This window comes from Rhinopithecus roxellana, chromosome 11, assembly GCF_007565055.1.
Source record: "Rhinopithecus roxellana isolate Shanxi Qingling chromosome 11, ASM756505v1, whole genome shotgun sequence".
In the NCBI taxonomy this organism is placed as follows: domain Eukaryota; kingdom Metazoa; phylum Chordata; class Mammalia; order Primates; family Cercopithecidae; genus Rhinopithecus; species Rhinopithecus roxellana.
In genome coordinates, this window is record NC_044559.1 from 136,637,805 (window position 1) to 136,700,928 (window position 63,124).

Consider the following 63,124-nt stretch of genomic DNA (forward strand, 5'->3'; position numbering starts at 1 on the left):
TACTACCACCTGGCCTCTATTATTTTGGTGCCTATTATTCCCACTGCTATTATAAGCCCAGTTATGTAACAACATCTGCCCTGCCCCTCAGAGGAGAGCCACTGCAGATGGCTCAGAGGTGCTGATTGCTCTCACCAGGCTATTCTTTATTGCTTTGGCCTTCCTACAAAACAGTCATCTGGTGGGTTTGCAAGGCTTATATAGTCAGTTGATTCTATCATGTGCATTTCCTTAATCCTATTGACCCCTTTTTCCACTGCCAGGCATGACAATTCTAGTATTTCCACTTCACTTAAGCGTGGGCTGTCACTTTCTCCAAGTGTCTAAGAGCCATTTTAGCAGAGTCTCAACACCTTCTCCCAGGGTTCTTGCCCGGGCATTAAAACCTGTATCCCAGGAGGGTACACTCACATCGCCAAACACTCCCTTATCCAACTTTGTGTTCTATCGCCATCCCTGGATCAAGGACTTCTAGAGTTAAGTCTTATAGACACCCTCTCAGCTTTTAAGATCCAGGTTAGCTACGTTCTACAGAACTTTCAGAGTATTTTACCTTTCCTCCTGAGCAAGCCCAACACTTTCCTGTTGGTTTATACTGACTTCACTTTGATATTTATCTGCTGTCTAGGAAGGGAGGTGGGGACAGATCTTGAAGGAGGGTGCGTGTTATCTCTAAGGGTAGAGACCTCTTGATTGTCTTCAACAGGAAAGCATTCGTTTTTTTGTTTTTGATCGTTGGTTTTTTTTGTTGTTTTTTTTGGGGGGACAGAGTCTCACTCTGTCACCCAGGCTAGAGTGCAGTGGCGTGATTTCGGCTCATTGCAAATTCTACCACCCAGGTTCAAGTGATTCTCATACCTCAGTCTCCCGAGTAGGATTACAGGTGCTTGCCACCACAACCAGCTAATTTTTGTATTTTTAGTAGAGACAGGGTTTCACTATGTTGGCCAAGCTGGTCTTGAACTCCTGACCTCAAGTGATCTGCCCGCCTCAGCCTCCCAAAGTGCTGGGATTACAAGCATGAGCCACCACACCTGGCCAGCATTAGTCCTTAAAGCATGGGACTCTTCTGTAGAATCAAAGGTTCAAAGGAATCTGAGGATTTAAAACCTGAATGTATCAGCCCGGATGTCTCCATCTCTCAGGGTCCCATTTTTCCCTGGTAAGGACTCTGAGCTTGCATAACACACTGGGCTAAGTTGACAATTTAGTATTCTTGGAATTCTGCAATTTTTTTTTTTTTTTTTTTTGAGATGGAGTCTCCCTCTGTCGCCCAGGCTGGATTGCAGTGACATGATCTTGGCTCACTGCAACCTCCCAGGTGTGAACTGCCCAGGTTCAAGCAATTCTCCTTCTTCAGCCTCCCGAGTAGCTGGCATTATAGATGCCTGCCACCACGCCCAGCTAATTTTTGTATTTTTAGTAGAGATAGTGTTTTGCCATGTTGGCCAGGCTGATCTCAAACTCCTGACCTCAGGTGATCCACCCGCCTCAGCCCCCACAAAGCATTGGGATTGCAGGCGTGAGCCATTGCGCCCAGCCATCTGCTATTCTCATAAGTCCTGGGCCTGGTCCTCAGCCTTTTGAGTCCTTCTATTACAGAAGAGAGTTTCTTAATATGCTGCCAAGGAGGCACAATGATTTTCACATTTAGCCTTTAATTAATCATCCTTAGCCTTTCATTGTCTTTTTCAAAAGCACTAATTAAGTACAGCAATAGCCAACCAATACCATTGTCTTTATTATTACTACTTGCCAACATTTCTCAGACTCCTAGTACATCATACCCTGGTGTACTCCCTTCCACTGGTACACCATCTCGGTTCATCACCAGTGAAAATTTTAACAATCGCACTGCTATCTTGTGCCTGTGCTCATCTACGGCCAAGGATGGAGTCCTTATTGCCAGCCAGGCAGCAGGCAATCTAGCTCCAAAATCCCATCTCAGCATCTATTTCCTATCCCTCCTGGCACAACCTGTCACAGGTTGTGTTCTCCAAGAAGCAAATTCTGAGATGGAAACCAGCAGAAAATTTCTAAGGGAGCACTCTCAGGATAGACACCTATGAGCAGAATGGAAGGAAGTAAAACTGAGTAAAGAAGAAATTGAGCTACAAAGTAGTCCCAGCAAAACCTGAGCTGAGCCTGTGGGGAGTTTTGAATCTGTATGATCCTTCTGAGTTCAGGCCTTGATATACCCACATCAGCCAGTCACTGGATGCAGGCTGCCCTGCAAACAGCATGACCTTGGGCAAGTTGGCTCTTGCCAGCAGAGATTAATTTGAGTAAGTATTCAGTTCTGAAGCTGGGATCTGGACAGTGTAGCACAGAATCCATGACAGCAATGCAAGGAGGCTTTTCAGAACTAAGGGGAACAGAGATGGAACTATCTTTCAGGTGAGGAAGTGCTTTGAGAGGTATAACCCTCTTGCTAAGGCATCATTGCTTTCTTCACCTGCTAGTTAGTATGATTTGATTCTGGTTACAAAACTTGTCTTTACTGTAGAATATGTTTAAAGTTGTTTTGTTGATAAGACTTCTAGAGAAACATCTGGCCAAAAATAACTATTTCCTGGGTTTAGAACAAGAGATCCGAGACAACTTAACCTTTGGTTATATTTCTGCTTTAATATATAGTAACATTTGAAAATACACAGATATCCAGGAAAAAAAGGTAAAGCAGTATGAGGTATTGAGAGCACAACTGTGCTTTAATTTGGGAGTTATTTGGGGTGTTATATAACAGCAATCGTACTTGTAGATAAACATGTCCACTAGCTCTGCAAACACATTCAAAGGTAATAGTATATAGTACACTCCACACTGTAAAATATGTCAAATACTCCCAACTCTACAAATTCACTGTGCTTCATTATTTTTTTGTTTTTATAAGAAAAGGGGCATATCTGTAATTCACAATCCAAGTCAGATTCTTAATTTAGGTATGAAATATTACCTGCCAATTTGCTTCTCAAACCATTTTTTTTAAAAAATATATTCTTTAAAGTCATTTTATGGCCATGGGAATCTAATTAATTTCATAATGATATTGGCTGAATATGATACCAAAAAATGCAGGTATTTTCAAGAACAATAAGATAGATAACAGCATTAAAGCATAATCCTTTAAGAATTCATGAGAAAAAAAGGATGATAAAACTTAAGCTTCTTTTTCAGATGTTTAAAAATGTCTATAAAATCCTTTGTCCCAAGGTTGATCATTTAACCATGGTACACAAAATATGCTAAATACATTGCCTGGTGTCAAGGTGGGAAAATTCTCTTTTATATCATAAAATCCTCTTCTAATCCATGTTGACCCAAGTCCTGGCTGTCTGAGGGCAGATTCCTGTCAAGAGACCTAAGGTTGTCATGGAAAGCATCACTTTCATCTACTGGTTGGTAATCCTGTTCCATTTCAGTTACGAAGCCACTCCCAGATCCTGATCCAGAGCCGGAGCCGGAACCTGATCCAGAATAGTCCTCAGAAAGCGGGAAGATACGATTCAAGTCCTGGATTCTTGTCTTTCTGAAGTATGAAAGAAAAATGGGAAGTTTGATATGTGGGAAAGATAATTTTAACAGTTTTTTTTAAGATAAGGAGATAAATAGAGCAATCTAGTTGCTTAAATTAAGAGATTTAAAAGCTTCCAAATTATTCAATGTTTTAAAACCAACAAAAAAACAGGTCAAATGTTCCTATGTGTTTGCCTATACTTATTGCTTCGATCAGCTCCACATCTACCTATTGCAGATAAACAGTGTTAATTTTGTTATCACTAGCATATATATTCTATATTTGAAATTTACTTAAGAAATCATTTTTATTTTTATTTTTTTAATTTTTATTTTTGGAGACAGAGTCTTGCTCTGTTGCCCAGGCTGGAGTGCAGTGGTGCCATCTCGGCTCACTGCAACCTCCGCCTCCCGGGTTCAAGTGATTCTCCTGCCTCAGCCTCCCAAGTAGCTGGGACTACAGGTGTGCACCACCACACCCGGCTAATTTTTGTATTTTTAGTAGAGATGGGGTTTCACCATATTGGCCAGGCTGGTCTTAAACTCCTGACCTTGTGAACCACCCACCTAAGCCTCCCAAAGTCCTGGGATTACAGGCGTGAGCCACTGCACCCGGCCCAAGAAATCATTTTTAAAAGAAGCCTCTTGGCCAGGTGTGGTGGCTCATATCTGTAATCCAAGCACTTTGGGAGGCCAAGGTGGGTGATCAATTGAGGTCAGGAGCTTGAAACCAACCTGACTAACATGGTGAAACCCCGTCTGTACTGAAAATACAAAAATTAGTCAGGCGTGGTGGCACACACTTGTAATCCCAGCTACTCAGAAGGCTGTGGTGACAAAATCGCTTGAACCAGGGAGGCAGAGGTTGCAGTGAGCCGAGATCGCGCCATTGCACTCCAGCCTGGGCAACAGAGGAAGACCGTCTCAAAAAAAGACCTCTTTCTCTCTAAAGGAAGGACAAACTGCCAGGTGCGGTGGCTCACGCCTGTAATCCTAGCACTTTGGGAGACTGAGGCAGGTGGATCACCTGAGGTCAGGGTTTTGAGACCAGCTTGGCCAACATGGTGAAACCCCGTTTCTACTAAAAATACAAAAATTAGCCAGGCATGGTGGTGCATGCCTGTAATCCCAGCTACTTAAGAGGCTGAAGCCGGAGAATCGCTTGAACCTGGGAGGCGGAGGTTGCAGTGAGCCGAGATCGTGCCACTGCATTCCAGCCTGGGCTATGAGAGCAAAACTCCGTACCCTCCACCAAAACAAAAAAAACAAAGGACAAACAACTAACAGCTAAGTCAGCCCAGACAGATGACATTTTTTCCTAAATTAAAATTTCCATAAAAGTTCTAATAATTTACAGTGCTTCAACAAAGCTCACTTTTGAGAAATTCTTTGTAAGAAGCTAAGCTTTATATATATACCAGCATATAAACATTCAATTTCCTATCAAAAAATGACCCTGTCTCCAACTTGCATTCATTCAGCTGAAGAGTGCTGAAAGGTAAGGCTGCCTTCTGGGTTGACTATGATGATTAGAAATTCAAAGAGCACAAAATGGTCCGAGCAATGATGACAGCCCTCGGTGACAGAACAGGGCAACGAAGCATCAGAGACAAAAGCTGAGTGTCACAGCTTACAAGTCATTTCCTCCATGAAAATAATAAACCACCAGCATATAACCAATTAGAGTTTTAATTCATGTACACATTCAATAAATATTTGTTGAACATCTGGTCCTTGTTTTGAGGGCCTGGGATAGAACAGAGGCAGACCAATGAAGCTCCTGCTCAAGAAGTTTTTATTTTAGTGGCGAAGACAGACAATAAAAAGTGAATAAATGAATCAGGAAAATCGTAGGTGGTATAGATAAATGAAATTGACTAATGAAATAGGGAGTGACCAGGTGGCTACTTTAGCCTGGGGTGTCAGAGCTGGAAACACAGATGTGGTAGTTAAACCCTTGGAACCGATGGAGGTCATCGAGAGAAAACATGTAGATAGAGAAGGGGGACCAGGCCAGAGCCAGGGTCATACCAACATGTTAAATATTGAGCAGAGGAAAAAGCACAACCAGAGAAGTAGGAAGAAACAGGATAAGGCAGGGCATGGAAGCCCCAAGAAAAAAGCATTTCAAGGGAGGGGTCAACTATTTTCTTTTTTTTTTTTTTTTGAGACGGAGTCTCGCTCTGTCTCCCTGGCTGGAGTGCAGTGGCGCGATCTCGGCTCACTGCAGCCTCACCCTCCCGGACTCAAGCCATCCTCCCACCTCAGCTTCCTTTTTAGCAGGGACCACAGGCGTGAGTCACCATGCCCGGCTAATTTTTCTATTTTTTGTAGATAGGATCTCACTATGTTGCCCAGGCAGGCTCGTCTTGAACTCCTGAGCTCAAGTGATCCTCCTGCCTTGGCCTCCCAAAGTGCTGGGATTACATGCACGGCACAGTCAGCCATTTTTGAAGGTAATTAAGGGTCAAGTAAGCTGAAAATAGAGAAATAATCAGTGACTTTGTCAACCAGGGTGGAGTGTAGGAACAGAAGTCTAGCTCCAGAGGGGGTGAGGAAAGGAGGGGGCAGGCATGGGTGGCCCTTTCAGGAGATGTTATTGTGAAGAGGAGCAGAGAAGGGCAACTGCTGGAGAGGACGCAGAGTCAACGGAGAGATGCTGCCTAAACATAGGAGATACTAAAGTACTGAGATACTGATGGGAAGAAGTATACTAAGATACTGATGGGAAGAAGACACTGGGTTCAGAGAGATAACTGCAGAATGGAAGTCCTGGAGAAGATGCATGGGAAAAGGATACCGGCCATAAAAAGAGGTGGCCTTGGAAGCTGCAACAGCCAGGGTCCAATCAGGAAACTTCTCCAGATATTTAACACAGAGGGAATTCCTCATACAGGTGATGGAGGAGAAGTGAAGCCAAATGGGGGATAGCGAGGTAACCCAGAGATTAGCAATAGCAAGAAAATATTTCCCTCGGCTGGGCGCAGTGGCTCATGCCTGTAATCCCAGCACTTGGGGAGACTGAGGCAGGCAGATCAATTGAGGTCAGAAGTTCAAGACCAGCCTGGTCAACATGGCAAAATCCCATCTCTACCACAAATACAAAAATTAGCTGGGCATGGTGGCACGCCTGTAATCCCAGCTACTCAGGAGGCTGAGGCAGGTGAATTGCTTGAACCCGGGAGGCAGAGGTGGCAGTGAGCCAAGATCGCACCACTGCACTCCAGCCTGGGTAACAAGAGTGAGACTCTGAAAAAAAGAAAGAAGGAAAGAAGGAAGGAAAGAAGGAAGGAAGGAAGGAAGGAAGGAAGGAAGGAAGGAAGGAAGGAAGGAAGGAAGGAAAAGAGAAAAGAAGAGAAGAGAAAAGAAAAGAAATATTTCCCTCTTTGGGCTACAGCTATAGTGGAAGGAGGTTGTCTATGTCCTGAGCCCAGGTACTAGAGGCATCTGGTGGGAGCGGAGGCCATGGGCGAAACACAGTCCTGCCCAAGGTGCCACCCAAGGCAGGGAGTAAGGAGAAGAAACATGCCTCTCTCCCTTCCTCCCAAGCTCTCAATCTCTATTCCTTGCCTCCCATTGGCCAAAGTTAGCTACAGCCCTGGGAGCCTGAGAAATGCAGACCCCAGGGGTCAGTTCTACTCCCACTCCACAGCCTGTACAGAGCAGGGCCAGGGGAGGACAGGAGGATCCGAGGGCAAAAGGGCTTGGGATCAGCATAGAAGCAAGGAGCATTCTTTTGCAATGACAGGAAGGAAAGCACAGGGTGAGAAGCAAAGTTACTGGCTTTGAGGAAGGAAAATAGAGATTTGAGCAGAGGAGGAACGGTGTGCAAGAGTTCTTTTGGAGAATTTGAGCTATTCTCTTAACATTTTGTTTTATTTTTTAATTTTAGTTTTAATTGTATTTATTTATTTTAAATGTATTTATTTATTTTGAGACAGGTTTTTACTCTGTCACCCTGGCTGCAGTGCAGTGCCACACCACGGCTCACTTCAGCCTTGACCTCTCAGGATCAAGCAATCCTCTCACCTCAGCCTCCCGAGTCACTGGGACCACAGGCATGCCTGGCTAGTTTTTGTATTTTTCTGTAGAGATGCGGTTTCTCCATGCTTGGCTAATTTTTGTATTTTTCTGTAGAGACAGAGTTTCTCCATGTTACCCAGGCTAGTCTCAAAGCAATCTGCCTGCAATCTGCCTGCCTTGGCCTCCCAGTCTGCCTGCCTCAGCCTCTCAATAGCTGGGATTACAGGCGTGCCACCATGTCCCAGCTAATTTTTGTATTTTTAGTAGAAATGGGTTTCCGCCATGTAGGCCAGGCTGGTCTCCAACTCCTGACCTCAAGCAATCTGCCTCGGCCTCCCAAAGTGTTGGCATTACAGGCGTGAACCACAGTGCCTGGCCACTAATTTTTAAACAGAGATGGGGTCTTGCCCATGTTGCCCAGGCTGGTATCAAATTCTTGGCCTCAAGTGATCCTCCCACCTCAGTCTCCCAAACTGGGGGGATTACAGGCATGAGCCACTGCAGCCTAACATTTTAGATTTAAATGAATCAGTATTGAAACCAATGACTTAAAGTAATGGAGGATGCTGTAATATTACATTCAAACTTAATGCTGAGACCTTAAAGTATGAATGCAGGAGTAGGACTACAAAGTACAAAGTTGCATATTGAAGACTGTAATGATGTAATCACTAATGCAGTGAATACCAGTGATGGAGAAAGTCACCAGTGCTGGGAATGGTGGTTCATTCCTGTAATTCCAGCACTTTGGGATGCTGAGGTGGGAGGATTGCTTGAGCTTAAGAGTACATGACCAGCCTGGGAAACATACAGAGACCCCCGTCTCTACAAAAATAATCTTTTTTTTAAATTAGCTGGGCATGGTGCTCTGTGCCTGTGGTCCCAGCTACTAGGGAGGCTGAGGCAGGAAGATCACTTGAGGAGTTCGAGGCTGCAGTGAGCTATGATCACACCACTGCACTCCATCCTGGGTGACAGAGAAGACCCTGTCTCAAAAAAAAAAAAAAAAAAAAAGAGGAAGTCACCAGGATCCCAAAGTGATGTGAAATGTACCTGGTTTGGAGCACGATGAACCACCTGGCTTTGAGGATAGTGATTTTCTAGGTTTGAGCCTGGAGATCAAAACTTTTGTGATAATCCTTTACTTAGTATATATATTTTGCTACATCCTATATAGCTTTAGTATTCATTGAATTAATGGTTTCTAATATAATTCAATTTTTGTTACTCATGAATTTATATCAGGTCTTTTTTGCAAGTTTAAAGCAAGTTTTATCTGATCAAGAAGAGATTTGATTTTTGTTTTATAAGTCATGGCCAATTATTCTTCCTTTCCCTAATTTTTTTTTTTTTTTGAGACAGGGTCTCACTGTGTTGCCCAGGCTGGAGTGCAATGGCATAAATAGGGTTGACTGCAGGCTCAACCTAGGCTCAAGAGATTCTCCCACCTCAGCCTCCCGAGTAGCTGGGACCACAGGTGCACATCACCATGCCTGGCTAATTTTTGTATTTTTTGTAGAAATGGGGTCTTGCTGTATTGCCCAGGCTGGTCCCAAACCTCCTGGGCTCAAGGGATCCTCCCACCTCAGCCTCCCAAGGTGCTGGGATTATAGGCATGAGCCTCTGGACCTGGCCATTTTTTAAAATAATTACCATCTAATTGAAGAACATTTTTTAATATAAAAAATGTATTTGAAATAGAGATAGGGTCTCACTATGTTGCCCAGGCTGGTCTCAAACTCCTGGGCTCAAACAGTTCTCCTGCCTCGGCCTCCCAAAGTGCTAGGATTACAGGCATGAGCCTCCACGCCTGGCAGAAGAACATTTTAATCACCTCCTCCAAGAAAAAACCTCATACCCATTAGCAGTCACTCCTTATTCTTCCCTTTCCCCAGCTCCTGGAACCCACTAATCTGCTTCCTGCCTCTAGGGATTTGCCTCTATTCTGGACATTTCATCTAAATTGAATCATACAATATGTGGCTTTTTGTGTCTGGCCTTCCTTCACTCTGCATAATGTTTCCAAGGTTTATCTATGTTGTAGCATGTGTCAGTACTTCATTCTTTTTATGACCCAATAATATTCCTTTGTATGCTTATATCACATTTTGCTTATCCATTCAGTTAATTATTGGATTTTAATATATCGTGTGTTCTGTTTACACAAATAAAACAATGTTCAATCATTTTCAATACCTGTTGATGAAAAGCCCTCAATGCTCCTGTCTACCATCCACAAAAAAACTTTCAAAAACAGGTGAATCATGTATACTCGCACATGTCATATGCCAGTGTATACAGTACAGTTTTACTATGTACTGCAGAGTAAGAGCCAAACTACCAAAGCAAGAGCTTGAATCAAAACACTCTGGACAGCTTGAAGAAAAACACTCCCACATCTGTGCCAAGAGGTTGTGAAATTACGGACACTTTAAAATTAGAGAAAAGGCCAGGCATGGTGACTCATGCTTCTAATCCCAATACTTTGGGAGGCCGAGGCGGGTGGATCACCTGAGGTCAGGAGTTCGAGACCAGCCTGGCCAAGATGATGAAACCCTGTCTCTACTCAAAACACAAAAAATTAGGCTGGGCGCAGTGGCTCATGCCTGTAATCCCAGCATTTTGGGAGGTCAAGGCAGGCAGATCACTAGGTCAGGAGATTGAGACCATCCTGGCTAATGAGGTGAAACCCCATCTCTACTAAAAATACAAAAAAATTAGCCGAGAGTGGTGGCAGGTGCCTGTAGTCCCAGCTACTCTGGAGGCTGAGGCGGGAGAATGGGGTGAACCCAGGAGGTGGAGCTTGCAGTGAGCCGAGAATGAGCCACTGCACTCCAGCCTGGGCAACAGAGTGAGACTCCATCTCAAAATAAATAAATAAATAAATAAAAATGAGCTGGGCATGGTGGCAGGTGCCTGAAATCCCAGCTGCTGGGGAGGCTGAAGCAGGAGAATCGCTTGAACCCAGGAGGTGGAGGTTGCAGTGAGCTGAGATCGCACCATTGCACTCCAGCCTGGGCAAGAAAAGTGAAACTCTTGTCTCAAATAAATAAATAAATAAATAAAAAATTAGAGAAAAGTCCACTTACAGAAAAAGGTCAGTCCTCAGCCTGGGGATCTTGTTGGATTCACTTGGAAGTAGGTCGAACATTGGTCCTTTTTCTTCAATGCAGTTTGCAGAATTACTGTCCGGATTGCAGCGCACCCATTGGTACCTGGCTGGATAACCTGCCCAACAAGGAACCCACATTGTTACTAAGTATCTACTACACAGCTTCTAATCACTCTGTCCTAAGAAGCTTTTATTTTTGCTTTTTTTCAAGATAGGGTCTCACTCTGCTGCCCAAGCTGGAGTGTAGTACTGTGATCATAGCTCACTGCAACCTTCAACTCCCGGGCTCAAGCCATTCTCCCACCCCAGCCTTCTGAGTAACTGAGACTACAGGCACACCACCATGCTCAACTAGTTTTGTTTTGTTTTGTTTTTTGTTTTTGTTTTGTTTTGTTTTGTTTGGAGAGATGGGGTCTCACTATGTGCCCAGGTTGGTCTCAAATGCCTGGGCTCAAGCAATCCTCCTGCCTTGGCCTCCCAGAGTGCTGAGATTACAGGCATGAGCCATTGCATCCAGCCTGCCCTAAGAAGGTTTTAACTAAATAGATTCTAAATTTGGTAAAAGGCAAAATGTAGACAGATTTTATGCCCATTCATATAATAGCAGCACCCACTACGTGCCAGCGTTTTATATAAATTGTCCTTCTTACTACATTCCAAAAAGTAGCAGAGTTTAAAGTTAGAATAGGCCTTGGAATCAGCTGCCTGGAGGAAAGTCCCAGCTCTGCTGACTTGTTATGAAACCTTAAATTCTCTGAACCCTTACTGTAATATGAAGATACTAGTAGTGTTATAAGTCTATCACAAAAATTAAACGAGAAAATAAACACAGAGAATTTAACACAGTGCCAGGCACACAGTAAACACTTGATAATATTAATTGTTGTTACTTTTGTACTATTATCTCAATTTTACACAAAAGAAAATTGCAGCCACACAGGCTCTAAGTAGAGAATCCAGGATTCCAACCCACATCTGACCCCAAAGCCCACATCTTTTCATAGAGATGAGTCAAATCAGGTTCAGAAAGGGGAAGGAACACACTGTGCAGTACCTGTGGTATTACAGAATTCTTGTGTTTTAGGGCCATACAGTATCCTTAGGAATGAAATGTAGATAACAATTTGTCCTGTGTCTTTGCACTCAGATTTCACAAGAACAAGTCTCCTCTATTCACAGAGGGCCAGGCAGCTTGGAATATCTGAATCTCAGCTTCTTCTGAATTTCATTTCTACGGAAAAGGCTCCAAATCTGATGTTATAAGGTTATATAGGAGATTTATTTATTTATTTATTTATCTTATTTTATTTTATTGAGAGAGAGTCTTTCTCTGTCGCCCAGGCTGGAGTGCAGTGGCACAATTTCGGCTCATGGCAGCCTCCGCCTCCCGGCTTCAAGCAATTTTTCTGCTTCACTCTCTGAAGTAACTGGGATTACAGGTGCTCACCACCACGCCCAGCTGATTTTTGTATTTTTAGTAGAGATGGGATTTCGCCATGTTGCCCAAGTTGGCCTCGAACTCCTGAGCTCAGGAAATCCACCCACCTCAGCCTCTGAAAGTGCAAGGATTACAGGCGTGAGCCACTGTGCCCGGCCTATATAGGAGGTTCTTTATTAGCTAATGAAATAAAATCTTCCTTCCTCAATTTAGCAAAGACAAAGGCCTGGTGGCGAGCAATACTTCACCACCCTTCAAAAAGTTCATCTCCTCCCCACTCCAAGCATACACTTTATTCTAATAAGTGCAACTAATAATTACCTAGCAAGAAGGAACATGTCTAGGATTCTTGAAAGGCAGGAAGAGTGGTTTTAAAGCTCACCACAAAATAATGGAAAACACTCAGATAAATTACAAGGCATCAACTCGTAAGAGAATACTAACCAAATGAAGAAAAGTACTTTTTTTTTTTTTTTTTTTTTTTTTTTTTTTTTTAATATGGAGTCTCACTCTGTTACCCAGGCTGCAGTGCAGTGGTGCAGTCTCGGCTCACTACAACCTCTGCCTCCCAGGTTCAAGCAATTCTCCTGCCTCAGCCTCCTGAGTAGCTGGGATTACAGGTGCCCACAATCACGCCCGGCTAACTTTTGTATTTTTAGTAGAGACAGGGTTTCATCATGTTGGCCAGGCTGGTCTCGAACTCCTGACCTCAGGTGATCCACCCACCTCGGTCTCCCAAAGTGCTGGAATTACAGGCGTGAGCCACTGCGCCCAGTCAAAAGTACTTTTTATGGAAAAGATGATGTGGCATTGTAGAAAAATCTATACTTAAAAATGAGTGAGAGGGTGAGAGGCGGGTAGGGCAATACCTTTTTTTTTTTTTTTTTTAAATAAAATAAAAGTAAAAATTAGGCTGGGTATGATAGCTCACACCTGAAGTCCCAGCACTTTGGGAGACTGAGGTGGGAGGATCACTTGAGCCCAGGAGTTCAATACCAGGCTGGGCAACATAGATAGACTCCCATCTCTGCCAAAAAAAAAAAAAAAAAAGATTTTAAAAATTAGCTGGATGTGGTAGCACGCACCTGTAGTCCCAGCTGCTTAAGAGGCTGAGACAGGAGGATTGCTTGAGCCTGGGAGGTCACAATGAGCCAAGATTGCACGACTGCACCCCAGCCTGGGTGACAGAGCAGACTGTCTCAGAAGAAAAAATTTACAAAATTAAAAATAAATAAAAATCACTGAGAAAATCAGAATACCACTTTGTGTGAATAGAAGTTTCAATTATATAAACAGACATGGGGGGAAACGGAAGGAAATACACAAAAATAACTGGTGGTAGAATCTTTGTTTTTTTTTTCTCATTTTGTTTTCTAAATTGCTATAATAAACAATATTCCTCTAAAAACATAAACTTTAAACACTTTAATATAGAAAACAGTAAATATTCTCCCATTGGATTTTCTTTCTTTTCTTTGTAACTATATATTATTCTATCATAATCTTTCCTGTGATTCCTGAGTATAGCTTACAATGTCTGGTCTGGGAGAGCTGCTTGTCCAAAATGAGTTAGCTCTGCCACTGCCTGGATGCTGGGATAAGGCAGGGAAAATTACCTTTCAATGTCTGCCCCTTACTGGCTGTGTGATCTTGGCCAACTTAAACTTCCTGTGCCTCAATTTTCTCATCAGTAGGATGGAGCAGTAATAGAGCTAATAATGAGATACAAATGTTAGGTTCTCAGAGTAGTACCTAGCACATAGTCAGAGCTCTTCATTGCTAGTTTCTCTCATGAGAAGGAGGACGACAATGGCCTATGATCTCTGATAGTGAACATCTTATAAATTTAAGTTCAAATTCCCATTCTACCATTTAGTATCTCTAGGATTCTCAGTTTATGGACTTTCTTTTCTTTTCTTTTTTCTTTCTTTTTTTTTTATTTTTTATTTTGAGATAGAGTCTGGCTCTGTTGCCCAGGCTGGAGTGCTGTGGCACATTTCAGCTCACTGCAACCTCCGCCACCTGGGTTCAAGCTATTCTCCTGCCTCAGGCTCCCGAGTAGCTGGGATTACAGGCGCGTGTCACCATGCCCAGCTAATTTTTTGCATTTTTAGTAGAGACGGAGTTAGCCAGGATGGTCTCCATCTCCTGACTTCGTGATCCGCTCGCCTCGGCCTCCCAAAGTGCTGGGATTACAGGCGTGAGCCTCCGCGCCTGGCCTGGTTTTCCTCTTTCTTTCCTTTTGATTCTTTCCTGAGGTAGCATTAGTTCGGCATCTAATTGCTACTTATACGTCTCTTCCTGTAAGGGAAATAAAAATCCAGCATCTTCTCCAGCAGAGGGCGGTGTCTTCACACCTTATGCTGTCTAGACCAGCTCTGTCCAATAGAAACATAAAGCAAACCACAAAGAGTTTTAAATGTTCTAGCGGCCATATTTTTAAAAGTAAAAAGTAACAGGTGAAATTAATTGTAATACATTTTATTTAACCTAAAAATATATTCAAATATTGTCCTTTAACATATCATCAATATAAAAGTTATTAATGGGATATTTTGCATTCTTTTCTTCTTACTAAGGCTTCCAAATCGTGTATATTTTGCATTCACAGCTTGTCCCAATTTGGCCTCGCCACATTTCAAGTGTTCGGTAGCCACAAGCGACTTGTGGCTACCATATTGGACAGAGCAGGCCTAGGCAGTCCTGCAAGCCACTGACACACTGAATATCAAGCTGAGAAAATTGTTTACATAGGAAGCTAAACAGAAAAATAATGCTTAATGAGAAAGCATCCAGGTGAAAGACCACATCTTTTCACCAGCATGACAAATACAACTGTAGCAAATTAGTAAAAAATATTTCTAGAATACAAAATTCCCCCAGAGTTCAGAATCTCAGCTAATTAAAAATCATAACGAAGGCTTTCTTCTTGGGGATGATGAAAATGTTCTAAAAGCAATTATGGTGATGGCTGCATGACTCTGAACATACTAAACAATATTGAATTGAACACTTTTTTTTTTTTTTGAGACAGTCTTACTCCGTCATCCAGACTGGAGTGCAGTGGTGCGATCTCAGCTAACTGCAACCTCTGCCTCCCGGGTTCAAGTGATTCTCCTGCCTCAGCCTCCCAAGTAGCTGGAATTACAGGTGCACACCACCACGCCCAGTTAATTTTTGTATTTTTAGTAGAGACAAGTTCTCGCCATGTTGGCCAGACTGGTCTCAAACTCCTGACCTCAAGTGATCCATCTGCCTTGGCCTCCCAAAGTGCTGGAATTACAAGCATCAGCCACCACACCTGGCCTAATCATTGAATTAAACACTTTTAATGGGTGAATTGTATGGTATGTGAACACCATCTCAACAAAGCTATTTTAAAATTTTATAAATAAATCAAAAGTAGAAGGACTCCCACTCCAAAAGTCTATCTAATTTGGGGCCAATTATGTTAAATGTACTTTAAAATAAAGAACAAATTACACACACTAAATTATTGACATAGCTATTCAAGGGCGTTGGCAGGATGTGAAAATTTACAGTTCCAGCCCCTGTGGTTGTGAGAGTATCTTGACTCTATCTTGCTTGAGATAAATGTCTTGTGATTACAGTGGGTATGCTCATGGACAGAAATGTTATCTTCCTGAAAGGCCCACTGATGGGATTTGTTGGTTAATTGTGAGGTGGATTCCAAGGGAAAGAATGGTTTTTATTTGAATCCTATCCCTCACTGCCCACCTCCCCCACCACCCTGAATCCTCATACTTTCTATGAGTAAATGTTACCAAAGCAAACAACTTTCTCCAATAGTCCATACCTTTTTATATTATGGCACTAACTCTTCCCCCAACATAATCACAATGTACTAATTTTTTTTGTTGTTTTTTGAGACGGAGTCTCAGTCTATCACCCAGGCTGGAGTGCAGTGGCATGATCTTGGCTCACTGCAACCTCCATCTCCCAGATTCAAGTGGTTCTCCTGCCTCAGCCTCTCGAGTAGCTGGGATTACAGGTGCATGCCACCATGTCCAGCTAATTTTTGTATTTTCAGTAGAGACGGGGGTTTCACCATGTTGGCCAGGCTGGTCTTTAACTCCTGACCTCAAGTAATCCACCTTCCTTGTTCTCCCAAAGTGCTAAGACTATAGACGTGAGCCACTGCACCAGGCCTAGTTTCCTATTCTTAATGGAAACTTACTGCAGGCATGTTAGAGAGACTTAAGCAGCAACTACCATGAAGGGGAAAAGAAGACCATTTGATTCATTCAGAATGGTAGCATTATCTAAGCCGGAGTGACTTCCTCCTGGTCTACCAATTCCACAGGACGGATAAGCTTCCCCAACTCTTGCAGGGTTTGACAAGCTATATAAAGCTCCTAAGTTTACTTTCAATTTCTCCCTAAGTTCAGTGGGAAACATTATAGCAAGGGCTACAGTCAAAGGATTTTTTGTTTGTTTGTTTGTTTGTTTAAATAAAGAAAACCTCTAATCCATGAGCTGCAGTAGAAAGTTATTTCTGACCTTGAAATTAGACGACCAGTTCAGTCGTTAATTAGTTGTAACGGGTCTTAGGCATGACTCACAAATTTTTTGCAAGAGCAAATGAGATGAGAAATGTCAGATCCAGTTTTCTCCTCTATAATTAATGCTAATTCCTTCTCACAAGGAATGTGTTGATAATTACCAGAGAATGGATGTGAAATCACTTTACAAACAGCAGCACAATGAGTGGATCAGTATCATTCCTGTGCGTTAGGAGACAGTATACAGTGGACACATGGGGGGCCTGGCCCCCTTGGTTGCACCTGTTCATGGGTATTCTATTTTTTTTTCTTTACAGGTATATTGGAAAAGAGAGGCAATAAGAGTGTAGGATTCACAGGCCTCATCAATCTGGAGATAGATTAGTCATCTGTGCTGTCCAGTGTTACCCACACATCTCCAAATTTCCATTTCTTTGTCCTTGGTAGACACAATCTTAACCCACATCTTTACTTGGGTTTGACTAATAGTAAAAATATACCACTATCAAATTCATATGTTGAAGTTCTAACCCACAGAATCCCACAATGTGAAATTGTTCAGAAATAGGGTCACTGCAGATGTAGTTAGTTAAGATGAGACCATTAGGGTGGCTTTGATCCAATGTCTGGTAACCTTCTAAGAAGACGGTATTAAGACACGGATGCATGGAGGAAAGACCATGTGCAGACAAGGGAGAAGGTGCCATCTATAAGCCAAGGAGAGAGTCCTCAGAATGCGATCGACCCTGCCAGCACCTTGATCTTGGACTCCCATTTTCAGAACTGTGAGGAAATAAACTTCTGTTGTTTAAGCCACTCAGTCCGTGGTACTTTGTTATGGCAACCTGAGCAAACCATTATAGTAACCTGAAATGGTTTTGAATATGCTCAGTAAAAGCAAGCCAAAAGCCTAGTTGATTTGATCAGCCAAACCAAGGGGCTAGATAAACACTTTTTACAAGACAGGAAGAATGTTGTCGAATAATATCTGGCATTGCGTGGAGGTATGAGGAAATGGTGTCACGACTCTTCACATCACAGCCTTGTGCTGCAGTCACTCACACGTGCAGCCAGTCGGGGACATCTATTTCCCTGCACGCTCAGATGTGGGCACAGGCCCTTGAGCCCGATACCAAGAGCCTTTTTTCGGAAACACCCTAGTTTGTCAGTTTCTCCCTTGTCTCTTTCTATGGTTTCCTTTTCTAACAAAGAGCTAAACCTATGAGGTCATGGCATAAATGCTAGTATTCTATACAATTTCATGATGAATTATTTTCTTTCTTTCTTTCCCTTTCTTTCTTTCCTTTCTCTCTCTTTCTGTCTTCCTCTCTTTCTTTTTTTCTGACAGAGTCTTGCACTGTCACCTGGGCTGGAGTACAGTGGTGTGATCTCAGCTCACTGCAACCTCTGCCTCCCAGGTTCAAGCAATTGAGCCTCAGCCTCCTAAGTAGCTGGGATGACAGGTGCGTGCCACCACACCAGGCTAATTTTTTTGTAATTTTAGTAGAGATGGGGTTTCACTATGTTGGCCAGGCTGGTTTTGAACTCCTGACCTCATGATCCTCCTTCCTTGGCCTCCCAAAGTGCTGGGATTACAGGTGTGAGCCACCACACCCGGCCTTCTTCATTTCTTTCTAATAAATACTGTACAAGGAAAGTTTTTGTTTTTATTCTAGTTTTCCTTAATGAATCTTAGTGGGAAATTCATGCTTCTGGGAAATTTTGAAAACATAAAGACTTACGTATCTCTGGTTAGGGTATGCTTAGCACCATCTGGCCACTCAAGACTGTACTAAAGTATGGGCCTCATTACTCTCGATCTTGTCAGACCACATGGTTATTTGGGAATTATTTCATCAAGCTGAAGATATTCCCCAAAAGATCCCAGGGAAGCCTGTTCCCTAAAACTGACAACGTTTTATATTTTAAAAATACATAGATTAATAAAGTTCGAGAAACATTACTTCCTCTTTTTTCAGTATTAGCATAACTAGAAGAAAATTATTTTATAAATTTCTAACATAAAATGAATGTCTCTGCAATCATCTGTAAGATTTCATCTCCACCGGAAGCAAGATCATGACAACCAAAAGTCGTTTTGACGAAACAAATCTAGAAAATGTGTGTCATTGTGACTCAACATTTCCCTTACCATTTGGCCTAACCTAATGTTTTTCGACTATAAGCTCAGCCATCTCTCTATCGAGCCATGATCTCTGTCTTATTTAGACATGATTCCTTATTTATCAAAGAAGAACAAATTGTATTTTTCTTACAAACCCATCATTTTCATTGTCTCAGTCATTAGAGGTTTTAAGTTGTTTCAGAGTCTGACTAAACAACACTAAATGATAGATAAACGTAGGAAGATATTTCCGAATATGATGTTTCTCTGAGCAACAGTATAAATACCAAATTATTTGGCCTTCTCTTTAAAATCTGAGAGGGTTTACATTAACTATGTCTAACCATAATTGAGTTTTCAGTAAGAACCAAGTTTACCTTTAAAAAAAAAAAAGAAGAAGAAAAAATACACACAGTCAGATTCACCCCAATTGGAATATAACATCTCCCAGTATTAAAATAACAATGACACTGTCACAGCGCACTAGAACTTGGGGCTGATGTAGACACTGAGGGGCAGGCAGAAATCCCCAAACACTCAAAGTGCCATCTCCTCCATGCAACACGCACAGGAGTCATTTTCTGGATTCCTTGAGCTTTTTAAAATGTATAAACCTCACATTTTCATCCCAAAATAGTACATTTCAATCATTGTAAGAGTTTACAAGAATGCACAGGCCACCGAGTTTAATTTTTCTTGGTACCAAACTTAACTGAACTCATATTAAAGGGTTCGGCGACCCCAAATCCTTCTTCTTTGCCTCCTTTCCCACAATATTTATTATACATTCTATGCCTTAAAATGAATATAATTACTTGTATGGACTATGGGGCTTACAGAGAAGATGGCTGGGGAACAAGACTCCTGAGTCTTACCTTGAACTGAGGATTCCAGAACCAGGATGAGGGCAAGAGCCAGGACAAACGGACTGCATTTGAGTAGCTTCTGCATCATGACCAACTCACTCCAGCTCTCTCGGCTGCACGCCAACTTCTTGATTAGGAAATGTAGCAGGGTGCTCGCTGTCCCTTTTAGAAAAGGTTCCAAAACCTCAAACCCTGCCCAGAACACACGTCACAATTTCCTGAACAAGTAGAAAGAGATCCACATCAAAACCCAGAAAGAAAGGGGGGGGGAACACAGTAAAATAACTATTCATACCCATTATGAAACTGTACTGGACTCCCCCCAGGCCTGCTTTTTCAAAAGTTTTGTTGTTTGCCACTTGCCTGCCAGAAATTTTTTTTCCCTACTGAAACAGTAGAATCAGCATTCGGGACAGTTTGTTTTTCCTTTCCTTAGGTATTTTTAGTAGAGACAGGGTTTCACCTCAGGTAACAATCTAAACACAAGATTGCTAATATTAAGAATCTGCTGCATTTTTGATGAGATAAGGGAGCTAGGTGCTGCCTTTTCATCACCGAGCACTTTCAGCATAAAACATTCTCTTCATTTTCTTTTTCACCGGGGAGTAGCATATCTCACTGAGCCAAGCTCGTGAAGTGAAACTTCAAAGCTGAGCTCTAACCTTCAAGAATGAGTTGTTGGATTTCAGATGAACAGTTTCTTCTTAAACTCAGTTTCTTGCATTGGATCATCGGCTCTTTATCTCAAGAACATACGATTTTCAGTTACAAAGGCCATGGTAAAACAGAAAAATTCTTTTGCATTCCTCTCTCCTTCACACTGAGCATTTCTTATGATTGGATTCCATTTCTACTTTTATCTGTTCTCCTAGTCAAAATTTTCAACTTGAGTTTTGGGTCCTCTGGCCTTGAATAAGCCAGAAATCAGGAACGAGGGAGAGATTGTTCTCCCAGCGAGCTGCTGGACCCCAGCAAACAACACAAACCTCTGCCTCATGCAGATAAAGGAACAGCATTTTCCCTGGGCATCATGCAGATTTCTGGAGGACTAAGGCTCTATATTAAAGTTATACAATAAAGGTCAGGTGCTGTGATCCACGCCTGTAATCCCAGAACTTTGGGAGGCCGAGGCAGGCGGATCACGAGGTCAGGAGATCAAGACCATCCTGGCTAACACAGTGAAACCCTGTCTCTACTAAAAATACAAAAAATTAGCCAGGCGTGGTGGTGGGCGCCTGTAGTCCCAGCTACTCGGGAGGCGGGGTAGGAGAATTGCTTGAACCTGGGAGGCAGAGGTTGCAGTGAGCTGAGATCGTGCCATTGCACTCCAGCCTGGGCGACAGAAAGAGATTCCATTTCAAAAAAATAAAAATAAAATAATAAAATAAAGTTATACAATAAATACAAGCCTATCATACATCCTTGCCCTTGTGGTGTATAAATTTTCCTTACTTCCTTTCAAGATTCGAACACTCTCCATTTCAACATGTCTATCCCTACCGCTACCCCAGACGGATTAATGCACATGCCCCACTCTCTATTCTCATCCTCGCCCTTGCCTGGCCTTTGATAGGAGGGAGGAGTTTCCCTTCCCTTGTTTTAGGCTTCCTGCTGATTCCTTTACCATTTCCTGCTAAGGACAGAGTCTCACAGACTAATAGCCGTGGTGCAAGAACACAAAGAGTGCACATTTTGGCTCTCTTCAGAAGCCCCTCAAATCAGCCAGAAGTGTGTCCTCCAACCCAGGGGCATCTCCAAGCACAGTAACCAACCCCAAAATGCACTGTCCCGGAAAGCTTTCCACTGAGGAACGTTGGTTTCAGTTTGAAATATCAGCTGTCATCTTTGGTCCTTTTTAATCTAACTCCCAATTGAAAACCCTGGCACCAAAACAATAGTTCCTATCAATAACTTTGATGAGTTTCCTACAAATCCCCAGAGCTGATTAGGGCTTGTGCTTTACAATGGTAATTTTAGGGGCTTTTTTCATTTGGGAACTTCAGTGTTTTTTTTTTTTTTTTCTTTCTTTCTTTCTCTGGGTCATGGTGTTGTTGTTGTTTGTTTTTTATTTTTTTTCCCTCTCTCTCTCTGTCGCCTAGGCTGGACCTCTACCTCCTGGGTTCAAGCAAGCGGGTTTGGCTAATTTTCTTTCTTTCCTTCTTTCTTTCTTTCTTTCTTTTTCCTTCTTCTTTCTTCTTTCTTTTCCTTCTTTCTTTCTTTCTTTCTTTCTTTCTTTCTTTCTTTCTTTCTTTCTTTCTTTCTTTCTTTCTTTCTTTCTTTCTTCCTTCTTCCTTCCTTCCTTCCTTCCTTCCTTCCTTCCTTTGTTTGTTTTTTTTTTTTTTTTTGTAGAGATGGGGTTTTTTTCAGGTTGGCCAAGCTGACCTTGAACTCCTGACCTCAAGTGATCCACCTGTCTCAGCCTCCCAAAGTGCTGGGATTAGAGACGTGAGCCACAATGCCCAGCTCATGGTGACTTTTAAAGCACAGGTGCAGTATTCATAAGCATTTGCTCTTCATAAGCATTCAGCGTAGCGTACCACTACGCTGATAATCAAGTTTCTTTTTCCAAGAAGTCCTCCAGTTTCATTTCCCTAGCCCTACTTCAAGCTATAGGGGAGCAGGACACATACTGCAGCAGCTGGAAGTCCTGGGTCCAAGCCCATGTCTGTCACTTACCAGCTGAGCCACGCTGGGCCACTCACTCTTTATGCGTCCCTTGTTCCAGTTGTAATGATGGTGTGGGAAGCCAATGAGAGGATGTCCTCAGGAGCACATGGCATATGCGGTGAGGGAAGCGCTGGCAACAGTCCTCAGGGCTGGGCACGATCTTACCCAAAGATTCCACTCTTAACCCAATAGGACCCACATCTTTCCCTAAAATTCAATCTACAACATGCATGTTTTCCACAATTTTAAAAGACAAACCCTATACCAGACTTAATCTTTCTTTTACCAGGCAACCTGAAATACACCTACTTTACTTCACACACAGTTGATTTGGCCATAAAATGAGTGTTCTTATTCCTTCACAGTCACCTGGAACATGACAGAAATCAATTCCTGTTATTTAATAAAGTAACAGGTCACCGGCGGGGCGGGGTGGCTCACACGAGCACTTTGGGAGGCCAAGGCAGGCGGATCACCTAAGGTCAGGAGTTTGAAACTAGCCTGGACAACATGGTGAAACCCTGTCTCTACTAAAAATACAAAAACATTATCTGGACATTGTGGCAGGCACCTCTAATACCAGCTACTCAGGAGGCTGAGGCAGGAGAATCGCTTGAAACTGGGTGGCAGAGTTTGCAGTAAGCAGAGATTGTGCCACTGCACTCCAGCCTGGGCAACAGAGCAAGACTCCATCTCAAAAAAAGAAAAAAAAAAAAAAAAGATAAATTGAGGTTATGAGAAGAGATACTGAAGGCAGCATGAAACTGCACAGAGGGGCAGCTCCAAGGCTTATTTCTTTTTTAAAGCTCCAGGTTAAAGATTCCACCACTAGCAGCCTCTAGACCTTTTGCTTGGCTCTTCATTGAGAGGGTCTTGACTCTGAACTGGGCACTGCACCAAAAACAAACAAACAAACAAACAAACAAACAAACAAAAACCAGTAAATAGATACTGCACCAAATCTGTATGTTTCATGCAAGGATGGCCCTTGCATGAATTTTTTATTTCTAGAACTAGAAGGGACCTTGGAAATCATCTAGTTCCCTCACTCAGGTGAGAAAAATGCCAAGTCCGGAAAGGTTAAATGATTTGCCCCTGCTCACACTGTAAGCAAGTGGCAAACCAGGGTTAGAACTCAAACTTCCTAATCCATGCCCCCGGATAGATGAGGAATGAAAGGGAAACAAGATTAAGATTTGTAAATAATCAGAAGTCCTTTCTGTTATTTTTTTGTAGAGGTACATGCTAAACATTGCTGTTTAGCATGATAAAATGACTAGGATTTGCTTCTAAATAATCCGGTTTGAGGGGGGATGGGAAGGGTATAGTGGTGGTTTGATAACTGCTGAAGTTGAGCAATGAGTAAATGAAGGTTCATTCTACTATCCTCCCTACTTTAATATATTTTTGAGAATTTTCATAATAAGCCAGCACAGTTGCCCACATTTGTAATCCCAGCACTTTGGGAGGCCAAGGGTTTGTGGATCACTTGAGCTCAGGAGTTTGAAATCAGCCTGGGCAACACGGCAAGACCCAACTCTATGAAAAATACCAAAATCAGCTGGGCGTGGTGGCTTATGCTTGTAGTCCCAGTTACTTGGGAGGCTGAGTTGGGAGGCTCGCTTGAGCCAGAGAGGTGGAAGTCGCAGTGAGTCAGATCATGCCACTGTACTGTAGCCTGAGTGACAAAGCCAGACCTCTCTCAAAAAAATTTGTTTTCCATAAAACTTCTAAAAAATTATCATTTAAAAAAGATATCTTCATTTTATTCAGAGTCCACATAAATGAGAAAACATCTGATTTTTAAAAAGATGTTACAGAAAAAAGGCATATTTTTTTAAAAAGTGACTCATTTTTTCATGGATCTCAGGCAACTTTGAGTTTCCTATTATTTTGATTCTACTTCCATTCCCACCCTCAATCATTTAGGGGACAGGGAGACTGTGTCCAAGACAAAAAAAATTGTCGTTTTTTTTTTTCTTAAGACAAAGTCTTGCTATGTTGTTCAGGCTGGAATCAAATGCCAAGGCTCAAGCAATTCTCCTGCCTTGGCCTCCCAGGTAGCTGGGACTACAGGCACACGCCACGCAGGAAATTATCTTGATGCTTCTTGTCCCAAGGGAGCAGCTCTCATTGTGTCCTTGGTCTCCTTACTGAGTAACAATGGAGGGGCGCCCTGGGAGAGGACATAGGCTCAAGGGCGTCCCTGGCAGGACCATGTAGCTCCTTCTCCAGCTCCTCCCTTCTCATCTGTTAGCCACACATCTATTAATGTTAGTTTCCCATGGCCTGGTGTGGTGGCTCACGTCTGTAATCCCAGCACTTTGGGAGGCTGAGGCAGACAGATGACTTGAAGTCAGGAGATCGAGACCAGCCTGGCCAACATGGTGAAACCCCTTCTCTACCAAAAATATAAAAAATTAGCCAGGTGTGGTGGCATGCACCTGTAACCCCAGCTACTCAGGAGGCTGAGGCAGGAGAATCCCTTGAACCTGCCAGGCAGAAGTTGCAGTGAGCTGAGATTGTGCCACTGTACCCCAGCCTGGGCGACAGAGGAAGACTCTGTCTAAAAAAAAAAATAGTTTCCCAAGAGCAGGATTGCCCCCCTTCTTAAAAGTCTTCAGAGTCCTAGTCCAGAAATCTCCCTAGATACCTAGAAGTTGAGGAATTTGGGGTTATTGTATTGTTTTTGTTTTTTGTCTGTTTTGCTTTGGAGACAGAGTCTTGCTCTGTCACCTAGGTTGGAGCACAGTGGCCCTATCATGGCTCACTGCAACCTCCACCTTCTGGGTTCAAGTGATCCTCCTGCTTCAGCCTCCTGAGTAGCTGGGATTATGGTCATGTGCCACCACGTCCAGCTAATTTTTCTATTTTAAGTAGAGACAGGGTTTTGCCACATTGGCCAGGCTGGTCTTGAATTCTTGGCCTCAAGTGATCTGCCTACCTCAGCCTCCCAAAGTGCTGGGATTATAGGCATGAGCCACCGTGCCCATCCTAAAACTGTACTTTAAAATTTTTTTTCTTTTTTTTTTTTTTGAGACAGAGTCTCAATTTTGTTATCAGGCTGGAATGCAGCGATGCAATCATGGCTTACTGCAGCCTTGACCTCCTGGGCTCAAGTAATCCTCCCTCCTCAGCCTCCTGAGTAGCCAAGACTACAGGCATGCACCATCACACCCAGCTAATTTTTTAATGTTTTGTAGAGATGGGGTCTCACTATGTTGCCCAGGCTGGTCTTGAACTTGGGCCGTGGCCTCTCAAAGTGCTGGGATTACAGGTGTAAGCCACTTTGTCCAGCCAAAATATCCTATTTTTAAAAAAGAAAGGCATTAAAGGACTTCTCAAAATGCTACCCTGAGTCTAATAGGACACAGAATTTCAATTCCAAAACTATAGGGCTTACAAAAAACTATAGGATATTACAAATAGTGGAAACAAATCTCTCAGGATATTTCAGAAAGGGCACAGGAATAGGCATGTGGGTTAAAGGGAGCAGGACGCTTTGAATAGGAATCAAGAAAAGAGGTCTTTATTTGACTTCTTTTTTTTTTTTTGCGTCAGAGTCTCGCTCTGTCGCCCAGGTTGGAGGGCAGTGGTGTGATCTCAGCTCACTGCAAGCTCCACCTCCCGAGTTCATGCCATTTTCCTGCCTCAGCCTCCTGAGTAGCTGTGACTACAGGTGCCCACCACCATGCCCGGCGAATTTTTTGTATTTTTAGTAGAGACAGGGTTTCACCGTGTTAGCCAGGAGGGTCTAGATCTCCTGACCTCATGATCCACCCACCCTGGCCTCCCAAAGTCCTGGGATTACAGGTGTGAGCCACTGCACCCGGTCTGTTTGACTTCTTAAATCTTACCTTTCTCCCAAGACACACTATCTATCGATGCTATTCTAAAATTATTTTTGTCTATCTTTAGTTAATTATCTTTTCTAATTAAAAAATTAGGGCTGGGCGCAGTGGCTCACACTTGCAATCCCAGCACTTTGGGAGGCCGAGGTGTGCAGATCACGAGGTCAGGAGTTCGAAACCAGGCTGAGCAACATGGTGAAACCCCATCTCTACTTAAAATACAAAAAAATAGCCGGGTGTGGTGGTAGGCACCTGAAGTCCCAGCTACTGAGGCAGGAGAATCGCTTAAACCTGGGAAGTGGAGGTTGCAGTGAGCCAAGATGGCACCACTGCACCCCAGCCTGGGTGACAGAACGAGACTCCGTCTCAGAAAAAAAAATATATAGGCCGGGCGTGGTGGCTCAAGCCTGTAATCCCAGCACTTTCGGAGGCCGAGGCGGGCGGATCACAAGGTCAGGAGATGGAGACCATCCTGGCTAACATGGTGAAACCCCGTCTCTACTAAAAAAATACAAAAAACTAGCCGGGCGAGGTGGCGGGCGCCTGTAGTCCCAGCTACTCAGGAGGCTGAGGCAGGAGAATGGCGTAAACCCGGGAGGCGGAGCTTGCAGTGAGCTGAGAAGCTGAGATCCGGCCACTGCACTCCAGCCTGGGCGACAGAGCGAGACTCTGTCTCAAAAAAAAAAAAAAAAAAAAAAAAAAAAAAAAAAATATATATATATATATATATATATATATAAATAGGCCAGGCACAGCGGCTGATGCCAAGGCAGGAGGACCACTTTAGGCCAGGAGTTCAAGTCTGCAGTGAGCCACGACTGTGACACTGCACTCCAGCCTGGACCACACAGTGAGACCCTGTCTCAAAAATAATTAACTAATTAATTAATGCTTACTATGGAAAAGTCAGCAGGTGAAGAATTGCAAGGGGGAACTTAAAAGAAAGGACAAGTCTGGGCTCAGTGGCTCACGCCTGTGATCCTGACACTTTGGAAGGCAGAGGTGGGCAGATCATGAGATCAGGAGTTCGTGACCAGCCTGGCCAACATGGTGAAACCCTGTCTCTACTAAAAATACAAAAATTAGCTGAGTGTGGTGACGTGCGCCTGTAATTCCAGCTACTCAGGAGGCTGAGACAGGAGAATCGCTTAAACCTAGGAGGCAGAGGTTGCAGTGAGCTGAGATTGTGCCATTGCACTCCAGCCTGGGCAACAGAGCAAGACTCCGTCCCAAAAAAATTTTTTTAAAAAAAGAAAGGACAAATCCTTTGTCACCTACCGTGCAGAGATGATGACTATCATGTCTTCCATCATGATGACTTTGAGTGTGCAACTCAAAGTAGCACACACCACTCCCTGGCACACTGGATCCCCCTCAGCTTCCTTCATTGCTCTTGTTTTATAACCTATCCTGCAGTACTACATAGCCCCACCAGTGTCCCCAGAACTCACCTGGTTGTTCGTTCCTGCCAATCCTATAACCCATCCATCCATTCTACCACCATAAGATGCTGAGCTCCCTCCAAAAATAAGCAACCTATCCAAGTTCCCAAATTCAGTGACAGTATTTCCAACATCACCCCTACTTCCTTCTCTTCCAAATATACACCATTATACTCCATACCTGCATTCTACTTAAGGTTTTGGGTCACTAAGGAAGAAGGAAGTTCTTACCCCTTAATTTGTAATCACAGAACATCAACTGGATCTTCAACGGCCTCTTCGTTTCAGTTCCCAGAGGCTGACCACATTTACCAATTAAGTTACTACACTTTAGTTGGTTCTTATCTTGCCAGACTCTAGGCTTTTTTTTTTTTTTTTTTTTTTTTTTGGCTTTGGTTAGAAATTTAAAATATAAACAGCATCACTTAGTGAAATGCTATTTAGAAGCTTCATTGAGATGGTAAAAAATTTTTCCCACGATGAATTTTAACTTTTTTTTTTTTTTTTTAAGACAGGGTCTGGCTCTGTCACCCAGGTTGGAGTGCAGTGACTGGATCATGGCTCACTGCAGCCTCAACCTCCTGGGCTCAAGCAATTCTCCTGTCTCAGCCTACCAAGTAGCTGGGATTACAGGCACTTGCCACCACACTGAACTAATTTTTGTATTTTTTGTAGAGACAGGGTTTCGCTGTGTTGTCCAGGCTGGTCTCAAACTCCTGACCTCAAGTATCCACCTGCCTTGCCCTCCCAAAGTGCTGGGACTACAGATGCCTGCCACCACGCCTGGCTACTTTTTGTATTTTTAGTAGAGACGGGGTTTCACTGTGTTAGTCAGGATGGTCTCGATCTCCTGACCTCGTGATCCATCCGCCTCGGCCTCCCAAAGTGCTGGGATTACAGGCGCGAGCTGCTGCGCCCAGCCGCTGCTCTAGAATGTAATAGGTTCAAATACCCATTGACCAAAAAATTAACAGTGGTGTTTTCTGGACAGTAGGATCACAAATGTTTCTTCTTCATCTTTTCCAGACAACTCTAAATTTTCTAGAAAAACTTATGTATCATATTAATAATCAAGAAAAAAGGCTCAATAAAAATATTTTGGTTGTTTACAAAAGTTTTACTTTAGGCTGGGTGCGGTGGCTTACACCTATAATCCCAGCACTTTGGGAGGCCAAGGCGGGTGGATCACCTGAGGTCAGGAGTTCAAGATCAGCCTGACCAACATGGTGAAACCCTGTCTCTACTGAAAACACACACACACACACACACACACACACACACACACAATTATCCAGGCATGGTGGTGCAAACCTGTAATCCCAGCTACTTGGGAGGCTGAGGCAGGAGAATCATTTGAACCCGGGAGGCAGAGGTTGCAGTGAGCCTAGATCGTGCCACCGCACTCCAGCCTGGGCAACAGAGGAAGACTCCTTCTCAAAAAAAAAAAAAAAAAACAAGAGTTTAACTTTAAAAATCTGTTAATGGAGGATATACTTTAGATAACCTCCTTTGGAATACAATGAGTCTAAAGAAATTGGGTCGAAGATTAGCACTCAGGACTGCCTGAAAACTCAAGACAATATAGTTAGGAATATTACAGGTTGAATGAGAGTAATACAGTAATCATGAAGGTTGAATGGCCAGAACATTTGTGGGTTAAGTAGATAATCCAAGTGTCACCACAAACGATTATTTCCACGTCAGGTGTGGTGGCTTATGTCTGTAACCCAGCAGTTTGGGAGGTCGAGGTGGGAAGATTGCTTGAGTCCAGGAGTTTGAGACCAGCCTGAACAACATGGTAAAACATACCACCTTTACAAAAAAATACAAATATTAGCCAGGCATGGTGGTATGTTCCTGTAGTCCCAGCTACACAGAAGGCTGAGGTGAGAGGACCATCTGAGCCAGGGAAGTCTAGGCTGCAGTGAGCCATGATCACGCCACTGCACTCCAGCCTGGGTGACAGAGTGAGACCTTGTCTCAAAAAATAGTATTTCTGGCAGGGTGTGGTGGCTCACGCCTGTAATCCCAGCACTTTAGGAGGCCAAGGGGGGTGGATCACTTGAGCTCAGGAATTCAAGACCGGCCTGGGCATCATGGCAAGACCGTGTCTCTAATCATAAATAAATAATAAAAATAGGCCGGGCATAGTGGCTCACGCTTGTAATCCTAGCACTTTGGGAGGCTGAGGCAGGTGGATCACCTGAGGTCGGGAGTTCAAGACCAGCCTGGCCGACATGGTGAAACCCCATCTCTATTAAAATATACAAAAAATTACCCAGGTGCAGTGGCGCACACCTGTAATTCCAGCTACTCAGGAGGCTGAGGCGGGAGAATCGCTTGAACCTAGGAGGCAGAGGTTGCAGTGAGCCAAGATAGCGCCACTGCATTCTATCCTGGGCTATAGAGCGAGACTTCATCTCAAAAAAAAATAAATAAATAAAAATAAATAAATAATGAAAATAGAAATAAATTAGCCATATATGGTGGTGCGTGCTTATAGTCCCAGTTACTTGGGAGGCTGAGGTGGGAAGATCACTTGAGCCTGGGAGGTCGAGGCTGCAGTCAGCTGTGATTGTGCCACTGCACTCCAGCCTAGGCGACAGAGACTGTCTCACAAAAAAAAAAAAAAAAAAAAAAAAAAGAATAGTGTTTTTTTTTCAGATTTTAGAGCATCCATGGTGGTAATAATAGTCTTAGCTTATGGAGGTGAAAGTGAGGTCCCTTTCACTTTTCCCAAGAACTTGGAAATAGGGATATGAGACCTCCTTCAAGAAAGCTCTGGAGGGAAGATGTGCAGATTCACTGGAACGTAACTGAATGGAGGGAGGGAAAGGTGAAGAGAAGAGACTCTGGTCTCAAAGTTAAGTCACCCTTCCCAAGGTACATCCCACCTCAAAGACCAGCTGTCTCCTTGAATAAGGTCAAAGGGCACTTCCCTAGGGAGAAGGGGGTAGTCTCTCCTTCTGGATGGGTGGGAATGGATGGGCAGGACAAATTTGCAAATTTTCTCTTTCACAGGACTCCCAACGTAGTTTTCAGATACAGACTAATTCATCTAGAAAAATATGGACCCAACCAGGCACGGTGGCACACACCTGTAATCCCAGCACTTTGGGAGGCCAAGGCAGGTGGATTGCTTGAGGTCAGGAGTTCAAGACCAGCCTGACCAACATGGTGAAACCCTGTCTCTACTGAAAATACAAAAATTAGCCGGGCATGGTGGCAGATGCCTGTAATCCCAGCTACTCAGGAGGCTGAGACAGGAGAATTGCTTGAACTGGGAAGGCAGAGGTTGCAGTGAGCCGAGACTGGACATGGCACTCCAGCCTGGGCATCAGAGTGAGACTCTGTCTCAGGAAAAAAAAAAAAGAAAAAAAAAAAATGTATATATACACACACACACATATATATATATATGGCCCCAAGGTGCCCAGCATTTTGAAGTCTGCTCTTGCTCACATAGCTGCTGCCATGGTTAATAAGGTTCCCATTCGGATAAAGTGTTAGGATAAAGGCCGGGACCCTAAAGACTCCATTGAGGGCCATCCTACCAATGCTGGCTTTTAAGCAAGGTCACTCCTCAGAGTTTCCAGACAGAACCCAAAAACATGTTCTGCTTCCTGTCCTAATCTCTACCTCAACTACCTTAGTCTCAGCTGATACTCAATGAAGATATTCTCCCCAATATTCACATCTTTTTTATTTGTTATGTTAATTGACAAATAAAAATTGTATATATTTATTGTGTACAACATAATGTTCTGGAATACATTGTGAATCCCTAAATTGAACTAATTAGCATGCATTACTTCACATACTTAGTGTTTTCTGTGGTGAGAACACTTAAAATCTACTCTCAGTGATTCTCAAGAATACAATACATTGGGCCGGGGGCAGGGGCTCACGCCTGTAATCCCAGCACTTTGGGAGGCCAAGGCAGGTGGATCACTTGAGGTCAGAAGTTCGAGACCAGCCTGGCCAACATGGTGAAACCCCGGCTCTACTAAAAATACAAAAATTAGCTGGGTGTGGTGGTGCGCTCCTGTAATCCCAGCTACTCAGGAGGTTGAGGCAGAAGAATCACTTGAACCCCGGAGACGGAGGTTGCAGTGAGCTGAAATTGCGTCACTGCACTCCAGTCTAGGAGACAGAGTGAGATTCCATGTCAACAACAACAACCAAAAGAATACATACAATGTTATTAAGTATAGTCAAGGCTGGGCATGGTGGTACATGTATGTAGTCTCAGCTACTGGGGAGGCTGAGGCTAGAGGATCGATTGAGCCCAGGAGTTTGAGACTGCAGTGAGCTGTGATCGTGCCATTACACTCTAGCCACTGTCTAAAAAAAAAAAAAAAAAAAAAAAAAAAAAAAAAAAAAAAAATTAACTATAGCCATCATGTTGTACAATAGATCTTTTGAACTTATTCCTCTTAACTGAAATTTTGTCCAACATTTGCATTTGCATCTTAATAGAGGATAATAATCATTGAAAGACTGATGATCTTCTTAGTATTTCATCCTCAAGTCAGGTTGAGATAAGGGGTGTGGTTAGTAGAGAGGGAGGAAAAGACCGTTGGGGCAAGCAAGAGTTTGCTCAATGTATCTCAGTTCAAAACCACAGTCTTGGAATGTGGGGCTTGCATTGGGATCCTCCTTGTTCTTTTTTTTTTTTTTTGAGATGGAGTCTCATTCTGTCACCCAAGCTATAGTGCAATGGCATGATCTCAGCTCCCAGCAGCCTCTGCCGCCTGGGCTCAAGCAATCCTCCCATCTCAGTCTCCTGAGTAACTGAGACCACAGGCGAGTGCCACAACACCCAGCTGATTTTTTGTATTTTTGGTAGAGACAGGGTTTCTCCATGTTGCCCAGACTGGTCTTGAACTCCTGACCTCAAGTGATTTGCCTGCCTCGGCCTCCCAAAGTGCTGGGATTATAGGTGTGAGCCATGGCACATGGCCAGGGATCCTCCTGGTTCTGTGTGACTAGAAGACCCCCCATCTCAGAGGCCTGTCATCATAGTGTGATTAGGGGGAGTCTGTGCCCAGCCTGATTCGCCCACCCAAGCTTACTGCCAAGAGACATCCTCTTGTTCCTTAGAACTGCACTGTCCTACATGGTAGCCCCATGTGGTTGTTAAAAACTTGACATGCCGCTGGCCCAAACTGAGATATGCTGTATTTGTGAAATATACATTGGATTCGATATAGTAAGGAAACAAGCATGTAAAGTCTCATTAATAATTTTTATATTGATTACGCATTGAAAAAATAATATTTTGGATATACTGGATTAAGACATATTATTAAAAAATTAATTTCACCTGTCTTCTTTTACTTTTTAAAATATAGCTACTAAAAACTTGAAATTATGTTTGTGGTTTGCATTATATTCTGTTGGACAGTGTTGGCTTAGAAAATGGTAACTTTTGTCATTCACTCTTTCTTCTTCTGCCACCAAGCTGATAGTAAGCCCAATCAGTGAATCTTTCGTTTCAAATATTGTATTTTGAATTATAAATGTTCTATCTGGTTCTTTTTAAATATATGTTTTTTGACTGGGTATCGTGGCTCATGCCTGTAATCCCAGCACTTTGGGAAGCCGAGGTGGGTGGATCACTTGAGGTCAGGAGTTCAAGACCAGCCTCGCCAACATGGTGAAACCCCATCTCTACTAAAAATACAAAAATTAGCTAGGCATGATGGCACACACCTGTAATCCCACCTACTCAAGGAGGCTGAGGCAGGAGAATTGCTTGAACCTGGGAGGCAGAGGTTGCAGTGAGCCGAGATCACGCCATTGCACTCCAGCCTGGATGACAGAGTGAGGTTCTCTCTCTCTCTCTCTCTCTCTCTCTCTCTCTCTCTCTCTCTATATATATATATATATATATATATATATATATATAAAATATATGTATTCCAAAAAGAAAATGGTAACTTTTTTAAAATTAAGGAAATTTCTTTTTTTTTGAGATGGGATCTTGCTTTGTTACCCAGACTGGAATGCAGTGATGCCAATCATAGCTCATGCAGCCTTGAACTCCTGGACTCAAGTGATCCTCCAGCCTCAGTCCTGGCCTCAAGCGATCCTCCTACCTCAGCCTCCTGAATAGTTGGGACTACAGGCACACATCACTACACCCAGCAAATTTTTCTTTTTTTCGCAAAGACAAGGTCTCGCCATGTTGCCCAGGCTGGTCTTGAACTCCTGAGCTCAAGCGATCCTCCTGCCTCAGCCTCCCAAAGTGCTGGGATTACAGGTGTGAACCACCACACCCAGCCAAAATTAAAGAAAATCTTGGTTAGAAAGAAGAGAGATTCATGACCTGAAAGTGTATCTGCACCAAAAAGTATCCCATAAATAGACAGTCCTCAATGAAAAACACTCAGACATCATTTGGAAGAACCCATATAACCCAAAGATAAAGCACCACTCGTGGGTTTCACTACGATATTCCAGGTACCGCGCTGAGGACTTTATGTGTATTAATTCATGTGATCACCATAACTGCCCTGGGAAATAGGCATCTTTTTTATACCTACAATACAAATGAGAAAATTGAGACACAGAAAGGTTCGAATACAGGGATTTGACTTCTGGCAATCTGACTTCAGATCCTGACTCTTACTTGTTCTGACATTCCTGTGAGCACTCCTTTGTTGGATGTAGCTTTCTAGGAGGATTTTCTTTATCAGTCCAGTTTCCCCAGCAAGCCCATCCCACCTCTGCCCTGGCACTTAAAAAACAAACACTCCTGTCTGTCGTGAGCAGGGAAAGCCCTTCCTGAAATCACAGGCCCTAAATCCCAGAGTATGGGCAGAACCCCGTATCTGCCAACGCGATGCTCTCAAATCCCTCCTTTTAGCAACTTAGTAGATTATGAGAACATGACTTTGTATTTCTGGCCCCAGCAGCCTAAAGGCTAGAACACTCTGCCGGATTTTATTATTTCCTAAGTTGTCAAAGACCGTTTTTTTCACAATTTGCCTAACACTTTCCAAACCTTCCCAACAGACAGACAGTTGGTTGCTTGCAAATGTTCTGAACCTCAGCTAAGGAACTACTGCCAGGGAGCAGCTGAGAGGGTCCCCCACCCCCACCCACCACCCCAACCCTCACCCACCACCCCATCCCCACCCGCCATCCCAGCACAGCAACTGAGAGGGTCCCCCCACCCCCCACCCACCACCACAACCCTCCACCCACCACCCCAGCACAGCAGCTGAGAGGGTCCCCCCACCCCCACCCACCATCCCTGCACAGTAGCTGAGAGGGTCCCCCCAACCCTCCACCACCACCCCACCCCCCACCTCCCACCCAGCACAGCAGTTGAGAGGGTCCCCCCAACTCCCCACCCCCGCCACCACCCCAGCATAGTTCTAGTTCCCACAAAGTGAAGATGGTTAAATGGTGGCAAAAGGAAAACTTGTGCCTCTTTTTTTTTTTTTTTTGAGACAGGGTCTCACTCTATTGCCTAGGCTGGAATGCAGTGGCATGATCACAGCTCACTGCAGCCTCAATCTCCCAGGCCCAAGTGATCCTCCACCTCAGCCTCCCAAGTAACTGGGACTATAGGCACGCATCATCACACCCAGCTTATTTATTTATTTATTTATTTATTTATTTATTTATTTATTTATTTTAGAGACAGGGTCCCACTATGCTGCCCAGGCTGATCTTGAACACCTGAGTTCAAGTGATCCACCCTCCTCCGCCTCCCAAAGTGCTGGGATTACACGTGTCAGCACCCCGCCCAGCCTCACTTCATCTTTCTTTCCTGCCTTTCTTTTCCTCGGAAACCACATAAATCAGATGGTTTTGCTTTTGACTTTTAAAAGTCTCAATCATAAGAATAATTAACTTATTCACCCTGGCAAGATGCTGCAGTTTCCATCTTATTTATAACAGTGCTATTATTACAAGGCGCACTCAGGGGCCTGCAAGCACCCAGTTTTCAGCTGTTTCCTTTTATAGACGAGGCCATTGAGGCCCATAGAGTATGTGGCTTACTCAAGGCCGTGTACTAGTTATGAAAGAGCCTGGATCAGAGCTATTTCCACCACCACATTGGTCTGATTTCCATTAGCCTAAGGGTTTGGGCAGAGGGTGGTCCCGGGGTTGGGTAAATGACCCCACCCTCAGAGCAACCACAATGCAATTAGCATAGGCATGAAACCCTCCTTCTTCCCTTCCCTTGGCCCTTTCTCAAACTCCTTATCTCTTGGGTGACCCCTTCCTGATGTTTGTGTTGGATTTTGTTTCCTTTAGGCTGTAGCTATGCCCTCCAACTGAAATGCTCCACTCTCAGATACTTACATGGTTAAATCCCTCAGCTTCCAAAAGCTGAAATCTCACCTTCTTAAGGAGGCCAACCCTGGTGCCCCACCTAATCCTGCAACCTCCCCCCACACCCTACAGTATGCCATAGCCCCCTTCCTCTCCTTTATTTATTTATTTATTTGTTTATTTTTATTTATTTTTAGAGACAGGGTCTTACTCTGTCATCCAGGCTGGAGTGCAGTGGCACGATCTCAGCTCACTGCAGCCTTGACCTCCCAGACTCAAGCGATTCTCCCATCTCAGCCTCCCGAGTAGCTGTGACTAGAGGCATGTGCCACCACACCCAGCTAATTTTTTTTAATCTTTTGTAGAGGTGGGGTCTCACTATGTTGCCCAGGGTGGTCTCAAACTCCTAGCCTCAATTGAGCCTCCTGCCTCAGCCTCCCAAAATGTTGGGATTACAGATGTGAGCCACCATGCCTGGCTTCCTTTCCTTTTTTTTTTTTTCTTTTTTTCCTGAGATGGAGTCTCGCTTTGTTGCCTAGACTGAATTGCAGTGGCGCCATCTCGGCTCACTGCAATCTCCGCCTCCCGGGTTCAAGTGATTCTTCTGCCTCAGCTTCCCGAGTAGCTGAGACTACAGGTGCCTGCTACCACACCTGGCTATATTTTGTATTTTTTAATAGAGATGGGGTTTCGCCATATTGGCCAGGCTAGTCTCAAACTCCTGACCTCAGGTGATCTGCCCACCTCAGCTTCCCAAAGTGCTGGAATTACAGGTGTGAGCCACTGTGCCCAGCCCAGAGCTGTTCTTGATACTCACAAGCTCAGACTGTGAGAACCTCAAGGCCAGGATCAAGAATGGAGTCCCTGCCATACCCTCGCAGTGCCGGGCACTTAGGCCCTCGGGTTCAAAGTCAGCTCCAACCTGTATGAAAATGTCAGGGGAGGGAAAATTAAGGCTAACATTTTCCACGTGCACCCCCCCACCAACTTATTTACACCTTCATTTCTTTTTTAAGTGTTCTGGAATATAAAAATAACAAAGTAAGCTAAAACAAAATTCTGAGCAGAGATGGAGGACCCCGAGCCACGTGGCTTGCTTTGGACCCTGTGTGCACCCTCAGCGCCACCCTCACGGCCCAGTACATACCCAGTGGAAGGGGAGAGGCTGGAGAACTCTGGGCACTTTTGTCAGGGCTGCGAACAGGAAACTCGCCCAGTGGAAAGGAGCCAGGTCCTCTGGCTTTGGAGAAGAATGGGCTCAGAGAGATGTGAGACACCGGGAAAAGTGTTTTCAAGCATGCGAGAGAACGTGCTGATCGGCACTTTTCCATCTCCACAGGCGATGGAGCAAGAAAAAATAGTTCTATTTTTTAATACAAGAGAGTTCAGTGAGATTCAGAAAGGATGCCTTATTTAGAAGGAGGTTAAACACCAGCAGAATATAACCAGGAGGAATTTGAAATCTCCAATTTTGCAGTAAAGTATCTTTCGACTGAAGAAAAAAAAAAAAGAACAAACAACATTCGTAGAACAAAGACCATGCTTCTTTTTGCAATTCCCATGGATTCTTATTTACTTATTTATTTATTTAAATTTAGGACACGCCAAGACCTTTGAGTATCCAACAGATTCTAAACATTAGAGTTACGATGGCAATAAAATGATGTGGTTGGGAGCTGGTGCTTAGAGTCACACTACTTGGGTTCAAACTTAACACTTTCTAACTGGGATCTCAGGCAAGTTGTTTAACCTCCTTGCACCTCAGATTTTCTGTCTTTTAAATGGGGATGATAGGCCAGGCACGGTGGCTCATGCCTGTAATCTCAATACTTTGGGAGTCTGAGGTGGGGAGAATCGCTTGAGCTCAGGAGTTAGAGACCAGCCTGGGCAACACAGCTAGACTCCATCTCTATTTTTGAAAGAAATAGAGATCATAATTGCACCATCCTCATAGGAACACAGTGAGGATCAAACAAGCCCATCTGTGTGAAGACCTGGAGCGTGGTAATTAAGAACAATGCCAGCCACACAGTACCCAGCTCACCATCAGGGTGTGGTAAAGTTAGAAGTTCTGGAAGGCATACATCATTTCCCAGAGGGGAAGGGCTGGAATAGGGACCAAAAGGGCAATCCTTCATTTAGACAGAAGCTGCAGGAGACACACTAGATCTGGAACCGAAGGGTAGGGAGTTTGCGGGTACAATAGACAATTGGGAAGTTGGGAAGGAAAAACAACAGAAGCAAAACCTTCCTGAGAAATCGTAAACCCACTTTCTTTGGTCTTCTTTAAAGAGGTGAGGAGGGGCTTACTACATGTCAGGCAGGGTGGATGTGAGAGCTTACCTGGTTCTCCACAGCTCTGCCAGACTGGCCTTCTGGGTCCCACCAGGGAGAAGGGCTCAAACCTGGCAGAAAAAGGGAAGGAGCTGGCCGGGCACAGTGGCTCACGCCTGTTATTGGGAAGCCGAGACCGGAGGATTGCTTGAGGCCAGGCGTTCAAGACCAGCCTGGGTAACATAGGGAGGGAGACCCTGTCTCTATTTTAAAAATAAAGTGGAGTAGGGGCTGGGTGTGGTGGCTCATGCCTGTAATCCCAGCACTTTAGGAGGTCGAGGCAGGTGGATCACAAGGTCAGGAGATCGAGACCATCCTGGCTAACATGGTGAAACCCCATCTCTAATAAAAATACAAAAAATTAGCTGGGCGTGGTGGTGGGCACCTGTAGTCTCAGCTACTCGGGAGGCTGAGGCAGGAGAATGGCGTGAACCCGGGAGGTGGAGCTTGCAGTGAGCTGAGATAAGGCCACTGCACTCAGCCTGGACAACAGAGTGAGACTCCGTCTCAAAAAACAAAAACAAAACAAACAAAAAAATTAAAGTGGGGTAGGGAGGCAGAACAGACCCCAGGTTTCTTTATGTTGACCAGGCCAGGTGGGATTATAATGATAATAATCACATGTAAAATATGAACAGGTACTGAGGTAAGCACTTCGCATGTACAGTAATAACTGTTCAATCCTCTCCACGGTCCTTTGAAGATTGTATTCCTGAGGAAGCTGAGGATATAATTTGATCAGTGGAAGGTGAGTGCTGGGGCAGAAACGCAGGGGTCCTGTCCAATTCAGGGCAGGCTTCCAGCACTCAAGCTGAGGTGGACTCCAGCAGGGCTGACCCCATAGCAGACAGAGTCCAGACCCCATCAACCCTGTCACCACCAGTTCGTGAAACACAAATTTGGTGGTGTCTTGACCCTCCAAAACCTCCAAAGACAGACATCTAAGCATGCACAATTTCTTCCTCGCGGAAATGTCCATTTAAGACCTCTTAATCCTGGCCACAAATCTCATTGGAAGGGGCTTCTCGGATAGAGTCCTTCAACAGCATCTCTTATTCTGCAATGTGCATGTAAAGCAGAGACAGGGAAAGCCCCACAGTGGGTGTGTGAGACAAGACCCCATAGATGTCCAAGTCCAGAGATAAGTGGGCCCTCAAGACACCTGACCGCTTGCCTCAGTCTGCTAGAGAGGATAATCATTGCCTCAGGTTAGCCACACAGGAAGAGGTCAGGGTCACCGCTGATTGCCCTTCCTAGGCAGGGGAGACAGGAAGCAAGCAAGGCCCCTCACTGCCTGGACCCAATGTCCCCTGGATGTCCCAACCCTTTTGCTACCCTTGGCCATCTCTGACTGGTCCTGTGCGAGGACACCAGCATGTAACCTCCAGCAGGCCAGGGCTGTCAGATCTCCAGGGTAACTGCATGTGCCTGGCACACAGCAGGCTCTTTTTGTGGCTCAGACGCAGATGGCTCCTGACTGACTGCATGCAGCAGGGCGGCGAAGAGCAGCCTGACATCTGACATCTGCCAGCTGAATGCCTCGGAGAGCCTGTTCAACCTCCCTGTACTCCACTTTCCACATCTGTTAAAACGGAGATTCCACAAGCATGTAATGAGGATCAAGTGAGTTGAAACAGGAATCCTTTGTAGTGTCTTGGCCTGCAGCACTCAATGGTACTAGCTGTTAATCAGCATAACTATATTTAGCTGCATGACACTGGGCAAGTCGCTTATCTCTGAGCCTCCATTTTTGTTCCTATAAAGTAGGGATATTTCTACCTCACATGGTTGTTGGGAAAATTGAAAAAGAATATCATGTGGGTCGTGCATAGTGGCTCATCCCAACACTTTGAAAGGCCGAGGTGGGCGGATCACCTGAGGTCAAGAGATCGAGGCCAGCCTAGTCAACGTGGTGAAATCCCGTCTCTACTAAAAATATAAAAATTAGCCGGGCCTGGTGGCACACGCCTATAGTCCCAGCTACGTGGGAGGCTGAGACTGGAGAATCACTTGAACCTGGGTAGCGGAGGTTGCACTGAGCCAAGATTGTGCCACTGTACTCCAATCTGGGCGACAGTGAGACTCTGTCTCAAAAAAAAAAGGAGAAAAAAAGAAAGAGAGTATCACGTGTAGAGGGCTTGGTGCCCTGTGTGGGAAATGATGGGTAAGAAGCCAACCGTTGTCTGTATTGCATTCCATTCTCTCAGGGTCTTGCAAGTTGAGCAACCAGCTAGCAGTGTATAAAAGACAGAATTTGGTCTGAGCCTTCCTGGCTAGGGGCACATCATGAATAGCTCCCAGACACAATGTCTTCCAGCCCGACACGGTGGTTCATTTTCGCCAAAGTGGAGTCACCACCTTGCAGCTCTTTTTCCCTTAAAGAAATGGCTCAGAATGGCCCCCTTTCTAGATCTGTACCTGAGCAGGGATCTTCAAAACTCTGCTCTCAAAGAGTGACTAACAGGGAATTCAGACACAGAGGTGGTTGGTGAGGGAATATTTGGAGCAAGACCTTTACCAGTCAGCAAATATCAAACCAAGCCAAAAAACATCCCACTTGCTCCTCCCTGCCAAGCCAAGTCCACCCATGTCCTGACAAAGGCGCTGGTGAGGCTGGCCTAGTTGTGGACCCAGGCACTGGGACCCCAGGAAGGGAGAGATGGCAGCAAATACCTTGCTGCTCAGCTGCACAGATGCCTGCATTGGGAGCAAGAGGGAGGCCAACCTGTAGTGACGGATTCTGGGTCCTGGGTCACAAGGAGACATGAGTTAGGCAGCCGCTTCTCCCGGAGAGCAAGGCTTCATCACCTTCTTTGGACTCTGGGCTGAGAATGAGGTCCCACATCTAACAAGGGGTATTTCCTCCTCTTTTGTGACTTTATTTACATGCGGAAAAGGTTAGGAGTTTAAATAAACAGATAAATAAGTAATTGATTATACATTTACTAAATCACTTTAATTGAAGAAAACCAACTTACATGCAATCAAGATGAGAGTTGACAAAACTTATTTTCCTCTGGATGGTGGTTTTCAGGTCAGATATGACTTCTTTTCCCAAGAAGTCTTCTCTTCCAATCAAAATGCCTCTGGAGGCCTGGCAAGGTGGCTCATGCCTATAATCCCAGTACTTTGGGATACCAAGGTGGAAGGATTGCTTAAGCCCAGGAGTTCAAGATCAGCCTGGGCAACATGGAGAGACTCCGTCACTACAAAAATCTTTAAAAATTAGCTGGGTGTGGTGGTGCACACCCGTAGTCCCAGCTTCTTGGGAAGATGAGGTGGAAGGATTGCTTGAGCCCAGGAGGTTGAGGCTGCAGTGAGTCATGTTCATGCCACTGCACTACAGCCTGAGCAATGACAGAAACCTTGTCCCCCTAAGCACTTCTCAAGTACAGTAATAATCGTTTGTGCCCCCTCACCAAAAAGAATGCCTCTGGGTACCTCCAAAAAGAGGTAACCATTTGGCATAATCTGTCCACTGAACCACTAATTCAATGAGTATTTACTGAGCACCTACTATGTGCTAGGTGTGGCCCTACTAGGTATGAGGCCAGGGGGAGATGCATGAAAAAAATGAACCCAGTCCTCAAGTAGTTTCATCTAGCCAGGACACCACAGGACTTCTGCTACTCAAGCCCTGGCTGTGTCCACCATGAAGCATAGCCACAAAGGTTTGGTTTTTATATTGCAATAATGGCGTAACAGTTAGAATTTAAGAAAAACCTTTAACGGTCACTGCCCGTAATCTCACTAACACAATCATTTCCATTTGCCTTTGCCTTCCAGTTTTTGGTTTTTTTTTTTTTTTTTTTTTTTTTTTTTTTTTTTTTGAGACAGAGTTTTGATCTTGTCACTCAGGCTGGAGTGCAATGGCATGTGTCTCAGCTTACTGCAACCTCTGCCTCTCAAGTAGCTCCCTCAAGCGATTCTCCTGCCTCAACCTCCTGGGTAGCTGGGATTACAGGTGCATGTCACCATGCCCAGCTAATTTTTACACTTTTTTAGTAGAGGCAGGGTTTCACCATGTTGGTCAGGCTGGTCTCGAACTCCTGACCTCAGGTGATCTGCCTGCCTTGGCCTCCCAAAGTGCTGGGATTACAGACATGAGCCACTGCACCTGGCCAGTTTTGTTTGTTTGTTTGTTTTGGCTTTTTAGAGATAGGGTCTCACTCTGTCACCCAGGCTGGAGTGCAGTGGCTCAATCATAGCTCACTGTAACCTCCAACTCCTGAGCTGAAGCAATCCTCCTGTCTCAGCCTCCCAAAGCACTAAGATTATAGGCATGAGCCACCGTGCCTGGCCCATTTTTAACTACATCATGTTTTACAGTAGTAGCAATCACAACATGCTTAGAGATTGTATTTTTCTACCATTTATATTTTTATATCTTCCTGCCTAATCTTCCTTATTAGCTTTTTTTGGAAAAGCTACATGCTATTCTATCCTGGCTCCTGTCATTCTGGTTCATGTGCTAAAATGACAAAACCATTCCTCATTACTGGACTGGCATGATTTGGGTTTTTTGTTTGGTTGGTCAGTGTTGTGGGAAATTGCAGCGTTTGTGGACCAAGCCATGTCTATGGAGAACGCAGTCTGTCCAGGTCCTGTGCTGAGGTCACTGGAGGCCTAGTCGGTCACCAGGCAGCCATGGTCCTCACAGAGCTTAAGGCAAGAAACCAGCAAATCATTTTTGTTAAGAAGTGAAGACACCTTGGAAGACATATGAAATGAGTCACACTAAAAGCCCCAGCAAAACAGATTCCAGTCTGAGGGACCCAGAAGAGTTAGATATTTTCAAAATGACTGAAGGAAAGTGTTTGAGAAAGTCCCCACTCCCAAGCTTTAGTCACCAGCAGAGCTGAAACTACCTCCACACAGGGTTGTATTTCCAAATGGTAGCTCTTCTGATCTCATTGGCGATGGAAGGAAAACCCCCTTTATTTCAGAATGAGCCCTCTCACCCTACTGACCAGCCAGGAAATCCCAAACCTGCCTCCTGCCCGCTGGGACTGCAAGTTCAACCTGTGTCCATGGGGGAATTGCTGCATGGGTTGGCTTCTCTCTGAAACTTTCTCCTCTCCACTTGCCACTCCAAACAGAGCATGAAAAAGAAACCCCAGAAAGAGAACCACAGCTTGGGTTTCCACATTTAGCAACTTTTCCACTGTTTCCCTAGAAATAAAAACAAGAACACATATTCATTTACTCCACCCAACCAAGACCATCTCCTACATAAAATGCAGCTCTCTGCTCCCCATTCCCCAACCCCAGCTGCCAGAAGCTGAAGTGGAAGAAAAACCAAAGGTGCCCAGCTGGAAACCCGGGCAGCCTAGAGCAAACTTATGCATGTCTGTGGGTTCTCCCTCTTCCTCTACACTCCAAGGTCCCACAGGGCCAGCTGTACACCCATGATGTGGGGAGGGAGGGATGGTTCTTGGTCAGGTTCTCTCTTCTGGAGACTTCCACACAGCAGAGCCCTGTATTATTTTCCCCTCCAAAGTGCACGTCCAGTGCTTTGCAAACCTTGGTTGATTTGGCAGAGCATTTATCACATACAGTCACAGTGTACTCTGAAGAGCAGTTTGCTTGACCCTATAAAGCCTTAAGCTCTTAGGGGAGGATACAGAACCCACAATGACAGCTTGGGGGGTACCCTGAAATCAGGGAATATGGAGCCCTCTCCAGAAGCTTCATTTCTTCCCAGTCTTTTGTTAGATAGGAGGTCCAGGACAAGTCACTTCCGGCTCGTCACCTCCGGATCGTCAGGTCTTGGTGGTGGTGGCACAGCGAGATCCTCCCCATCAGCAAAGGGCCTCATACTGAATACACGGGGCTCCTTAGTCTGAATTGTCTTGGCTTTAAAACATTTCAGAAGAGGAAATCTACCACTAGACTCAGCTCAAAGCAAGCGGAGCCTCAATGGTACTCAGTAGGTGCTCAATAAATGCATGTATTCTTGCTCAACAAACCCTTAGGGATGGGGAGGGCATCTGCAGAGAACCCCAGATTGTAGCCAGAAAGAGCTTTACAGAGGAGGAGCCCAGAAACTCTAGCTCTTGGTTCTCAAACTCGGCTGAATATTGGGGAATTGAGGCTTTAAGAAATCCTGATGTGGCCGGGCGCGGTGGCTCAAGCCTGTAATCCCAGCACTTTGGGAGGCCGAGACGGGCGGATCACGAGGTCAGGAGATCGAGACCATCCTGGCTAACACGGTGAAACCCCGTCTCTACTAAAAAATACAAAAAACTAGCCGGGCGAGGTGGCGGGCGCCTGTAGTCCCAGCTACTCGGGAGGCTGAGGCAGGAGAATGGCGTAAACCCGGGAGGCGGAGCTTGCAGTGAGCTGAGATCCGGCCACTGCACTCCAGCCTGGGCGTCAGAGCGAGACTCCGTCTCAAAAAAAAAAAAAAAAGAAAAGAAATCCTGATGTTAGGGGAATGGATGTTTGGATTGATGTGTGACAAAGCATAGTCACGTGTCCAAGATCAAATCTAGGTGGTAGATACACAGCTGCTCACTGTAGAATTCTTTCTATTTTGCTGTGTGTTTAAACATTTTATTTTATTTTTGTTTATTTATTTTTTTTCTGAGACAGGATCTCACTCTGTCACCTAGGCTGGAGTGCAGTGGCACAATGTCGGCTAACTGCAACCTCTACCTCCCAGGTTCAAGCGATTCTCCTGCCTCAGCCTCCCGAGTAGCTGGGATTACAGGCACATGCCACCACACCTGGCTAATTTTTGTATTTTTAGTACAGATGGGGTTTCCCCTTTTTGGCCAGGCTGATCTTGAACTCCTGACCTCAGATGATCCGCCTGCCTCAGCCTCCCAAAGTGCTGGGATTACAGGTGTGAGTCACCATGCCCAGCTGAATATTTTCATAATGCAACGTTGAGGGGGAAGTCCTGAGGCCTGGTCTTACCTCAAAGATTCTGATTTAATTGGTGCAACCTGTGTGTTTGCAAGAGCTCTCAGGTGAGGCTACTGTCCAGGTGAGTCTACTGTCCCGGTGAGGCTACTGTCCAGGTGAGTCTACTGTCCCGGTGAGGCTACTGTCCAGCTGAGGCTACTGTCCCGGTGAGGCTACTGTCCATGTGAGGCTACTGTCCAGGTGAGGCTGATCTCCATGGCTCTAGTCTGGGCTCGTTGTGTACCAGAATAGCATCATGAGTATCACCTGGGAACTTGTTAGAAATGCAGATGTCCAGGCTCCACCCTGCCCAGGTGTGCAGAGCCAGAAACTCTGGAGGTGGAACAAACAATTGATGTTTTAACAAACAAATGCCTTCCTGTGATTCAGGTGCATGTTAGCTAAATTAGTGGTTCACAAACTTGGGTGCATGCTGGAATCACTTGAGGAATTTGGGGGACAAAATAAACAATATTCCAGGATAAACCTCTTACCCCCTGAATTAAGACTGCAAGGCAGGAGGCTGCAACATAAAGGAAAACTGTCCTGTCTAATCCAGAGCAGTCAGGGGCATCCACTGCCCTCAGTGCAATCCAGTGCAACAGGGGACATTCTTTCCTCCCAGGCTTGTCACCAAGGACCTAGGAGAAGGAGTGAATAGGGTGACAGGGATAAAAATGGATCAGGGTCTCCTTCCTACAGATGAAGAAACTGAGGATCCCAAAATGGAGCAACTTGCCCCAGCTCATACATCAAGGCAGGGGGCAGCCAGGATTCAACCCAGTTCTGTCTCCAACTAAGTGGTTTTTAGTATATTCATAACCATCATCACTATCTAATTCCAGAACATTCTCATCACTCCAAAAAGATACCCTGTACCCATTCACTCCCTATTCCTCCCTCCACCCAGCTCCTGTCAACCACTAATCTACTTTCTGCTTCCATGGACGTGTCTGTTCTGAGCATTTCATGTAAATGGAACCACACACTTTGTGGCCTTTTGTGACTAGCTTCTTTACTTAGCAAAATGTTTTTGAGGTTTACCCATGTTGTTGCATGTATCAGCACTTTGCTTCTTTTTATGACCAAATATGTGCTTGTATGGATCTCCTTGGTTTTGTTTATGCACTCACCTGTGGATGGGCGTTTGCATTGCTTCCATTTTTTGGCTATCATGGATAATGCTACTATGAACGTCCTTGCACAAGTTTTTGTGTGGACATAACTGTATTCTCAATTCTCCTGGGTAAACACCCAGGAGTGGAATTGCTGAGTCCTATGGCAACTCTATTTTTTAACTTTTTAGGAACTTCCAGACCATTTTCTGGAGCTTCACTTCTGTTATCAACCCCATTTTGCTGATGGCAGGGGAGGGAGAGAAGTGTTTGCTCATACTCATCAGCTATTGAATGGCGGACTCAGAGGGTGGGGGCTGCTCATGGAAAGGAATCTTCTGTTTCCCTCAATGCATTTCATCCATTCTTCAAAACTTTTGAGATCCTTCTATGTGCCAGTTACTAGTCTAGGTGCTGAAATTACCTCTGAGAGCCAGACAGACATAGTTCCTGCCCTCTTGGAGACATAGGTTAGAGAGGAAAACAGGCAGTAAGCAAATAATTATAAATTTGACAAGCATAACAGCGAAATCTATGAGAGTATTTGCCAACTTATCCTCTGCTTTGTATTGTGATCAAGAACTTGGGCTTGGAGTCAGCCTGCCCAGGTTCGAGTACTCGCCACTTACTAGCTGGGGGGCCTGGGTAATTTCCCTAACCTCCCTATGTCTCTGTTATTCACGTGGAAATGGACAGAGTAACAGTATCTACTTTAAGGTTTACAGGGTGGATTCAAAGCATCAAAACCTAGAAAGCACTTCAAACCCGGCTCTGGCAAGTCCAAAATCAATACAAGCTATTGAGGTTGCTGTTATGCTGTCTACACCTTACCCATCACTTTGGGGTATGAATCCTGGTCCCTCCAACTTTCACTGTTTCCCACCTCCTCCCCATGCCCCGCTACCCATATATAAACTCTGACAGTAAGCAGAATTACCACAGTGCTCTGTTCCAACATCCTGCATTGAGCTAATCTGGTTTGATGCTCCAATTAGAATCCCTGAATGCCAGGCTCCTCATTGCACAGAGAAGAAAATGCTTTTTAAATACTCATCTTTTCTCCTTCACTAGACTGTGAGCGCCCTAAAGCTAGGCCTTCTTTATCCTGTAGTGCTAAAAGTTTTTGGCCAAGAAAAACAACTGGAGGTAAAGTTGTAAAGTGGGGTGGTAGGGTTGAGAAAGGACAGGCTCTGGAGCCAGACAGTCCTGGGGCCATCACACCTGCTCTGCCACGTGTAACCACCTGCCCAGGGCAGCTTCCTTGGGGAACCTCCTTCAATCATCTGTGAAATGCAGGAGGAGCATTTCAGACCTGGTGGGGATCAGCAGTGACCTGCAGAAGTTGCTGGTGTGTAGTAGGCACCAGATACCTGGTGCTTCTGCTGCCTCGGTGCTGCTGAGGACCCAGAGCCCTGTCTGGGCAGCATGCCCAGCAGAGGCAGAGAAGTACAGGAAGTACACAAGGTCAAAAGGAAAACGCGCTCTCCAGAGACGTCCTCTGATCACTATCGTGTACACTGGGTCCAATGGAACAGAATTTGCTGCTAGAGTGTTTTTCCTCTCCTAACCCCATAGACGCTTCTATTTTGCTATTTTTACTAAACGCGAACAGGAACAGAAAGTATTCATGCAACTGTATCCAGTGAATGATTAAGAAATGCATAAGAGCGGAGATTGTGTAATTCCCAAGCTGCTGTGCCTTGTCATCAGCCACAAGTCCGAGAAATACTGCAACGGTCAAGTTGATCTCTATTCCTAAGAAATTTCCTGGGTTGGCTTTAACACATTCTTGAGAGTTATGACAGAAGATATTAAAAAAATTCCTCCTACTCAGTGAGTCATGCAAAGCCAACCACACATCAGTAGTGTCCTTTCCATGTTTAATCTTCAGAAGGTATGTTAGGAGGCCGGGCGCGGTGGCTCAAGCCTGTAATCACAGCACTTTGGGAGGCCGAGACGGGCCGATCACGAGGTCAGGAGATCGAGACCATCCTGGCTAACACGGTGAAACCCCGTCTCTACTAAAAAATACAAAAAACTAGCCGGGCGAGGTGGCGGCCGCCTGTAGTCCCAGCTACTCCGGAGGCTGAGGCGGGAGAATGGCGTAAACCTGGGAGGCGGAGCTTGCAGTGAGCTGAGATCCAGCCACTGCACTCCAGCACGGTGGCTCACGCCTGTAATCCCAGCACTTTGGGAGGCCGAGGCGAGCGGATCACCTGAGGTCAGGAGTTTGAAACCAGCCTGGTCAACATGGTGAAACCCGGTCTCTACTAAAAATACAAAAATTAGCCAGGCCTTGTGGCGGGCACCTGTAATCCCAGCTACTCAGGAGGCTGAGGTAGAAGAATTGCTTGAACCTGGGAGGCGGAGGTTGCAGTGAGCCGAGATCATGCCACGGCACTCCAGCCTGGGCAACAGAATGAGACTCCATCTCAAAAAAGGAAGGGAAGGGAGGGGAGCAGAGGGGAGGGGAGAGGAGGGGAGGGAAGGGAAGATGTCTTCTCTTCAAGTGAACTTCATTAAGGATGAGTTGCTTATTTGTATTAAAAAGAGGGCTGGAGGATAGCTTGAGCCCAGGAGTTCAAAACAACATATTGAGACCCCATTCTCCAAAACAAAGCAAAACAAAAAAAAGATGGGGATCACTGAACTTTTCCATTGCATTATCCAAGAATCTTAAAATAAAAGTCATATTTTTAAAGATTATTGAAGTTTTAAAATATGTCTTTTTTTTTTTTTTTTTTTTGAGACAGGGTCTCACGATGTTGCCCAGGCTCTTTTCTACATCCTCCCAATTAGCTGGGATTTCAAGTGCATGCCAACCCACACAGCCTTTTCTTTTTTTTTTTCCTCTTTTATTTTTTTTCTTTTGAGGCAGGATCTTGCTATGTTGCCCAGGCTGGAGTGCAGTGGTGCAATCACACTTCGCTGCACGCTGGACCTCCTGAGCTCAAGAGATCCTCCCACCTCAGCCTCCCAAGAAGCTGGGACTGCAGACACATGCCACCAAGACAAGTGGCTAATATTTTAATTTAATTTTTTCTAGAGACAGGGTCTCACGATGTTGCCCAGACTGGTCTCAAACTCCTGGCTCAAGCAGTCTGCCCATCTCAGCCTCCCAAAATGTTGCAATTACAGGCTTGAGACTTTATTTTTATTTATTTATATATTTATTTTGAGATGGAGTCTCACTCTTTGTTGCGCAGGCTGGACTGCAACGGCGCAACCTCGGCTCACCACAACCTCCACCTCTCGGGTTCAAGTGATTCTCCTGCCTCAGCCTCCCGAGCAGCTGGGACTACAGGCACCTGCCACCACGCCCAGCTAATTTTTTGTATTTTTAGTAGAGACGGGGTTTCACCGTGTTAGCCAAAATGGTCTCAATCTCCTGACCTCGTGATCCGCCCGCCTCAGACTCCAAAAATGCTAAGATTACAGGCATGAGACTCCGAGCACGGCCCGAGCCTTTTTATTTTTAAAAGTGGCTTTCCATTTTCTTTCTGTGGCAATTTCAAGAGGCATGGTGGGTTATTATCCCTGAGCTTTCTTGGCTATTAAAAAAAGGCCATGGGGCTGGGCGCGGTCGCTCATGCCTGTAATCCTAGCACTTTGGGAGACTGAGGTGGGCAGATCACCTGAGGTCAGGAGTTCGAGACCAGTTTGACCAACATGGTGAAGCCCTGTCTCTACTAAAATACAAAAAAGTTAGCTGGACATCGTGGCAGGTGCCTGTAATCTCTGCTACTTGGGAGGTTGAGGCGGGAGAATTGCTTGAAACCAGGAGGCGGAGGTTGCAGTGAGCCGAGATCACACCATTGCACTCCAGCCTGGGCAACAAGAGACTCTGTCTCACAAAAAAAAAAAAAAAAAAAGAGGCCATGGGGCTGGGCCCAGTGGCTCACACTTGTAATGCCAACACTTTGGAAGGCCAACGTGGGAGGATCACTTAAGCCTAGGAATTCCAGGCTACAGTGAGCTATGGTCATGCCACTATACTCCAACATGGGTGACAGAGTGAGACCCTGTCTCAAACATAATAATAATGATAATAGTAATAATAAAAAGAAAATAGGTGGTGGCAGCTCCCACTTCATCTTTATTTTTTATTTCAGAGGCACTTATAAACCAGGAGAATTATGTACAAAAGGAGTCCCCAAATATAACCCAAGACTCAGGAAATTCTTGCTCCTCTTGGCAGGGATGCAGCTGAAATTTACCTTTATTTGGCATACTCCTCAGATAAGGCAAATGAAGTGTGCAAAGAAGATCAAAATGGGGCTCTTTTTTTTTTTGAGATGGAGTCTGGCTCTGTCGCCCGGGCTGGAGTGCAGTGGCCGGATCTCAGCTCACTGCAAGCTCCGCCTCCCGGGTTTACGCCATTCTCCTGCCTCAGCCTCCTGAGTAGCTGGAACTACAGGCGCCCACCACCTCACCCGGCTAGTTTTTTATATGTTTTAGTAGAGACGGGGTTTCACCGTGTTAGCCAGGATGGTCTCGATCTCCTGACCTTGTGATCCGCCCGTCTCGGCCTCCCAAAGTGCTGGGATTACAGGCTTGAGCCACCGCGCCTGGACTTTTTTTTTTTTTTTTTTTTTTTTTTGAGATGTCTCGCTCTGTCACCCAGGCTGGAGTGCAGTAGCACAATCTTGGCTCACTATAACCTCTGCCTCCCAGGTTCAAGTGATTCTCCTGCCTCAGCCTTCTGAGTAGCTGGGATTACGAGTGCCTGCCACCATGCCCAGCTATTTTTTGTATGTTTTAGTAGAGATGGGGTTTCGCCATGTTGACCAGGCTGGTCTTGAACTCCTGACCCCAGGTGATCCACTTACCTTGGCCTCCCAAAGTGCTAGGTTTACAGGTGTGAGCCACCATGTCCAGCTATTTTTTTTTTTTTTTTTAGTAGAGTGGGGTTTCACTATGTTGGCCAGGCTGGTCTCAAACTCTTGAACTGGTGATCTGCCTACCTCAGCCTCCCAAAGTGCTGGGATTACAAGCGTGAGCCACTGCATCCGGCCAAGGTGGTGTTTCTTTATTTTATTTTTTATTTTTTTGAGACAGGGTCTCATTCTGTTCCCCATGCTGGAGTGAGTGCAGGGGCACAATCACAGTCCCAGGACTCAAGTGATCCTCCCACCTCAGCCTCCCGAATAGCTGAGACTACAGATATGCACCACCACGCCCAGCTAATTTTTTTTTTTTTCTTTTTTTTTTCTTTTTTTTTGTAGAGATGAGTTTTTGACAGGTTGCCCAGGCTGGTCTCAAACTCCTGGGCTCAAGCGATCCTCATGCCTCAGCCTCCCAAAGTGCTAGGATTACAAGTATTAGCCACCATGCCTGGCTGGGGAGTATTTCTTAATGACTTAAGAAAACTTAAAAGAACAAACTCTTCAATACTCAGTCCGTGTGTTTGCTCCAAATTAGTAAAATTTGGCCATGAAATAAAAACTGGTTGGAGGCAGGTATGAGGAGTTGGCATCCCTTTGGTGGTTGCTAAAGCTGGGTAAGAAGGAAAACAGAAAACAGAGAAGACTGATAGTGAAGCCCACAGTGAAGTGATATTAACAGAAACCAGTGTAGTCCCAAGAGGGAAGGCTGGGGACAGAACTCTCAAAGCCATATACTCGCAAGGAAGCCACTAACTCCTGCCCACACCAGGCACCCCAGGACTGTGCCCTAGACCCTTAATAATGACAGATTTTTTCAAATCAGTAACCAAGACCCAACAACAAAAGGGTAATCACATTTATGAAATGAACACCAACTCAGAAAATTCAGGGCTCCTGGGCATATCTCTCTTGAACCTCAACCTAGGATGCCTCCCGCCTGAATCACTTCTGAGCCCTTTGGGGATGGGGATCAGCCCTGAGTCCGGCTCAGATACAGCTCACTAGAAGCACGTTCCCCACCCTTTCCTCCTTATCTGTAGGTGGAGGCAGCTGGGAGATTGTGGGTGATCCTCCACTTATTTCCAGTAGGTTCCTTTTGTCACCAGCAGTCTCTCCTCTAAAGCCAAGAGGAGCTGGGGAGAAGAGTCTGTCCTGGCTGCTCGACTCACGCTGAGAAGACATCACTTCCAGGAAGCCTGGGCACAAATGACTCTGACCACTTTTCTTTCAGATTTCAGCGAGGACAGACACTGTAGGGTCACTGGTTGGTTCTTGTTGAAATTTGAACGCTTCCATTGCTTGAAAAGGGAAGTCTTAGAGTAGAGGCCAGAAGACAAGTCTTTCTGCCTTCCCCAGGAGGAGGAAGTCACAGGTTAGGCCTCAGGGAGAAGAGCTACTGGTCTTTTGCACTGGAATCAAGAAGTCAGGGAGAGGATGAGAACTGGGATGGACCCAAGGCCTCTGCCGCCTTTTGTACTTGCGCTGTCCCGTGTTTATTTATCTACCCTGGCATGGTGTGGAACTGTTGTGCCTGCAGGCTTCCCCTGGCCCCATCCCACTTCCTCCTCTCCAGGGAGACAATGAGGGGAAGGGAAAGCATGGCACACTAAACCTGCCAGGCACCAGAGGTCCTGGCTCTGCTGCCCCCTGCTGCTAAGCCATCAATCGTGGGAAATTCGTCCACCTCTCTAACTTTGCCTCTTCCTCCTCCAAACATGGGGAAGAGAACCTCTACAAAGGGGTACAGAATTTGGATGACACATGTGCGTTTTCCTGGGGAGATGGCTCTGCAGCTTTCACCAGAGGGCTAAAAGAGTTCCCGGACTCCAAGGGAAAAAAGATCCAGTCTAAGGGCCCTGTTCTGTGGCTCCGAGCAGCACGGCAGCCACTTCCTGGGTCTGTCGTTTACTGCAGGCATCCCCCACTCGTAGCTCAGACATCTCCTCAGACACCCAGGTCTCCAGCCACCCACAACTATTATTCTTTTTTTTTTTTTTTTTTGAGGCAGAGTCTCACTCTGTCGCCGGGGCTGGAGTGCAGTGGCCGGATCTCAGCTTAATCAACCTCTGTTTTAGGCTGCTGGGCCAGGAGGTCAAGTTCCCCAGTGGTGACACCACCACCTCTTGCCAACTGGACCCTGTAGTGCATGCCCCACACAGCATGTGTGCCCACCCACAGGAGCAGGTGGATCCAAAGGGCACTGCTATGGGCTGAGCAGCTAAGACTCTAGCCTTTAAGACTCAGCTCAGCCATGCACCAGACAACCCAGGGTTTGTGTGAGAGTAGAAGCATCATCGGAAATTAACCCATTTGTTTCTGGTTTGCTCTACATACCTGTACCAGGCCTCAGCTGCAAACCTCTTCCTACTCTGAGTTCTTGGCTCAGATCCGTTGGCCAGACTGTGAGCTCCCTGAGGGTGGAGACTGTGCCTGGGTCTGGCTTGGACCACAGGGGTGTCCACAGGGGCCAAGTGTTTGCTGAGCTGCAGAAGGGCTATAAAGGAGCACCAGCACGCATCAGTGGGTCTCCCAGGTCCTTCCTCTGGCAGGAATACTAACAATCAGGGCAGGAAGGAATTGTGAGGGGCAGCAAGGAGCTGGCGGTCAGCATCTACCTGTCGAGGCTCAGGGAACCACTGCTCTCCTCCAGTCCAAGCTCTTCTCATTCCCTCACTGTTTGGGTTGCCCCCTCCCCATTGGGTTAACAAGGGTGGAAAAAAGCTCCATTGCCCTCCTCCAGGGCTGCCATGGGAGGCCAAGGGGCACTTCTGCCAAAAAATGAGAAACGAGCGAGTGAGGGGGTGCTCTCACCCCAAAGGGAGGTGAGACAGCCCTGACCGCGAGCAGCGTGACCTTTGCCTGCAGGCCACACAGGAAGAGAGAGGGAGTTACTGTGTCCACTACATGCCAATCTACCTCCTCTGGGGACCACAAGGAGCCTCCGCTGAATGTTCTTTACCTTCTGAAGATCTTTGCTTTGATCAGGGTTCCCTTTGGCCATCTGGGAAGCCTACAGACCCCCTTCTCAGAATGCTATCTTAAAACACATCTGGCCAGGCGCGGTGGCTCAAGCCTGTAATCCCAGCACTTTGGGAGGCCAAAATGGGCCGATCACGAGGTCAGGAGATCGAGACCATCCTGGCTAACACGGTGAAACCCTGTCTCTACTAAAAAATACAAAAAACTAGCTGGGCGAGGTGGCGGGCGCCTGTAGTCCCAGCTACTCGGGAGGCTGAGGCAGGAGAATGGCGTAAACCCAGGAGGCAGAGCTTGCAGTGAGCTGAGATCCGGCCACTGCACTCCAGCCTGGGCAACAGAGCCAGACTCCGTCTCAAAAAAAAAAAAAAAAAAAAAAAAACCCACACATCTAAGACGGCCAGGCGCAGTGGCTCATGCCTGTAATCCCAGCACTTTGGGAGGCCGAGGCAGGCAGATCATGAGGTCAGGAGATTGAGACCATCCTGGCTAACACGGTGAAACCTGTCTCTACTAAAAATACAAACAATTAGCCGGCATGGTGGCGGGTACCTGTAGTCCCAGCTACTCGGGAGGCTGAGGCAGGAGAATGGCGTGAACCTGGGAGGCAGAGCTTGCACTGCTCTCCGCCTGGGCGACAGTGAGACTCCATCTCAAAAAAAAAACAAAACAAACAAACAAAAAAATCTAAGGCAGATACGATTTCTATTGAAACAATTATGTTGAATGCCAGTGGCCAAAATATTGTAAAAATTGTGATATAGTGATATGTGTTCATCTTCATTAATGCATTAAATAACAAAATCTAGGAGGAATCTAATAATCACCTTACTTTTTAAGTGCAGATGAGCTTAAATGATATTTCAGGATACCCACAACAACCATAAAATGACACGAAAAGATCTGATTTCTACGGGTGACAAACTCACAGGTACTGTTGACACTGCTGTGGTTTGACATTTACATTCATAACGGAAGAAAACACTCAATTTCAGCTGGAGGTTCATGAAAATTAAGGTGTCATTTATTCCCATTCGAGTTCATCAATTCCTCTGAATGCTCTCTGTGGAGCCACTGTAACTGCATCAGACCAGTCTGGTTCAGCTGTTATGTAACAAAGATGTGAATTGTTTCCCAGTTGCCTTGGACCCTCGGGTCACATAACCTGAGTATGCCCAGATGAACCAAGTAACCACAGGGGAACCCAAGTGGGGCTGAATGAAGAATCAGACACGGGGCCGGGCGCGGTGGCTCACGCCTGTAATCCCAGCACTTCGGGAGGCTGATGTGGGCGGATCACATGAGGACAGGAGTTCGAGACCAGCTTGGCTCACATGGCAAAACCCTGTCTCTACTGAAAATACAAAAAGTAGCCAGGCATGGTGGTGCATGTCTGTAATCCCAGCTAGCTGAAGCACAAGAATCGCTTGAGGCTGGGTGAGGTGGCTCATGCCTGTAATCCCAGCACTTTGGGAGGCCGAGGTGGACAGATCACGAGGTCAGGGGATCGAGACCATCCTGGCTAACGGTGAAACCCCGTCTCTACTAAAAATGCAAAAAATTAGCCAGGTATGGTGGCGGGCGCCTGTAGTCCCAGCTACTCGGGAGGGGGAGGCAGGAGAATGGCGTGAATCCAGGAGGCGGAGCTTGCAGTGAGCTAAGATCGCTCCACTGTACTCCAGACTGCGTGACAAAGTGAGGCTCCGTCTCAAAAAGAAAAAACAAAATCGCTTGAGCTTGGTGGGTGGAAGTTGCAGTGAGCTGAGATCACGCCACTGCACTCCAACCTGGGTGACAGAGTTAGACTCCCTCTCAAAAAGAAAAAAAAAAAAGAAGCAGGCACTGCACGGCAGGATCCAGGATATAATCGGCTCGACCTTTGGCATCAACCCATGGCAGGATCCAGTCGGATCATTACCCTATACTTGTAAAACCTGACCCAGTCCCCGGCTCAGGGAGGTGCAGCTTTGGGACTTGTTACAAGTCATAAAATCCCCTTGCTACATCCTCCATGGTGGAGGTCATTGAACGGATACCCACCAAGCGACCAAATCCACCAGTTGTGTGGATAACACTACAGGGTTATGAATCTTTTACCTGGGTCCTTCCACATCACCGGGACAGCTTCTAGAGCAGGGGTTCTCAAGCCTGGCTAACACAAGTATCACATGGTGAGGGATGCCCAGTCTCGCTCCTCACCACCTGAATGGAAATCCCCGAGGATGTGCCCCCACCCACACCCCCTCACATCCCATGTGTTCTAAAATTCCCCAGGGGATTTTAGATTCTACCAGGCAGCAAAGTGAAGAGCCAGCGGCAAGCGGAACAGAGTCAAGAGGAGCGAGCCCCACTGGACAACAGGGCCGGGTGCTAGAGCAAACCTCAGCTCTGCTCCCAAGCCACAGCATCATAGCCCCTCATCAAGACTTCACCTCCTAGGCCCAGCACAGTGGCTCATGCCTGTAATCCCAGAGATTTGGGAGGCTGAGGTGGGAGAATTGCTTGAGTCCAGCAGTTCAAGACAAGCGTGGGCAAGATGGTGAAATCCTATCTCTATAAAAAAAAATTTAAAAATTAGTTGGGCATAGTGGCCCATGGCTGTTGTTCCAGAGACTCAGGAGGCTGAGGTGGGAGGATCGCTTGAGCCTGGGAGATCGAGGCTTCAGTGAGCCCTGTTTGCATCGCTGCACTCCACCCTGGGGGGCAGAGCAAGACCCTGTCTCAAAACCACAACAACAACAAAAGACTTCATCTACCGGGCGCCTTGGGCGACTTCACCTACTTGCTTGGCCAGGCCTTGTGCTGGGCACAGAGAGCACCAGAGATGGTGCTGGGAGTGTGTGTGTTGGATCTCTGTGTGTTGACTATGGCGCCCCTCCTCCACCCACACCCCTCCTGGCCTGGGGCTGGTGATGTTCTTTCTTGGGTTGGGCTCTTCGAGCTGTCACACTTGCACTCTGTCTTCTGAGCCCCACGCCAAGGTCCAGCCACAGTCTCTCGTCAACTACCTCAACCCCAGGCCAGGCACCACTCCAGGAACACCACCGATACTGTGTTCAATGAAAATGACACTACCTGGAGTTGTGCAAGGAGGTGGCACTGCCCACTCCACCCCCAATTCATGTGCATTTCCTGAGGGCAAGCTCTGTGTCCAGTTCTCCTCCCGCTCGACTCGCTCAAGAATTCCTTTCTGTTCTCTGCATCTCAGCTCTTTCGTAGGGGCAGCTCAGGGGAATTCCTGTGCCGAGCTCTTCCAGTTCAGCCATTGAGGATTCTACCGCACAACCCATTCACTTGTTTATTCATTTCAGTCTACAAATACTTTCTCAGTACCTACTTTGTGGCAGGCATTGCTCTAGGTGCTTGGGCTATATCCATGAATGAAAGATACCCATCTTTGCCCTCATGAAGCTTACAATCTAGTAGATGGCAGTGAGGGTGACAGAGACCCCGAACAACACACAATGCCTAAGGAAATTCTACAGCATGCCATGGGGGAAAGGTGCAAGGTACAGAGGCTACTGGGAGAGGAGTATATGCTCCTTCAGTAAGGTGGTCGGGGTGCTCATCCAAGAAGGAAGATTTGCAGGAGGTGAAGGAGGGAGCCAGGTAAGAAGCCCACGCACCAGCCACCAGGCCGTGGTGAAAGTGGAGGCAGAGTGAAAAGCCTCAGGCACATCCTGAGATAAACAAAGAAATGAGAGAAGGGGCTTTAGGAGCTTGAGGTTTAAAGCCAGCAGCAAAGAAAAGACCAAATTCTGTTCTTATTGTCTGGAAAAGACAATGACAATGGCATTGGACTGCTCCAGCCAGAGCCAGGGGTAACCAGCCTCCACCCCAGCTGAACAATGGAGGAAGCACGGCTGAAGGAAGTGAAACCCTTGACCAGAAGCCGGAGAAAGCTCCTCTCCATCAACTTCCCCACTCCAGACCAGCAGCTCTGGGCCTAGGAGCCCGATACCCAGCTCCCACCCCAGGCCGTGGTAGGTGAGATACATCGTCTGTCCCTTTCCTTGTGCTTTGAACTTACCAATCATATTCCTGCCTCAGGGGCTTGGCGCTTTTTCTCGTCACTGAGTCACTAACCCAGATACTTCTGCGATTCAATGTCACCTCACAGGTGACAGTGGTCTTCCCTGCCATTCTTTCCTATCGAAAATAACCCACCACCTCTACCGGCGTGTTCCTCTCCATGCCCCTACTCTGCTGACGCAACCCAGCATCATATTACGTACTGACAGATATCCATGTATTGATTGTCTGCCTCCATCACTAGGATGTGAGCTCCATGGGGGCAAAGACTGTTCATGTCCATCATCGTGTCCCTGGCATCGAGACCATTGTCTGGCACACATAAGCACTCTGTTCTGTCCCTATTTGGGGTTAGAAGATTCTGGAGAAATTACCTAAGCTCTACCCAAACTCTTTGGAAATATCTTTCTCACAAAATATACTCATCAATCATACTGGATTGAACACTGTCCCTCCCAAAATTCATGTGTACTGGAACTTCAGAATGTGACCTTATTTGGAAATAGGCTCTTTGCAGATGTCATCAAGTTAAAATGAGATAATAATGGATGAGGATGGGCCCTGATCCAATAGCTGATGACCTGTTAGCAAGAGGGAAATTTGAACACAGAAGGAAGAGGATGTGAGACAGAGGGAGGACACCATGTGACCGCAGGGCCCAGGATGAGTGCAGTGCGTCCGCAAGCCGAGGAGCACCAAAGATTGCCGGCAACACAAGAAGCCAGGAGGAGGAAAGGACGCACCTCCCCCAGAGCCTGCAGCAGCAGCTTGGCCCTGCCAGCAATTTGATTTCAGACTTCTCGCCTCCAGAACTGTGAGGGTGTCACTGTAAGCCACCCCAGTTTGTGGCACTTTGTTGGATCAGCCCCAGGAAAATAATACAGCAATGTTACCTGGAGCTCCAGGCCCATAAGTGGCCAAAGATGGCTCACTCCATCTGCTGGGTGCCTATCCCTGGAGAGGACCCAGAAGCCTTACACATTAGATATGTCTTTGCCCGAAAAGTGCCTTTTTTTTTGAGACGGCGTCTCACTCTGTAGCCCAGGTGGGAGTGCAGTAATGTGATCTCAGCTCACTGCAACCACTGCTTCCCAGGTTCAAGTGATTCCCCTGCCTCAGCCTCCCGAGTAGCTGGGACTGCAGGCACGTGGCACCACACCCAGCTAATTTTTTTTTAATTTTATTTTTAGTAGATACGGGGTTTCACTGTGTTAACCAATATGGTCTCGATCTCCTGACCTCATGATCCACCCGCCTCAGCCTCCCAAAGTGCTGGGATTACAGGCATGAGCCACTGCGCCTGGCGCCCCCACCCCAATTTTTTTTAAGAGATGGGGTCCTGCTATGTTCCCCAGGCTAGACTCCAACTCCTAGACTCAAACGATCCTCCTGCCTCAGTCTCCCAAGTAGCTGGGATTATAGGTGTGCACCACTATATCCGGCTAGGAGCTTTCAACCTTTTTTTTTTTTTTAAACAGAGTCTAGCTCTGTCACCAGGCTGGAGTGCAGTGGCGCAATCTCAGTTCACTGCAACCTCCACCTCCCAGGTTCAAGTGATTCTCCGGCCTCAGCCTCCCAAGTAGCTGGGACTACAGGCGTCCACCACCAGGCCCAGCTAATTTTTGTATTTTTAGTAGAGACAGGGTTTCACCATGTTGGCCAGGATGGTCTCAATATCTTGACCTTGTGATCTGCCCGCCTCGGCCTTCCAAAATGCTGGGATTACAGGCATGAGCCACCGCACCCAGGCCTTTTTTTTTTTTTTTTTTTTTTTTATTAAGGGTCTTGCTCTATTGAGATGCATGATTGTAGTGGCACAGTCATGGCTCACTGCAGACTCAGACTGCTGGGCTCAAATAATCCTCCTGCCTCAACCTTCCCAGCAGCTGAGACTTTAGGCACGCGCCACTGTGCCCGGCTAGAGCTTGTGATCTTGTCGGGAAAACACAACTTACAGCTTGTTCTGGTGAAGATTTCCCTGCCCATTCTCACAACTACATCTTCCAGAAAGAGGAAGTGCTGGGCTTTCCATGAAGAGCCAACACTGACTTGAGAGGTCCGGCAGTGAGGCCACGCCTCCAGGGTGTCACCACAGAGCAGCAGGGTCCAGTCCCTACATAATGCCAGTCACATACTGCATTTCAAATGTTCTAGCCACACTTTTAAAAGGTAAAGAGAAACAGGTGAAATTAATTTTAGTAACATTTTATTTGACCTCAAATATCCAACTTATCTTTTTTACTTTTTTTTTTTTTTGAGACTAAGTCTCTGTCACCCAGGCTGGAGTGCAGTGGTGTGATCTCGGCTCACAGCAACCTCCGCCTCCCAGGTTCAAGCTATTCTCCTGCCTCAGCCTCCTGAGTAGTTGGGATTACAGGCGCGTGCCACCATGCCCAGCTAATTTTTGTATTTTTAGTAGAGAAAGGGTTTCACCGTGTTGGTCAGGCTGGTGTTGAACTCTTGACCTCGTGATCCACCCACCTCAGCCTCCCAAAGTGCTGGGATTACAGGCATGAGCCACCGCGCCCAGCCCCTACTTATCTTTTAATATATAATTAGTATAAAAATTAGTCATGAGATATTTTATGTTCTTCTTTCCTATTAAGTCTTCAAAATCCAGTGTGCACTTCATGTCTATAGCACCTCTCAGTTCACACCTGCCACACTGCACATGCTCAGGGCCTCATGTGATGAGAGACTGCAGCACCGAAAGGTGCAGTCATAGAGGCTTCTGGACAGACCAGCAGTGCTTAACATAGGCCAGTGACCCCCAGAGCTTCCTGAATGAGCTTGGGGAAGTCCATTCATTTCCCTGAAATTGTCAGCCAAAATTTGGATGTCTGCATTTTTTCTCCAGGAGAGGATTGATCATTTTATTAGATTTTCAAAGGGGTCGGCCCCCCCCCACAGAATGTTCAGGACCCCTGCAGTGGGTACAGATTTATGTGCTGAAGACTGCTTCCAGCTCCTTCATTTTTTTCAGTGCAGAAGCCTGTGGACCGGGGAGGGGCAGGGTGTCTTACTCAAGGGCTCACAGTTGCTTCGAGGCACAGCTTGCATTTGAAGCCCCCTGCTCAGGACTCAATCAGTTCCCTTCACTGCCCCCAGCCCTGGAGGGCAGCTAAAATTCTTTTTTTTTTTTTTTCTTTTTTGAGTCAGGGTCTTGTTGTGTCGCCAGGCTGAGTGCAGTGGCACGATGTCGGCTTTCGGCTCACTACAACCTCTGTCTCCCAGGTTCAAGCAATTCTCCTGCCTCAGCCTTCCAAGTAGCTGGAATTATAGGCATGTGCCACCATGTCTGGCTAATTTTTGTATTTTTAGTAGAGAAGGGGTTTCGCTGTGCTGGCCAGGCTGGTCTCAAACTCCTGACCTCAAGTGATCCACCTGCCTCGGCCTCCCAAAGTGCTGAGATTACAGGCATGAACCACCGTGCCTGGCCTTAAGATTCTTTGTTGACATCAGCAGCTGGAGGGCGGAGGGTGTGGGAGAGCTGAAGTCAGCAAGCAGCAGTTTCCACAGCTTCTTGCACCTACGAGAGTGACACATGCTGCCGTCTACTCAGTTCTCAAAGAAGTTTCCACAGAAGGACACAACTTCCTCTTGTTTGCTCTTCCCCATCTGACTCTACCATTGGCCCGAGACTCCACCCTGCCACTCAGAGAGAGGCTCCCAGTAGAAATCCTTTATCCCAGGCCGAGTGCAATGGCTCATGCCTGTAATCCCAGCATTTTGGAAGGCTGAGGCAGGTGGATCACCTGAGGTCAGGAGTTTGAGAGCAGTCCGACCAACATGGAGAAACCTCGTCTCTATTAAAAATACAAAATTAGCCGGGTGTAGTGGTGGGCACCTGTAATCCCAATTGTTTGAGAGGCTGAGGCACAGGACACGGAGACACTTGAAGCTGGGACACGGAGGGTGCAGTAAGCTGAGATCACACTATTGCACTCCAGCTTGGGCAACAAGAATGAAGCTCCATCTAGGTCTCTAGGGACCAAGAGTGAAGGCTCTTTACAAGGTGGTTCCAGGATCTGGCTGGTCCTGCGAATCACCTGGGGAGAGGGGAGAGGGTGGGAACCCAGGTGCCTGGGCCCCAGAGCCACTAACCTGAATCTCTAGGGAAAGGACCCAGGAAGCCTCTGCTGCTGCTGAGTCCTGGTGATTCAGCTTGTTCACCTTTGAGTGTGGGTTTGGTTGTTCTCTAAGGAAGGTGAACTGGCTGAGAGGGAACTGGGCTTTGCAGTCATCTGAATTTTGAAGCCGGACTCCTGCCACTTTCTAGCTCTGTGACTTGGGTAAATTTTAAATTCTTGAGTCTCCATCCCCTTATATGCAGAATAGAGAGATGAGATTAAACAATTCACAGATGCAAGAGTCCTGCTCTTGTCCTCACAGATGCCGGCCCTCCAGGCCCACCCTCTGCTCCCCTTGCCCGCAGCCTCCTCCTCAGTGGCCCCACCATCTATCAGGGACATGTGGTCTAGTGGTTTGAAGAGTAACCAAATGTTTCAGATACCAGCACATTTTAGGTCAACATTCTTCCTTAAGTTTCTCCCAAGATGCCAAAATAAAGATAACCACAGTAGAGTTATTTTCTTCAATGGATGGAAAAAGAAATATTTCTGCAACCAGTTTTAGAATCTTGACATGATCCCAAGTGAAGGTCATGGTTTAGTTCTACCAGCAAACCTGTAATGCAATGCTGACCTGCAGGTTTTCTACAAAGCCAGCAGCTGGGATCTAGTAACTTCCATTGGACAGAAATGTGAATGTTGACCACTAGCCACACTCACTTAGAGATGATTTTTTCTTTTGAGGCAGAGTCTCGCTCTCACCCAGGTTGGAGTGCAGTGGTACAATCGCGGCTCACTGCAACCTCTGCCTCCCAGGCTTAAGTGATCCTCCTATCTTAGCCTCTTGAGAAGCTGGGTCTACAGGCACGCACTGCCACACCTGTCTAATTTTTGTATTTTTTGTAGAGATGTCGTTTCACCATACTTAGCAGCTATTGCCCAGGCTG

The 63,124-nt window shown here is 45.8% G+C and overlaps 1 protein-coding gene and 1 long non-coding RNA gene across 3 annotated transcripts; both read right to left on the bottom strand.

Annotated features, from left to right (window-relative positions):
• Window positions 1–2,608: 2,608 nt before the first annotated feature.
• On the bottom strand, window positions 2,609–19,816 carry SRGN (serglycin). 2 transcript variants are annotated; one of them, XM_010362813.2, is made up of 3 exons: window positions 19,613–19,816; window positions 10,629–10,767; window positions 2,609–3,529 (listed from the first exon to the last, which is right to left on the bottom strand). In XM_010362813.2, exons 1-3 carry the CDS (start codon window positions 19,689–19,691, stop codon window positions 3,286–3,288), a joined length of 462 nt encoding a protein of 153 aa, XP_010361115.1. In that variant the 5' UTR covers window positions 19,692–19,816; the 3' UTR covers window positions 2,609–3,285. The 2 variants fall into 2 exon arrangements, with proteins under 2 accessions (XP_010361115.1, XP_030797220.1); XM_030941360.1 differs by lacking the exon at window positions 10,629–10,767 and having other exon boundaries at window positions 19,613–19,671.
• Window positions 19,817–37,360: 17,544 nt separating this feature from the next.
• LOC115900465 lies at window positions 37,361–41,376 on the bottom strand. Its single transcript, XR_004060145.1, has 3 exons — window positions 41,168–41,376; window positions 40,915–41,065; window positions 37,361–38,260 (listed from the first exon to the last, which is right to left on the bottom strand). It is a non-coding gene; the product is annotated as an uncharacterized LOC115900465 (long non-coding RNA).
• Between the last annotated feature and the right edge of the window lie 21,748 nt (window positions 41,377–63,124).

What these genes read in the sequence shown, in the direction of transcription:
- SRGN (XM_010362813.2), bottom strand. Translation starts at nt 19,691, where the DNA reads ATGATGCAGAAGCTACTCAAATGCAGTCCGTTTGTCCTGGCTCTTGCC. An exon ending in TCTGGAATCCTCAGTTCAAG is followed by an intron (nt 10,768 to 19,612) that starts GTAAGACTCAGG and finishes CTTGTTGGGCAG; the next exon opens with GTTATCCAGCCAGGTACCAA. An exon ending in CTGAGGACTGACCTTTTTCT is followed by an intron (nt 3,530 to 10,628) that starts GTAAGTGGACTT and finishes TTCATACTTCAG; the next exon opens with AAAGACAAGAATCCAGGACT.